Raw genomic sequence first — 71,476 nt, forward strand, 5'->3', positions numbered from 1 at the left:
GCACTCAACTCACTAGCAAATGGTTCAACATAATTGGATCTCTTAAAGAGATTAGCAAGTGGATGAGGATCCATATCAATAGATTTTCAGCAAGCGAAGATGCAAGCATATTGAAGGCACACATCACACAAGCGAACAGAAAGCAAGCAAAAGAGGCAAATATTTTTTTGTAAATTTTTGTTTTTCAGAAGTGGGGGAGAGGAAAACGAGAGGCAAAAAAAGTAAATGCAAGAGATGAGTTTGCGACGGTTACTTGGATAAGCTTCACTTGATGCTCCCCGGCAACGGCGCCAGAAATTCTTCTTGCTACTTCTTGAGCTTGCGTTAGTTTTTTCCCTTTAAGAGGAAAGGGTGATGCAGCACAGTAGCAGTAAGTATTTCCCTCAGTTTGAGAACCAAGGTATCAATCCAGTAGGAGTATCAAGCCAAGTCTCTAAAGTACCTGCGCAAAAACAGCAAACTTGCACCCAACGCTACAAAGGGGTTGTCAATCCCTTCACGATTGATTGCAAGGTGAGATCTAAAGGCGGAGAGTGCAACAAAGTAAAAGTGTAGGGCTGAAAATATGATGTGAAGTACACCCGGGGCCCATAGTGTTCACTAGAGGCTTCTCTCAAGATAGCAAATATTACGGTGGGTGAACGAATTACTGTCGAGCAATTGATAGAACTGCGCAAAGTCATGACGATATCTAAGGCAATGATCATACATATAGGCATCACGTCCGAGACAAGTAGATCGATACTTTCTGCATCTACTACTATTACTCCACACATCAACCGCTATCCAGCATGCATCTGGTGTATTGAGTTCATGACAAACAGAGTAACGCCTTAAGCAAGATGACATGATGTAGAGGGACAAATTCATGCAATAGATATAAACCCATTCTTTTTACCCTTGATGGCAACAACATGATGCGTGCCTCGCTACCCCTTTTGTCACTGGGTGAGGTCACCGCACGGTATGAACCCAAAACCAAGCACTTCTCCCATTGCAAGAATCATAGATCAAGTTGGCCAAACAAAACCCACAACTTGAAGAGAATTACAAGGATATGAAATCAAGCATATAAGAGATCAGAAGAAACTCAAATAAGATTCATAGATAATCTGATCATAAATCCACAATTCATCGGATCTCGACAAACACACCGCAAAAGAATATTACATCGGATAGATCTCCATGAAGATCATGGAGAACTTTGTATTGAAGATCCAAGAGAGAGAAGAAGCCATCTAGCTACTAGCTATGGACCCGAAGGTCTATGGTGAACTACTCACGCATCATTGGAGAGGCAATGGTGTTGATGAAGAAGCCCTCCTTATCCAAATCCCCCTCTCGCACGGCACCAGAACATGTCCCAGATGGGATCTTGCGGAGACAGAAGCTTGCGGTGGCGGAAAAGTATTTTCGTGGCTCTCTCCCGTGGTTTTGGATTTTTCGGGGATTTATAGGCGGAAGAAGTAGGGCGGAGGAGCCACAGGGGGCCCACAAGCCTGCTAGGCGCCCCCAGGCCGCGGCTAGGGGGCTTGTGGCCTCCCCTGGCGCCCTCTGCCTTGGTTCTCAAGCTCCCTGTGTATCTTCTGTTCCGGAAAAATTCTTTTCGGAGGTTTTATTCCGTTTAGACCCCGTTTAATATTCTCCTCTGAAAAGGGTCAAAAACACGGAAAAAAACACGAACTGACACTTGGCACTGAGTTAATAGGTTAGTCCAAAAAAATATATAAAAGACATACAAAACATCCAAAGTTTGACAAGATAATAGCATGGAACCATCAAAAATTATAGATACGTTGGAGATGTATCAATCCTCAGGAGCGCTTTGCTTTATATAAGAGTACTTTCAGGCTTGTTCTTTGCTGTAAAAAAGATTGGTCTATCTTGATGCACACTTGCTATTAGGATTACTTGTCACTTGTTATGAATTATCTTGCTATAAAACCATCTATCATTGTTACTTATAGCATTTGCACGAAATACCTTGCTGAAAATTGCTTATCATTTTCTTCTGTTCCTCGTTGGATTCGACACTCTTACTTATTGAAAGGACTATGATTGATCCTATATATTGGTGGGTCCTTCGCCCATCGCCTAACTTTCAATACTAGCCTAATGGGGAGTTTACAATCACACCATTATGCTTCGTTGGGTGAATGAAGAGCCATATTCTAGCTCTTGATATGGTACGGAGAGTACAACTTTACTTTTATGATTTGAGCACATGTTGTGAAGATCCTACAACTTAACATTGTCAATCTAACACAATATATATATATATATATCTAAATCCGGTGTCGCTCTCTTTCTTCTCCACACAGACATGGAAACTAACATCATGCTATAGGTGGTGACGTATGTTACATAATTATTTTGACATTTTAAATGCATAACACATCATATGTGGATATTGATTGAACTAGTGCTTTAAATGAAATCTCCTTGCCTCATGTTGATAATGTTTTCTCCATCCATCCACACGATTAACCAAATGTATCCAATCAATCTCGAAGGGAAGGCAAACCCAACTACTTATGATTAAGAAACTTTGTTGAATCAAGAACTAGATGCCACATTATACCCTACTGTGTATATGAGCTGCAAAATATACTTTGACTTTGGGTCACTGGGCAGCTATCCTAGTCTGCACAATATCCAATAATCCCAAAGATTGGTTGCATTGCATTATTATGCTTTCATAAAAACAAGGAAATCTACAACTAAATATAGGAAATCTACATTAAATAATGGGCATGAAACTAAAAATCATCACGTGTTAACTGTATTTTATTTCATTGTTTGTTTTCTTCCCGGGCATATCCCACCCCCCCCCTCCTCTTTTACGCCCTTTTATTAGTTTTCATCTCTTCTCTTTTGGTATGAGGAATAAAAAATGTGAAGCTGAAAATGCATATTCATATAACATTTTTTGCGGGGATGTATGTTCATATAGAGGACATGCCTCGCGCAGTGGTGAAGTACTCCTCATTTGTGCCAAGAGGTTCTGGGTTCGAACGAGCCTCTCTGCATTGCACTATAGCACGCGTAAGACTAGGTTCATATAATCCCTTCCTAGACCCCACCTTGTGTGGGAGCTTCTATGCACTGGGTTTGTCCTATGTATGTTCATATACCTTGACTTTTCCTAAACCATCTATCTCATATCCGGGCTTTCATTCTATGTGACGTGATGTAATTTCTAATCCAACCGGGAACTAAAAATTTCAAGCATCCTTTCTAATCTTGTACTGTAATCTGTGTATGAGTTTTAACATAAAACTACAATAAAAAGTACACTAGTCTTCTTCTTTCTCTAATTTTACACAACCCGCGAGAGATTAAAAATGACACTAAACTAACATTAAAAGAAAGAACACCTACAAAAACCCTTAAACATATCACGTTTTGAAGGCCGCAATAGCCACTCGTCCTTTAAAATGAGATATATAACTCGATGAAGCAACATCCATCACATTCATTTCACATGACAACACGGACGAAGATGTTGAAGTAGACACACCAATAGTCAACCAATAGCTTTTTTTTGAAAGGTACACCAATTGCCATGATTTGATGGGAACCGACAAATGTACGGACACAAACTCTCACACACTCTTTGTAGACACCGTTAAGGTAAGGAAAGGTCGAAAAGACCTTATTCTAACATGCCGCCGTTGCCACTGCCTCTTCAATGCCGTCATGAAAACAAAAGCTTAGGAAAAAAGAAATGACACATATGATTTTCACTCCTCTTGCCACCGACGAGGCCACCAAACAGGGACGAGGAAGGGGACCAAGGCAGCGGCGGGTAGGAAAGTTGCGGGATCCTCACCTGTCGGCCTAGGTGTTCTGTCTGTCACGGAGCTTCATTGTTGTTTTTGCCGTCGGGTAATCCGTATGAGCTGACATGGCAATCGACGTGACTCGACCGAACGCAAAGGGAAAAGGCGCACTGCTTCCTTCCTCAGTGTCAGGAATTAATTGAATACATTCATTAAGAAATATTCCATGCTATGTCAGTTGCTTTAGTTTAACACCTTCAATTAATGAATAACAATTTCATCATCTGTGTTCTCTTTCCTTTACTTTACACACTGGGATGTGATACTTCTCAAACGTATCTATAATTTTTGATGGTTTTACGCTATTATCTTGTATTCTTTGGTTGTTTTATGTACCTTTTATATCTTTTTTGGGACTAACTTATTAATTCAGTGCCAAGTGCCAGTTCCTGTTTTTTCCGTGTTTTTGACTCTTTTCAGATCTGATTTTGGAACGGAGCCCAAACGGAAGAAAAACTCCGAAATGATTTTTTCCCGAACGGAAGAAGACCAGGGGGCTTTTGGGCCAAGCCAGGTGGGCTCCAGGGAGCCCACAAGCCCCCACTCTGCCACCAGGGGGGAGGCGGCGGTGGGCAGGCTTGTGGCCTCCCTGGCCGCCCCCTGACCTAGGTCTTTGGCCTATAAATTCCCAAATATTCCGCAAAAAATCAGGGGAGCCTCGAAAATACTTTTCCGCCGCCGCAAGCTTCCGTTTCCGCGAGATCTCATCTAAAGACCCTTCCCGGCGCCCTGCCGGATGGGACTTTGAAGTCGAAGGGCTTCTTCATCATCATCATCGCCCCTCCAATGACTCGTGAGTAGTTCACTTCAGACCTACGGGTCTGTAGTTAGTAGCTAGATGGCTTCTTCTCTCTCTTGGATCTTCAATACAAAGTTCTCCATGATCTTCATGGAGATCTATCCGATGTAATCTTCTTTGGCGGTGTGTTTGTCGAGATCCGATGACTTGTGGATTTGTGATCAGATTATCTATGATATATATTTGAGTCTTTGCTGATTTTTTATATGCATGATTTGATATCCTTGTAAGTCTCTCCGAGTCTTGGGTTTTGTTTGGCCAACTAGATCTATGATTCTTGCAATGGGAGAAGTGCTTGGTTTTGGGTTCTGCCATGTGGTGACCTTTCCCAGTGACAGTAGGGGCAACAAGGCACACATCAAGTAGTTGCCATCAAGGGTAAAAGATGAGGTTTTTATCATTGGTTTGAGATTATCCCTCTACATCATGTCATCTTGCTTAAGGCGTTACTCTGTTCTTATGGACTTAATACACTAGATGCATGCTGGATAGCGGTCGACGTGTGGAGTAATAGTAGTAGATGCATAAAGTATCGGGCTACTTGTTTTGGACGTGATGCCTATAGATATAATCATTGCATAGATATCGTCACGATTTTGCGCGGTTCTATCAATTGCTCGACAGTAATTTGTTCACCCACCGTCTACTTGCTTTCATGAGATAAGCCACTAGTAAACACTACGGCCCCCGGGTCTATTCACATCCATCGTTTACACCTTCGCTTTTACTTTGCTTTGTTACTTTGTTGCTTTCAGTTCTCGCTTGGCAAACAATCTATAAGGGATTGACAACCCCTTCATAGCGTTGGGAGCAAGCTTTTGTGTTTGTGCAGGATCTTGTGATACTCCTCCACCGGATTGATACCTTGGTTCTCAAACTGAGGGAAATACTTACCGTCACTGTGCTACATCGCCCTTTCCGCTTCAAGGGAACACCAACGCAAGGCTCCAAGGCCACGGGGGAAGTCCTTTGCATACTTGCCTAGGAAGTCCCTTAAGGCGTAGCCTCAGCTGAAGGATTCCTGGTGCCGTCGACACACCTGTTTCTGGCGCCATTGGAAGGACTTTTGTGCATTAGCATAGCTGACATCAGGATGCCATATGACACTCCCTATCAAACCTTGCCAAACGGGCCGTGCCTGACGGGCCGGCACGACTGCCCGCAGACCAGGCACGAGACGGGCCCGACCCGGCACGGCCTAATCATGCCCGGGCCAGGCACGAGCACGCCATGGGCCGTGCCTGGGCCGCCACCCCCAGCCCGCGTGCCAGCCCGACACAGCACGATTAGGCGGGCGCGAGATGAGCGAGTACAGCGATTCACAGGCGGGGCGGGCGGGAAACACGAGAGATTTGAGGGGGGCACGCGCGGGACGGCGGGAGATCGAGGAGATTTGAGGGGGGGGGGGGGCAGGTGCGGGAGACGCGGTCACGCGGGAGATTTGAGGGGGGGGCAGGCGCGGGAGAGGCGGGAGACGCGGGGCAGGCGTGAGAGTTTTTTCAGTGACGGAAGATTAGTGTGCCGCGGGCCTAAACGTGTCGCGGGCCGGCCTGATTAGGCAACGTGCCGTGCTTGGGCCTGAACCCCGGGCACGCGGGCCGGCACGGCACGGCCCGTATATTAATCGGGTCCAGGCAGGCCGGGCCGGGCCGGGCCGGCCCATTTGACCAGGTATGCTCCCTATCATTCGCCCCACACACGTCATCGCCATCTTGTACAGAAAAAATATCGCAAAATAATGATCCGAAATTAAGCGAAAACGAGAAGGGAATTAGAATTAGAGAAGCACACATTAAACGCGAGAAAAATAATCTCCCGTGCTGCGTCCGTTACTCCTCCACCGTCTCCCCTCCCCCTCCCCCCTCCGCTCCGCCCCTCGCCGGCGCGCGGCGTTGAGGCCCGGCCCGCGCCCGCGCCTAGGGTAGGCGAGGGAGCCCTCCCGCCGCCGCCCATGTCATTCCGATCCGGCGGCCGCAAGCTCTCGTTCGAGCTCCTCTCCAGCGACCTCACCGCCGCCGACGACGACGACGTGGACGACGCGTCCCCGCGCTCCCTCCCGGAGACCTCCTCCGATGGCCAGAGCCGCCGCAGGCGGCGCTCCAGGCGCAAGCAGGGGGCCCTCCAGAGCCCCCCGATCGCGGAGGAGGAGCCGCGCGTGGACGTCCACCCGCCCGCGCCGCTCAGGGTAACGACGGATCTGAGGTCCGTGGTGGAGAAGGTCTGCCAGGCCTCCGACGCCGAGCGGTCCGCGGCGATCTGCGTGTCGTACGCCGGCGTGGAGCTGAGGCAGAGGAGCGTGGCCGGGAATGGGAGGGCCGTGACGTTCGCGGAGGACGCGGCCAGCAGCTGTGCAAGCAGCTCCGCCGCGGTGCCCGATGCGATTGACCCGACCCGGCGGCCTGAGGCGAACGGCGTCGTGAAGAAACTGGAGAAGGACGAGTCGCTGGACTGGGAGAAGTACATCAAGGAGAACAGCAATGTTCTCGGAGGTACATATTTCTGTTTGTTTGTTTGGATTACAGCACACATTTTGTCGTTCACATTTAGAGTGTCTCATTTGCGAATTTCGTACCGGCAACCAGCATAGTCTATGAACATTGTGACATAAACTAAACAGTCTGAAGTACAAATCATAAATTGCTTTTGGGGTACACTGAAGTGGTTGCCTTATGGGTTTTGGGTGTCCTGCTAAAGTTGGAGGATTATGAGACCTAAAGTGTACCTGTACAGTGGTTTAGAAAGAACACTGACATCATTTTTTTAGTTGGAATATGTAAAAATTCACCAAAAAACCTGCAGATAATCATATCATAACCTGCATTTTCTAAGTAAGAAAATAAGGATTAACTGATTTTCTATAAGCTCGTCAAACGGATTTGTGCAATACGATACAAATGGGTGAAAATAGTAACTACAGAAAGTTGAACCAAATAATTTAAACCAGTGAGGTACTCTGTTCATGTTTTATTATGGAAACCCTTCAAAAAATATCATTACCAGTCTGTGGATTTGCGTTCCTTTTTAACTGTCAAGCTCCTAATCGTTGGTGCTCTGTAGTGCCGTAGATGAGAACAACTTCTTTATTCAAGTCTCCTATTGCACACTGAATTAGTCCAATGTATGCATTTACACCTCTTTTCAACTATGTGATACAGCAGAAGTCGAGCGCCGTGACAATTCACCATTCAGATACTTCATTGGAGAAATGTATAGCGGTAATTCACTTAGGAGTACAATTGCAGTGGGCAATGACAAGAAGCGACAACGGGTCTACAACACTATGTTTCATGTGCCTTGGAGATGTGAACGGGTATGTATCTCTCTTGCAAATATTCTCCCTTCTTTGTACCCTATATATTGAAAAAAAAAGGAATTTTAGGGCCATCCTAATTATTTTGAATTTTAGGGCATTCTAAATTATTTCGAATAGTTTGCCAGCATTGCTGGAGATGAATCCAATATGCATCAGTTGTAATATTTCTGGAACCATGTCATCACCACATATTTTAACTGAAATGAATATATAATTAAATTCAGATCCTTGTTAAGATATGGATACATACAAGTTATGCTTTTGCAGTACTTAATAAATTAACAAAAATAATGTATTCGATAATTCCTTCAAGCTTTTCCTTAAAAAAATTGGATTTGATTACCACATTCAAAAGATAGCTAAATGTTTCAGTTCAGTAGTTCTAGATGTGGCATGTTCTGTAATCATGGGGAGATGTTTGATTATGATCAATGCTGCAGCTAATTGTCGCAGGATTCTTTGTCTGCTTGGATTCCTTTCTGTCTTTGCTCACCATTATGCCTGCAAGAATTGTGATGACAGTTTGGCGAGTGCTGAAAACCAGGTGGGTTCACGATGATGCTGTAAACTTGATGATTTACACATAATATTATCTGCATACTATTTTGTTATGTGCGGGTTCCACTAAGTTTTATGATTTATCAAATCTAGTTTTAGGATTTTGTTCTTAAAAGAGGATACCATTCGGTTTTGTTGTCGGCAACTGAATCTAGAGATTACTTCCTATTGAAACGTATTTATGGGATGTTTGGGAGGTCTCTGCTTAAACTTAAAGCTACCACAAGTTCAAAGATTTATTAAGGCATCTCTATAGGCCTTCTCAGATTAGCTTAATCCCTTGCTCAAATAATTAACTCTTTGTTTAAGATTTTCCAAGAAATCAGCTAAAAACTTCTATGTGAAATTAAGCACTTTCAGAGAGGGCCTCAGACTGTTTGGAGATTTACAGGATTAGTTTTGTTTGGGGAACTTTCTTCTTTAAAACCGAGAAAAATCGAGTTAATTTGCCATGCCGCTGACCATTTCCTGTAATAAAATAATTTTTTTAATCTAAAAATAAGGTCATCTTTTTTTTTTTTTGGCATGAGAACATCTTAGTTGGAAGCATATACTAACTAGTCTGCAGAAGTGAATGGTTTAGTCTGCGGAAGTGTATCTTCTCTGAATAAGTTAATGAGACATTGCTGGTATGCTAGTTAAGTGTCTGATTACGTGGTTGCTATCATCCATTGCCAGTATTAGTCTAGTTGGTAGGTCGTATCTTTTCTATTTTTAAAGTGGCAAACATTTATGATAGCCATGACTTTACCAGCGGGAGAAATCCTGTTGAATTATTTACACTCATGCTGCACAAAGTGCTTGTAGCGTTGAGTGATTTTTCATCTGTTTACTTATATTTGCCATTTGATTGTACACACTACACACCACTCTTCCCCAGTTTACTATTTTGTTTTCGGTCGTATGCTGTCATGTACTTATTTATCGAATGTGTTTGTGACAGGCAGTTTCTTCGGCCAAATGCTGCTGATTTATCAGATTATGGATGTTTTGTAGTTCTAGCCCTAGGAGTTGCTTCTTTGCAAATGATAGGTTCGTTATTTTCCCTTTGATTTTGCCAAACTAAAATGATACCCTATACATATTTGTTAATCCTCAAACAATTTGTTTTGTGTGTCAGATATTAGTTTGATTTACCATGTCATTCGTGGCCAGGGCACGATCAAGCTCTATGTGGTATACAACGTACTAGAGGTGAGGGAAGTATATTTTATTAAATGTATGTACATTTTTATTAGTTATTAGGACACTTACCTTTTTCTGTTCCTTTTAGATCTTTGACAAACTATGTCAATCATTTGGCGAGGATGTGTTGCAAGTTTTGTTCAACTCAGCTGAGGGACTGTCAACGTGTTCAACTGACAGGGTTACATTTGAACTGTTGCGGTTCCTTTTAGATGGGGCTATTGCTGTCCTCGCATTTGATATCCTTGGCTCCAAACTATGATGTCTTACTTTTACATGCCTTTGTTTAATTTATTAAATTCTACAAGTTTGTGGTGTCAGAATCCCCCAATTCAAAGGAAAACTATGTAGCCCACACTAATATGTAGCACCGAGCTGATTATAAGCTCACAGTAAAGATATGGTAGTCATCGTGTAATGTTAGTTTTAGTTGGAATCACAGTGACTTGAGTTTTATCTAACATAAGTTCGTCCAGCTTTCAGTTAGACTGTAAGTTTACTTTGTTACCTTTGCTGCTTCCATTTCATATTAATCTGGATTTGGTTTCCTTAACAAGTCATTACTTGTGCATTCATTTGTCCTCTTAGCCCAAGCTATCACCTTATCAACATGTATTATTGCCCATAACAATGCACTATTGGCTCTTTTGGTGTCCAATAATTTTGCCGAGATTAAAAGCAATGTATTTAAGAAAGTTAGCAAAGAGAACCTTCACAATCTGGTTTACTATGGTGAGTGTCCTTATGATTGTGTCATTTCCATGATTCTAAATCAGATGCTGCTGGATGACTGTATTTGCTACGTTTCCAGTGTCTGGATGATCCTTTTGAATTAACCGTTGCTGCATAGCTGCATTTGTCAGTATGTCATGTATGGCTTATTGTTGTTGTCTAGCTACTCAGTGTTCAGCAATTCCATCTCCTTATGTAGAATGAACCATGCTGAGTTGGTCTCCATAGACTTATGTAGAATGAACCATGCTGAGTTGGTCTCCATAGATAAATTGTCCGCGTAGACCTTTTTACATATTGGATATTCATTAATTTTCTAGAAGCAAATTCTTTGCCATGCTGTAAATGCAAGGTTCAACCCTTTCATGCCTACTAGCAGGAAATTGTGAGTGTTGGTTGCAAACAGTGCACTGAATGCAATTTAACTGCTGTAGCAGGAAATTGTGAGCATTGGTTGCAAACGGTTCACTGCATGCAATATAACTGCTATGTTTTATGCTACACGTGGTTAGTTAGCAATTGGCACTGTGTCCTATATTTATCATGCCATTGTTACATTTTTTTCTTCGTCGCTTTTTGCAACACTTAATTTTTGAGTTGTTGTTTTGCAGATATCATTGAGAGGTTTCACATCACAGCATTTTTACTGTTTGTACTAGCTCAAAATATCTTGGAAGCAGAGGGGCCATGGTTTGACAGTTTTCTTATTGTATGTTGAATTTTTTTCCTTTCTGTTCTTGTCGTAATCAGAGACTTGGATGATATCAAAAGTAATATTACTTCCTTTTGTCACTGCAGAATGCCTCCTATGTATTTATGTGTGAAGTACTTATTGATGCTATCAAGCATTCATTCCTTGCAAAATTTAATGAGATAAAGCCAGTTGCTTATTCAGAGTTTCTGGAAGACTTGTCGAAGCAGGTGATACGCTGACAAATAACTTTACCAGTGACATGTGTATCTTGATTCAAATACATTGCTGGCTACATAGCCTATGCCCCTTTGATGCTTGGATAAATAAACAAACAACTAATGAGGTTCAGAGTAAATGACCCTATCAATTAAAAATGCTAAGACACATTCATGCATGCGGAATATTGCTTATTTGATTTGTGGGAAATATTTGTTTTACTACTCTTGTTGTTTTGCTTCATTGGGTTTGTAGTTTTCTGTCAGTGATTCTGTGGCATGTAGTTGCCTTTCACCTGATAGGGTCATTTAGGAAATTCTATCTAGACATGCATATATGGATGAATAATGTGACTCATTTAGATTTATGATTTGACTTTCTGAGTGTCGAACAGAGATATGTCCAAGTATTGTTTTCCTGATTTTGATTTGCTGAGCATACCAGAACTTTGTGATAATGCTTGCTCATTTGCCAAGAATTGAACCTTTTTCATCTGTTGTTGTTACTAATGCCCGTCTCGCTGGAAAAATATGTGCACAGATATTGAATGAGCAACCTGATGACCGTCAGAAAGATCTAACATTCATCCCCCTTGCCCCTGCTTGTGTGGTAAGTCAACACGTCCAAATGTCATGCTCTTATACTGCCAATTTGTATGTACCAAATACTTTACTAATGAGCAAGGTATTCATTGTCTGTGTAGGTAATTCGTGTGCTGACTCCAGTGTATGCCACCCTCCTTCCTGCTGGGCCGTTTATCTGGAGAATATTCTGGATCCTGCTCTGGTCAGTTCTGACCTATTTTATCCTCGCCATCTTCAAGATACTAGTGGGATTGATACTGCGTTGCCTCGCGAGTTGGTACATAAATCTACGCCTCACAAGGAAACAACATGCGGACTGAGCACGCAACACCGTAATCCTGGTGTTAAGATGACAGCATTCTTGAGAAGACAATTTGATGTGGTGCGTGAAGTACAGCGAGCAACTGCCGCATCGGCCGTGAGTTCGGTCACCTTGCCCATATGACAGAGATCTTGATAGTGTGGTACAGCACAGAGGAACATGACAAACATATCTTCTTTTTTCAGCAAACCGTTTCGTCGATTCAAGGAACTAGGCGTAGTCCAATTTTGCCGTGTTTACAACATCTTTCTGTCATCCTTCTGTGGATAGTTCATTTCATCCTAAAGTTATCTGCCTCAACCTAGAGAAGATTCTTGTAAAGCCTTGCGGGGCTGTCTGCTTTGTACAATTCATTTAAGAAAATATGGCAGCTTCATCGGCAGTGGCTCTCTTCTTCTAGTCTTTCTGTCTCACACAGTGAGTCTGTAACAACGTTTGGCTAGTGTCTGCTAGGCGTGGTAGGGTTTTCCTTTTTCTAGCTTCTATATATAGTGAAGGAGACGCTGGCCTTGCTTCAGGGGCACGTGTTTTGGCCAGGAAGCACATCAGGGCGCGTTAGTCTGACAAGGAAAAACCAGCATGTAGCGAAGGCAAAGGGAAAAAGCGAGACCCTCTCCATGCTCACTTTGTCGCTAGTTTTACATAATCTAGAGGAATATATGGCAAATATCCTTTTTTAGCAAACCGTTTCATGGACTCATGGAACGAGATATAGACCAATAATGCCGTGTTTACGGTATCTTCCTGTCATCCTTTGTTGGACAGTTTATAGCTTCATCCCAGTGTTATCTGGCTCAACCTAGGGAAGACTTTTGTAAAACCTTGCGGATCTTTCTGTTTTGTACAATCCATTGGAGAACTCTGCTATGAATTGGGATATCTGATGTGGTTAGTAAATCATTGATTTGCAGAGCTGCCAACTCTGGGGACCATGTAATTTATAACCTCTGAAGCAAAACTCCGCGAGGACTTCTTGTTGTAAATCTACCCGCAGCCTAAAAGTTGGGAACAAATGCACACACACACACGTTTATGTATTATTTTTTGTGGGAACATACACGTTTATTTATATTGAAATGTAAGAAGATGTACGATGACTGGTATCAAAAAACCGAGTCAAATTACCCGCAGAAGAAAAAACCACAATCAGATAGCCAATTTTATTTTATTTTTTACCAAGCAGCTAGCTTGGTAAGCTACCAACAAAAACTTGCAATAAAACAGATAGCCAAAAAATTTTAGCAACCGGAGTCAAATAAGCAGCGTTGTCCCCGACGGTGGAAAAAAGAACCCATGCATCAGGCCATCACATGGGCAGGCTGACAGGAAGGCTCGCTGTTCCTTACAAGCATGGAGGCCCATTACGGCCCTCCACTATTCTGGCCCGCGCCAAGAAGAGATCCTGCCCGCCGCACGTTCCGACGTCGCTTCCGTCGCGCGGGGAGCAGGAGCCTCGTTTGTTTAGTCCCACATCGGCCAGCGAGGGAGAGCACGATCGGTTTATAAGCTCGCGCGCTTCCAACCTCGTCGTCCCTTCGGGGACATCCGATAAAATTGGAACGATACAGAGAAGATTAGCATGGCCCCTGCGCAAGGATGACACGCACAAATCGAGAAATGGTCCAAATTTTTTTGAGATTTCGCGCGCCGGTCCCTCCTCCCTGCTAATAATCCTTCCGTTGCTGCTGTTTTACAAAGCGGTCCTCGTGGTTTTCGTTCCTGTTCTGTTAGGTCCTGCCCGGTGCTTCCTCCATCTCTGAGCTGGGTGTGCTTTGCTGTTGCAGATACGCCCTTCTGGAACTTTGTTTTTTCAAGATTGCGCACTTTTTAAGATTTAACGTTCTGGACCTTGGATTTTCCACCTCTGACCACCCGCGGCTGACAGCTGGACTAATCCAACATAGCCGCTTCTCCAAACCTCTCCGTCTTTGCTTCCTCAAGGCTGATCAAACATGCATTTTTGTGACCAATATGGGTAGTGTAACTACAAATTCTTGTCAACCTCTGTGGCGGCACGACCGCGCAGCCCTCCCCTTCGGTTGCGCCGTGCTGTCGGTTCGCTCCCTTGTTTTTTTTTTGAAATGGAGGCAAAGATTGCCTCACCTACTCCCTTCGTCCTAAAATAAGTGACTAAATAATGACTCAATTTTGTATTAATGCCCAGTTAATTAGAAAAAACAGGTAAAAATCGACACTCTCTTGTTAGAATTGTCACCAAGGTCTACCCTACCCTTTTTTTTCTTTTGTCATGGCTAAAATATTGGTCGATCCGTATTTGCAATTTTCCGGCATGCAAATGCTTCATCGGCAACTTGAGTCGGTTCTTCAAACCAATGTTGGCCAACCAAATTTTCGGTACGACAAACTTGGGCACAAACCAAACACACCCTTCCTCGCAAGCGCGTAGCTCTACCGTACTTTACACAAAGTGATGTGGTAGATCTGTATACGAATTCTGATCGATATTTGGAAAAACACGAATCTCAATATTTACTCTTATGATTGGTACAACAAACAGCAGGATATCACCGCCTCCACATTTACAACAGGCTTCAACAGACAAGACAGGAACACTATACGTTATAACACATCCACTCAACTCTGTAAGCTTTCTGGACTCGAAACAAACAAGCGAACGTGCACGTGCACTAAATACAAGGCTCTGAAGAGAGCCCGCTAAAAGCTTTCCGAAGCAATCCACTCGGATCCAGTAAAGATGAACAAAAAGGGTTTTCACAAGACGGCATCGATGAAAACTTGACGCCACAAAACGAGGGCAGGAGATTCACCCAGAGAGCAATGCTTACAGGCAAAGCCATGGGTTGATGACCCCGCGGATTGGATCAGGGCTTCAACACAACTTTTTCCAGGCATGATCCAGAAAAACTGCAGCTATTGGCCAGTTCTCCCCCCGATGTTCAAACTTAAAAATCTTGGTGATTGACATCTGGCCTGTCAAAACACATATATGAAAAGAGGAATCTAGTTAGCACACACTCTTGATTTATTCTAGTCTGCCATAATAGGCTGAACAAACGGCTGTATCTGGTCCGCCGTAATAGGCAATATACGAATATGGAGTTCAAATCTATACCTGGAGTATGGTGACATCATCTACGTTTCACAGAGTTTGCTCCTCTGCCAGCCTTAATCTGTTGTGATTCTCTAAAGCATACAAAATGCACCAATGTCTGTCCGTTTGGATAAATTGCAAAAGCACTGTTTGCAATGCGCTTATGACAAAGAGAACACATGCTATCTCCATCAATCTTCACAACAGCTTGGCGTCGTTTGTACAGATCCTCCTTTACCTGATATATAGATTTAAGAAAATAGAACAGATGTTCATAAATTCCACTATACAACAAATCTATTTGATAGAAAAAAACTCACAGCCTAACTATTAGCTAAGCCTGTAATATGACTATGGCATGCATGATGAGATAGCATATTTACCAGCACTATGACAGTACACAAGATGATTACATACATCATTAAATTGTTTAAGACCAGGAGATGCTAAAGGCCCCAGACCATTAGTTAAATACTATCAAGTTCTTGTTTGCCCAGTGTGGTTCAGCCGCAATTCCACTGGTTATCAAAGAGTAAGACTACTCCTAAGTTAAAAGTTCTTGCCAGCCTTATTTTCAGGGATTGCATTTTGATTTGGGTCCAAAGGTTCTGTGTTCCCAAGGAATACTGGAAGATCTTTTTTCATCTTTTCAACGTTTGCTAAGCAATGCTGGGATCCCTCACTCACTTTCCCTTTGATGCTACAGCATGCTAAGGATGCTGGGATCCCTCACTCACTTTCCCTTTGATGTTACAGCATGCTAAGGTGGCCTTTAGAGAGCCCTGTTTCCTGGAGATTGCCATCACGGTAATGTGGCACATTTGGAAAGAGAGAAACGGTTTCGTTTTCCAAAATCAAGACCCCCCAACCTTTAGGAGTCAGGACTGGCTTCTTAGATTGTAACTGTCATATCTTTCTTCTTTGCTCAACAGTCACCTAGTGGTTTGCCCGTGTTTGACGTACATATGTAACAGTTTTTATATACACAAAATAATACTCCCTTCATCCCAAAATAAGTGTCGTTGATCTAGTATAAAATTTGTACTAACTTAGTACAGATTTTGCGACACTTATTTTGGGATGGAGGGAGTACCCTAGAGGGCTCCCTTACTCTTTCCCAGTGAAGAGAAACACTACTATAGTTATAATAAGAAACATACTGGCATTCTACAAGGACAACCCCACGAACACAGAACATGACATCAAGCTAACCTGCAAGTTTGCCCGGAGAATCAAGTTTTTGATAACCATATAATTGCGCCGATGTTCACTAGAGTTCCGCAATAGTGGTTCGAGAAATGACACCAGATCCTGAAAGCATTCACACCAGATTTATTAGGCTTTTCAGAAGCTTTACTAACTGGACATACTAAAGATGAAACTAAACAACTGAAGCAACGAATTTTGGAAAACAACAATCTCAGAAGCTACGTAATTGTGGTCTTTTAAGGGGACACATATGTGTATCTTGTAACAGCCTAAACAACAATAAATCGCACCAGCTAATAGAGACATGTCGTGTATGCAAACAAAAGGAGAGCACTACATTAACATGAACCTTCATACTTTTATGTTGCTTTTTAAACACAATGCCGCAATAGAATGGTCGGTGTGGACTTCTGTAAACCTAGGACAGATGAACCATGATACCTTTCAAACATATAAACTATTCACCTGCAGTTTTGTGTCTCTTGGTAACAACCGAAGAGCCTGAGCACCATTTATTCTATCCCACCGTTGGCTTAACAAGTCAAGTGCTTCGTTCAACATTATAGGGCCTCCGTCGCTAACATCGTCTCCATCACCATCACTTCGGCCACTTTCTGGCCCACTAGGGCTAAAGCGTGTGTCTTCAGCCCCTTCAATCTCAACAACCTTTCTACCCATACGCCCTCCTCTGAGCTTAGTAGTAGAATTAACCCTCTGAATTCCAGGGTACTGTGATGCCACTGGAATAATTTTCTGCTCGATCTCTTTTTCAGCTTTTTTCGGGTTTAGATAAATTTGCAGAAGATTAAAATAAATATTGGACTTGGAAGGCTGCTGCGCTCCTTCCTCATAAACACGGTCACAATATGCAACAGCACGCTCTGGCATATGGAGCTGCAACATAGTGCACAAGTTATTTTGAAAGTTCAAACCCATCCCTATCCATTACAAATTTATATCAGTAGATACCAGAAGCACATCAAAGAGCAGTGAGTACCTTATGAACATAGAGAGATAATGCACGGAGGTGTTGGTTCATTTTCCCGTACATGATAGCACGCTCTTCGAAAAGAGCATCCTGGGGAAGGCGTTTAAGAAGTGTGTCCGTATTGTAACCTGAATTACTCTCTAATGTAGATATCAACTTGTTCCGCGTTGGGGAATATGTTTTATCAGTCCAATTTCCTTCATCCTTCAGAATCTTGTACCAGTCAAGAACTTCAGAAAGGTAAAGTTGCACCTTCAGGCCAGAAAGTTCGAATATCAGTAGAAGAAATCCACTTATCGCAAACTTTGTAAGAACAGCTTATGGAGCTAAGATCGTCCAAACAACATACAATAAATTTTCACATACTAACAATGTGACAAGACAAAGATACGTACCAGCTCATTTTGTAGATTAGGATTGATCCCGGTTTCACTCATTGAAAGCATTAGCTCTAAGTAAGTTGACTGCAAATTTGGAGCATGCTGTTTCAGATATGAATTTACCAAATCTGCTGGAACATTTTCAGACAAAAAGAGCTCAATAGTGTCTGACGGGTTGCGTTCAAGAACATACAAAGAAGACTCCAAAACCAGCATTGGGTCAGATCTACAAAGGGGCTGCACAAAAGAGCACAGCATCTCAGATCAGCTGTAGAAAACCAGAACAATGTGACAAAGGGACTGAGTCCATAATATGAAGGACAAAGTCCAAATAATAACCTTAAACACACACCAAACAATACAGCTGCAAATATTATGGCTGCAACAAGTTTCCCTAATGTCAACGAGAGATTCCAGGAAGCCAACTAATATCAGCAATAAACAAATTCAATATGATCCCACCGCCACGTCAAATGAGCAAGCACATATACACTAGGACTGATAATCCAGAAGTCATGATGCAATAATATTTAAACACACACATATATATATGCACAGAAATGCAATCCTGAAAACCATGAAGCACAATTTGAAATTTAATATTCTGATGATGATTACACATTTATTAAATAAGCATACATTAAGACATGTACTTGTCAAACTTTTACAGAGTTGATTTTTAGGACAAATAACCATGAAACCAACAGCAACTGGTTGGTTTTCATTGTTTTGTGTAAATGTAAAGTGATAAAGTGAATAAAAGTATCTGTCATATGATGACAGAGGAGAAAAAACAATACCCTGAGATACTCAATGATCATTTGTGGGTTAAACTTTTTACTAAAATCAGCATTTGCCATCGCAGACTTCGATTCTTCAACCAACCGATTGAGTAATTGGAGAGCTTCACGGTGCATGTCATTGCTTCTGTAGAGCTCAAGTAATACCATATAATCGCTCTTTTCCTTCAGAAACTCCTCACATATCTTCAAATCACAATAATTGAGTCCTTTCAATAACTCTATAGCTCCTGGTGACTGTCTTGTAAGAATAAGAGCTTGAAGAAGAGATGTGTCCAGTACATTCGCCATTTCTCTTGCAACAGAGCTTCTATGTGTTTGGGGCCGTTTCTGACAATAAAAAAATGTAGAATCCCAATGAATCACCTTTTCTTTATAGTTATTAACAAACAAATTTTCAAATTTACATTATGTACAATAGACACCATGCACACTCGCAAACATAAGGCACAAGAACTTTGGAAAGGACGGTGTCCTGACAAGAAATTAAAACCAATTTGCTATTTATTATTAATGCCAGAAGGTTCCACTCGCTCCAGAGAATTGCATTTATCTCATGTTTACAGGGATGAGAGTATCATGAATGTAGACAGGAAGTTCGAATTCTTATGGAATCTCAGACACTTCAGTCTACATGTTTGGGTTTCTTTTAACAAATTCCAGGAAAAACAGAAGCATAAAGATATGTCTTCTTTCTTCCGGATTTTTTCTACTGACCTTGGAGATATACAAAAATCGATAAATCAACCTCCAGATGCAAAATGAATGAAGCTCTCAGCCTATCTCACAAAAAAAAAAATTGTCCAGGGATCCTAGAATGTTTTATCTCTAGGAAATGAAGTGGTAGTAACAAGAAAAGCAAGTTGATATCCTCAAACCAAACTAGGATTCATAATAACAGTATGATATGCAACCTTTTCAAAGACTCAGAGTAACACCAGATTGCACCTAATAGTTTGACTTTGCATATTTCGGTCCAATCAGTGCCTGGTTTACTTACGCTGAACTAGTTTCTGGTTCACGCAATAATTCCACATCACAACTAATTACAATGTTCTCAACAAGAAAGCCAGGCATTTGAAATAGTAGTTACCTTATTTGGCTTCTTTGCCTTATATGGCTCAGATAAGTTTAAGCTATGGTGCACAGCTCCAGAGACGACCTCCTCGGTTACTTCAGATGTCGCTCTATCAATTATACCATTTCTTTTCTTCTGCAAGTACTTCACAAGGGCTATTAGAGCATTATGACTCATTTTCTTGTTCTCCAATGGAGATTTATCATCAGAATCATGAAGCTGCAAAGAATATGCTTCCATTTCATCTGTCGCATCAGAAGATGCTCTTGCTAATTCTTGCAGGTCTTGAAGCTTGTCATGTTCACCTATAATGTGTGTTTGAGGCAGAACAAGGAATGGGTATAGAGATAACACATAAGTAATATCCACATGTGCATCCGAAAACTGTTCCATTGCTTCCTCATAGCTCCCATTATCAAATAAGAAGTGCCCATATCTGATTCATGAAATAAAAAGGAAAGATGTTGGTTACTTATACGCAAGGGACCAAACTGTGTTATTATAAGAAAACATGAAAAATACTTAGAAGAAATGAAACAAGGATGTTCATCTATTTTAATTATAGACTATAAAACAGCACCTAATACAAATCTGCCATGGTATATTTGATTGATTACAGCCTTCAAAAAGGGGTACATGTGAACATCCATAGCCATTAACCATCACACATCAGTGATAAAATTTGAGAGTTTATTTTTCTAGAAAGCTTTCAGATGCTGTTTTTGAGGTAAGAAACCTTACATTTGCTGTAAATTAAATTTTAACTACAACCTGTTTCAAAGCAAATGAAAGTCTGAATGTTCATCATGTCGTCCATTGCCAAGTGCAGCTTACTAGTCCATCAAAAGCAAAATAATAAGCAAGTTTACTAATCCTGGTGTACATGAGTACATCAAGTCTTGGCATAACATTTTATTGAAATGATAAATTACCAAATGCCAACAACCTTTTCCATCATAATTTATATGTTGTTTGCAGACTGTATATGAATTGCCACATACAAGTCTTAGTGATAATAATATAGTTAGGATAGTATATGAATTGTATGGGAACAACTGTATGTGAAAACAACTGTATCTGGCACTGAATAACTCTCGCTAACAGCCACCAATATGCCCCCATTCCTTGGGAGCATGTAGAATGCACTAGCGCCCTTATTAAGTCATCAGAAAACATGTCTAAAGGTCATGAAAATTTCTGAAAGGATGTGTATATGGCTTAGACATAATACACATCTACCACACGACAAAATTTCAGATCCAAATAACTTCATAAAAAAAAGACAAATCATGATGTGAATAGTACAAAATTCAAATATGAACTGCAATGGTGTCATGGAGAGAAGAGCATGAGAAGTGGAGAAAAAGAGAGGGCGGGGGGAGGGATATAAAAACAGGCCTGTGAGGGCATTCTGGGAATTCTAGAAAAGGGAGGGCATGTTAATTGGCAAGCTCAATGGGTGCTATCTATGAGGTCGATGGCATAATGAGAAGGGAATCTGAAAATGAAGAGGGCATGGAAATAACCCAGAGTTCCGGTGGCATATAATGGTTTTCTTTTCCTTGAATTTGATTTCCTGATGACAGATTCAAAACAAAAGCAGAGAGTTGTGCTCCAGTGCTTGAAATAGCTTAACTAAAGCGGAACAGCATCTACCCAATCATGTCATGCAATGACATACAAGCATACTATCAACTGACTATGGACAGAGCAAAATGAATACTATCGTGGCCATCGGATCAGGCAATCTGAACATACCTCATGTGTATTGAGCTTTCTTTTGCAGCTCGTAGGTTTGAATCCTCAGGTGGAAGTAACTTACACAATGCCAGCGCGTCCTCAAATTCTCCAGAGGCGGTCAATTGCACTATCTGTATACCAAAAGATATACGAGTAAGGAACTAAGAATAAATCCTTACAAACAACTTCCAAAGTTATCAAGACAGATCATTTCTTGTTAACTTGCGAATTTCATCAAATTAACACTCCAGTATAAAAAAAGCAAAAGGCATTAACTATTGGGAAGAATCTGCAATGGAACTGGTGACACAAAAAGGATATGGAACAAAGATCCTTGCCTACAGCACAATACACAATTCGATTGATCACTTTTAAGAGAGACCATCAGGTCAAATTATTTTATTGTGCTTTTTTTCTGCTGTGTATTTACAATTATGCAATGCCATTAAATTATTGAGGTTTCTCACACCGTATTCAACTTATACTGGAGGCGGGACCTAGCATGAAACAGCAACGCTGTGACTTGTGATGGCTAAAACGAAAAATATGTAAATATTGGCATCGGTGCGCTGATCAACATTAATAATAAAGTAAAGGCACCATACCTGGGCACCAATAGGAACAGGCAGCAAACCATAGACTGAGTTGGACAGCGAAGCAAGTATATAGTTGTCAGTTTGAACAAGCTTTTGAACATCACGGAGGACAACTGTCTGAACCAATGCGCTGGGAGCTCTAAGAGACCGTATCTGAAACAATACTCAGTAGGTTAGGTGGGCTAATGAAACTTACGACTTTGATATTCTCTTTACCAATACACAAAACAAAACAACTTACCTCAACATGTCGTGGCAGACGTGCCACAGCATATGGCTTATGTATAACAACAGAGGCAGGAGTGTCCGACCAAATTATCCGACCGTCTTGAACAAGTTTCCCGTTTTGATCAACAAATACGCCGATGTTATCCTGGAAAAAATGAACAAGCAAAAAAGATAAATGAGACACTTCATACGTGTTTGAATCTCGCTGACCTTTAACTCACATCTGTTTTAAAGAAAACTTTCATGGCACATCAACGCATGCTTGGGAATGTGAATCAAGACGGTCCCTTCTGATAGCTAAATGACAAAGTTTGAAAGTGTTCTAACTGGTACCTAAGTGTTATTATAATGCATCTAGCTAAAGGTTTTCACATCAATTGTGGTACAACATCTTCAATATTTCACAAGACAAGATTCCCTTATCCTCAAATTGTGATGCAATTCGAACGAAAGAAGGCATTCAGCTTAGCTATTGATTAGGAATCAATGCGAAGAAAACATGAATAAATCCCGGTGTTTAGAAAAGCTGCCACATTCTTCTTGTAAAGCATATCATGTTGTTATCTAGTCATTTGGAACCAAACAACACCACAAAATGCTATCATCGATCTGCCAAACAATATCATGAGATGGAAAATCAACTAGAAACTAGTAAGATTGTGAAAAGAAGTACTGTACCTTTCCAAGGAGGAGCTCCCCGGTAGGAAGAGGCACAACTAAAGGAGGAGCAATCCTCCCAGAAGAAAACACTTCACTTAATGCCCCAGTCACGCTATTTATGATCATATAGTCCCTCCTGATGCCAAGGCATATGTTGTCACCACACCAGGCCATTGATTTCACAATATCAGGGACACTAAATTCCTTCACCTCGACAAATTCTCGCCCACCTGACAAACAGAAATTAAGTTTCCTTGCCTGTTCACAACAAGATCATTTGAACAGTTTAAACATTTGCCATCTTTCCAGATTCCTTTATTTTACCGTAGAAGCTTACACAAATCTATCAAACACGCACCATAGGAAATTAACATTTGAAGGCGCATCAGGCCTCAATTCTTACATAAGGTACTAGATGCGGCTAAATACAGTTAGTCTTCTCTACACTGCTCTTAGAACACTATGAAGCATTCACCACTATGAAGCTTATTTACATGTAATTTTTCCTTTTGCCAATTTCAACAAACAAAGGTATACTGGTACTTCATAAGCTTTTCCGAATTCCAAACAGGGTCACATTTGCAAATTTCCCCTTGCCAATGAGAAGTTACAAACATTTAAAAATAGAAAAAGAATTGACGGAACATACATTTTATTATAACATAAAGTTCGAAAGGAATACGGTACTTCGGTTTAAGGGGATACCACCTCATAGCATGCTAAATAATCTGGTAAAAACAATTTATTAGAGCTTCCCTGATTCGGATATCAGATACTGTAATGTTATTTGGCATGGAAAACTAGAGAGCATAAAAGACGTGTGTTTCCTACAATGGAAATTCGAGCTCCAGCATAAAAGTTGTGATTCACCGAACTGAGACTAACAGTCTAACAAGTACCAGCGGGTTATTTCCAGCTCCAGCGAGATCGCAATCAAACAGATGATCAAACCATGGCAACGGAGAGAAAAATGCTGGGACATATCGAAAGCAGACGACAAAATTCTCACCGTCGAGGCGGAAGACGGTTAGGCGCTTCTGGCGGCCGGCGGCAAGCAGGCCCCGGCGGTCGTCCCAGGCGAAGACGTTGGCGCCCTTGGTCTTGGAGACGACGGCGACGGTCTCGAGCCCCGGGAGGCGGTGGAGGGCGACCCACTCGGAGAGCGAGAGCAGGAGGTCGCGGCTGGCGCTGGCCTCCATGGCGGAGGGCGCGCGGCGCCAGAGGCGCTGCTCCTGGCGCTCGAGCGCGTAGGGCCCGTCCCTCCGGATCTCGCCGTCGGCGGGGGGCGGCGCGGAGTAGATGCGGAGCGAGCAGTCGGAGGCCGCGACGAGGAGCTTCCCGGCGTGGGAGGCGACGGCCTCGATGCGTCCGGGCACGCCGGAGACCAGCTCGACGGCGTCATACGCGCTGTGCACCATGGCCGGGCCGGCGCGATCGGGCGGGGCCCTCCACGGCGACGCGAGGCGGCCCCGGCGGTCGTCGTGTGGGAGGAGGAAAAGGTTGGGGGTGGGGGTCGAATCGGACAGGTGGGGAGACCGTAGTAAGACGTTGGCCCGTTGGCCAGAGGCAGTCGAGGTAGAGGACAGAAGTAAAAAAGAAAAAATTATAATACTACCGTATTCATATCATAAAGATTAAATTACAAGTCACGTAAAAATCAAGATGACCAAACTGAAACGATAGCAAAACATCGTTGAGTTTGACACCAACGTCCGACATCACCATAGCAGCCATCAAAGGATAAAATGACGGGTCACCTCCTCACCCGAGCTCGACGCGGCTCCATCGCCGATATGTAGCTTTACGGACCTTCAAGATGGCTCATCAAAGATGAAGCCATTATCGTTGAACGAATTAGATCGGGACAACACTTCAAACACGCCATCGAACTACAGATCTGACACCCCACCACGACTAAGACGATGAATGAGGAAACAATAGCTGCTACCCATCAACCACGAACTCAGCACACGTTCGTTTTTCAGATGTCGTTGATGCACATCATAATCTCATCTGCTCCTGGACTACCTCCAAGCTCCGTACCGACGTTGGACCAGACGTCATCACACTGGCGGAGCCCGAGGACACAAGTTCACTACAAGGTTGTCGTCGTCGCCGCGATGTTCCCGCTTGAACAGACTCGTTCCTAAATCCATCACCGACCATAAAAACGATCGCCTCATCGGGGAAGAATCTGGAGCCTCTTTATTCAACACTGTTGTCGCCGTTGTCGAAGCCATTACGTCGAAGGATCCAAAAACCTAAGCTATTATGGCCCTAAAACCTAAAGCAAAAAATGTTCTGCACGTGCGAGATCCGATGATTCCCCTCACGACCGATGACAAAGAAGTCGCCGGCGGAGGAGAGATGCCAGAAAACGGCGCCAAAAATTGGCTCTCTTGACGGTGGCAGCTAGGGTTTCTGGCCGCTAGCCAAACCTGCCACGCACGCTACTTGATGGGGGAGTTGATGTAGAGGACGGGAGTATACGAGCGTATACGTGTATCCCTCATATTTTGTACAAGTATACTTACTCTCTTTTTCATGGGCTAAGCTTTCACCCGCTTTAGAAGATCAGTCGGGTTACTGGTCGTCGGATTTACTGCATCGAGCGAGCCGAATACGTCTTTGTTAGAGCATATTTCTTCATATATGGTTTTGGTAATTGATGACAATTCATATGGACTAACGGTTGCCTTAAGTTATATTTACAGGATTTGTCCATAGACACTTCTTGAAGTCCATGTGTTGGGTTCAAGGAATTTATATGATGACCAAGGTGGTATTCAAGGTATTATTCAAAGAATGGTCATAGAGACACAAGGTTGATCAAGATCGTTAGACAAAGAGTAAATCAAGATGATCAACACACAAAGCGTACAAGATGTACCGAGAGGGATCAAGTGATCCCATGGTATGGTAAGCATTGTCCATTACGTGTTTGTGTACTAACCCATGGTATGTGGGTTTAGGTGTGTTTCCATGGGCTTGCGTCTAGAGGAAGATCTCATACAACCCATGAAGGATGGCGTCAATTTGTGATCGTCATCAAGATTGCGGTGTGCAAGTTCAAGTGGATCAGCACGAAGATATCATGTTTGAAGCTTGTCGTCCATTGTGGTGGCAATGGACTTGTGAAGATATGCTGAAGAGCGACTAACCCATGTTGTGTATGGGGGAGCAATCAACTAGTCTTCATCAAGCCAACGCAATCAAGAAGGTGGCCCATCTTGAGGAAGACAAGATCATCGTCATCTAGCTCAAGAGGAGGAGTTGCAAGGTATAGGTTTTCCCTTGGTAGGTTTTCTGTTTTAGGATAGATTGTCGTACTGTCAAGGGGGCTCTCAATTGAGTAGCTCGATCGCATCGTTCGTTGAGAGTTCAAACCATTTGCATCCTTGCATCATACTTCTTGGTTCTTGTTTGGTGTTTCTCTTTGTGAGTTTTAGAGCTTATGGTCATCTTCATGACAAGCTCGAGTTCATCGAAAACGGAGTCCATATGCATCTACTATGATGTTTTTTATATTGGAGCTTTTGCCGGTTCTTCATTCATAGAGGTCTCACATCCCTATATCATTGACATTTTCAGATCTGCATGGTCTTAAGATCTTGTCGTCCTGAATCTCGGGCAAGTAACATACCGATAGACAAAGGGAATAGTATACGGGATTGATTGAATCCTTGACATCGTGGTTCGACCGATAAAGATCTTCATACAATATGTAGGAGCCAATATGGACATCCAAGTCCAGCTATTGGTTATTGGCCGGAGAGTGTCTCGGTCATGTCTGCATAGTTCTCGAACCCGCAGGGTCTGCGCACTTAAGTTTTGGTGATGATTTGGTATTAATGAGTTATGCGTGGTAGTAACAGAAAGCTGTTCGGAGTCCCGGATGATATCCCGGACGTCATGAGGAGCTCCGGAATGGTCCTGATGTAACTATTTATATATGTGAAGTCATATTTTGGCTACCGGAAAAGTTTCGGGTTTTTCCGGCATTGTATGGAGAAGCTTCTAGAAGGTTCCGGAAACTTCCAGGGGAGTCCGGAAGTCCATCAAGGGTTTCACCACGTCCCAAGGGTTTGCATGGGCTGAGGAGAGACGTCGTGGCCTTATTGGGCCAAGCGCACAAGTCTCTCAAGTCCCATGCAGTTGGGAAAGGTGGAAAATCCACCTTTATATGAAAGGGAAGGAAGGGGACTAGGATTCCACCTACTCCCCCCTTGGATGTGCCCTAGGGCTTGGAGGGGCTGTTACCCATGCCCCTCCACCTATATATATATATATATATAGGAGGGGGCGTCCCAAGAGAACACACGAAGCCCTTGGCGCCCATCTCTCTCCCTAGATCGATTTCTTCTCTAGTTTTTCTGGTAGTGCTTAGGCGAAGAGCTGCCGGGACACCACCACCACCACCACCGTCACGCCGTCGCGCTGCCGGAAATTCATATACCAACCCACCCTCGCTTGCTGGATCGAGGAGGCGGAGAAGTCATCGAGTTGTACGTGTGTTGAACGCGAAGGTGCCGCCCGTTCGACACTTGATCGGGAGTTCGCAGGATGGATCGTGATAGGATCACGAAGACGTTCGACTACATCAACCACGTTTCTTAACGCTTACGCTAAGAGATCGTGATAGGATCGCGAAGACGTTCGACGTATACATGCAATCTTGTCCTCTTTAAGCACACTAATGTAAGAATAGCGTCGGAGAGACTGAACCGGGAGATACTGAGAGGAAAAGTGGCCTAGGGTTCTAATCCCACGAGGAGGATTTCCATGGCAATATGGGATCATCTCTCACCACAGGAGATTCGTACGTGAGTTTGGGCGATAGGGAAAGGACATGAGATCGGTATGCCTTGCACCGTTGCCTCTAGGCTGCTGTGGAGAGAGCATCGCGCGAGAGATCCACGTCTTGCCATGAGATCGGTCTCCCTTTATGCAAGGTGGTAGCTCGTCTTGCCTCAGTTTGGTTATTATGTTCGTTTTTTCTTATTTTTTTTTCTTTTTGATTCGTTCATTGTCTTCTTCTTCTTTTAAAACTACATATATACAAGATTTCAGTTTACTTAAATTTTTAAAAAAGTTTTATCGAGCATTAAAATAATGTCCATACGGTCTACAAATTAGATCGCGCATTTTTTCAAAATGCTCGTGTTATTCAAACAAACAAATGGACATTGAAGACACCATCACCTTGAAATTTAAGGCGAATGGGGAGTACTCTACGAGTTGTGCTTACAGGTAGTAGCGGAGCTTGGTGGGGGTCAACCTGGACCATGGCCCCCAGCTCAAAAAAATTAAGCCTATATTTATTTATATTAGGTTCTTTTTTGACTCCAAATCAGTTAAAAATAATGAAGTTTGCCCCCCTCAAGCCCATGACCCCCCCCCCACACACACACACATTTTTGGCTCAAGCTCCGCCGCTGCTTACAACGCACAATTTCTAGGATCTACGTCCACTGTCATGAACAAGACCATTCAGAAGGTTTGGCTGCCTCCCAAAGTCAAGTTTTTCTCATGACTCACAATTAAAAGCAGGATTTGGACAACCGACGAGCTGGAGAAGAGCGGCTGGGAGAATTGCGGCCTTTGCACCCTTTGTAACATGGCCCACGAGACTTTAGATCATGTCTTTTTCAAGTGTCGGTTTACGTTAAGCATTTGGCGATTGGTCAAAGCATGGTATGGATTGGGGACGCTGGATATAGGTAGATGAGGAATGGAACGCAGCACCAAGTATTGGTGGACGAGCATGTCAAAACCGAATACATTGAACATGAAGGTCATGGCTTCGCTTACAATGCTTGTTTGTGGGTCATCTGGAATGAAAGGAATGCTAGAGTCTTCCGGAAGAAATCGACACAGCCATACTATGTCCTAAAGCTTATCCCAGAGGAGGCCAAATTGTGCGTGACTGCCGGGACTAGGCACTTGAGTATCATCAATGCCGCGAGAGTAGTCCGGTTGTATCTTAGGTAGATGAGCTACAATGTAAGGCCGGTTCTTTTGTATCCTAAAACCCTCCTTCCTGATTAATGAATGAGGCAAGTCCTTTGCTATGTTTTAAAAAATGATGCATTTCCAAAATATGTCATGACAACTTTTAAGAATGTTTATATGATGTAAAATATATTCTTGTAATTTTAAAGAATATTTCATGATATTTTTTAAAATGTTGGTGCGGTTTGAAATTACGTCCATGCCATTTTTTAAATGTTTTTTCAATTTAAAAAATGTTTTTACAATTTTAGAAATATTTTGTATCATTCAGAAGAAGTTGACATTTAAAATATATTCATGCATTTCACTAATATGTTCCTGAGATTTTTGTAGAATGTTTTTCAATGTAAAACAAATGTTTGTATATATATTTTAAAATAGTTTGTACCGTTGAAAAATATATTTGTGACATTTTAGAGAAACATCACGTGTCTCAACAAAATGTTCGTGAATTTGTTTAAAAAGTATACAATTGTTAGTTAGTTAGGATGGCTGTTTAATTATCCCGGCCTAGGTTAGTTATGACACGATATTTGAATTTTTGTCCAAAAAAACCACTAGTCGAATGTTATTGTTAAAAAGACCACATGCGGTATGAAATGCGAGAAAAAACCCCCATTTTTCGTGACGGCAGGCGCGCCAGGTGACGCGTGGCACCTGCCGCCACGGGCCGAGACGGCTGGGCCCCGCCGCCACCCGACGAGGCGGCCGGCCGGGCAGGTGGCACCTGCCGCCACCACTCCACGCGGCACGCTGCCCATGCTCTCGTACACGTACATGCATGCCTCAAGAGCTGGCTGGCCATGCCTCAAGGGCTGGCTGGCCATCACGGCGTCATGCATGCTGCCATGCACAACATCCCGCCGGCCGCCTGGAGTGCTGGCGGCAGGTGCCACCTGCCCGGCCGGCCGCCTCGCCCGGTGGCGGCGGGGTCCAGCCGCCTCGGCCCGTGGCGGCAGGTGCCACGCGTCACCTGGCGCGCATGTTGCCACGAAAAATGAGGGTCTTTTCTCGCATTTCATACCGCATGTGGTCTTTTTTGACAATAACATTCGGCTAATGGTCTTTTTAGACAAAAATTCACGATATTTAGGCTCCGCTCACTAAAATTCATCTCTGTTCTAGAAAATGCAAACCAAATGGAATAGCTCCACAATATGGCACTTCACAAGAAACTAAGATCTAGGGTAAAACTTTTTGTTTTTTGTAAAGCTCTCATGTAAATGGATACCTCTTTGTTTTTCCCTCGACAGTCAATCAAATAGATCCTTTTCATCAAATTTCGCATTCTTGAAGCTGGAGCTACCTCAAAGCCAAACATGATAAACTGCTCTTTGTGAAGCTGCAACATTTATATGAAATTAGTCTAAAATAAATTTAATGAAGTAAAGCTAATTTTGGTAGTGAAGCAGTCCTAAACATGCCCTATGTCCTTAAAATGAAGTGGTTGTCTAAGCCGCCAAGCCAGGGGCCAATGAAGTTAGGAATGGGGAAAGATGTAACATAGCGCTAGATGGCAACGAAAAAAGAGAGTACATGCTCATTGGAGGACTTAAAAATCATATTTCCACGTCACAAAAAAATAAAAAAAATGTAACATACATAAATACATATGAAAAGGGCAAGATGAGGACGGCCTCATTGGAGGACTTGAAAAACATATTTCCACTTTACAAGATAATAATAGAAAACGAACATACATAAATACACATATAACAACACGTGCAAGAAAATTTTCATAACAATATACTTTCATACATGACATAGACAAAAAAAACTAATCCATATATGAAAATGGGCCAACTTTTTTTGTTGGGATGGGCCAACTTTTTTTGTTTGGCCAGGATTTTTCTGTGCAACTTGCAAATCATAATATATTTTATGGAATTTTACAAATTCGTCACAAATATGTATAAGTTTTCACTATTTTTCGATTTTTTTAAACCCAGAGACATCATTTTCGAATCGTTTGAAATAAGTCCTCCAACAAGCCCATCCTCAGGGACTTCAAACTCTTTTTTTTAAGCAGGAACTTCGCACTCCAGATGGCGACCCCTATACCACGAACAAGGCCTTGTCGCGCTGAGAAGCTAAAAGACAGAATGGCGTCGCGCTCATAGCAGATTCCCGAGCGGCCAAACTTTAGGCAACATCCATTCATCGACATGGGAGAAAGTTGCAAAGAGTTAGAGACGACCATGCAAAACTCCTGGCTGCAATACAACAGATTGTTACACACGAATACACGATGAAGCCAACAAACAGCGGAAACGCCTGTTGGAAGCGACAACAAAACCAACAGCACACCAGCATAATATGGCTTTATTTGTCTGTATATAATACTTGGGAGGGATTCAGAGACAGTATACAGGATACAATCACAGAACATGTATGTACATCTAGCTAGCTATATCATCTTCTGTGATGCATCAGGTACTAACAAAATTTCCAGCCGGATTGCAAACCGACATGGATTGGATGGGGCTAGCTACTTCCCCATCTACTGTCTACTGATCCCCTCATATCATCATCATCTACTACTTCTACACATTAACTTCTGACTTGTACCAACATTACCACACCCGAGTTGAAGTACCAATCATACCACAACAGCGCGCTTTACACAAGAGAAAAAGGATTCACAGCCGGTTTTACCTCGTCAGACTGCCATCAGTGAGCATCATGAACCCAGGAGCAGCAGTTGAAAGAGAAATAATGGTCACTTGGCTAGCGTTAGTGCCTCCTCCAGAATCGGGCCGGCTGCTAGGAGCGCGCCGCCGCAGAGTATGCACAGGAACAATGGCGGCACCGCTTCGCTGTCCGCGATGCCGACACACCGGGTGTGGTGCCATACATCGCAAGCGTCGCACGCCACCATGCGCTCGCCGTCGTCGTCCTGCGCACCGCACACGCACCTCACCTCCCACGTGTCAAGCCCGCCCTGGCATCGTAGCCCGGTCTCCATGTCCGCCCCGTGGCCATGCACGCCGATTGTGTCCCCGGACTCTGCCCCACCAAGCACCACAGGATCCCACTTCTCACCAGTAATGCCATCGAGCGTCTCAGCCTGGAACTCCTCAAAGAAGCAGTACGTGTCCCTCAGCGCATGCTCTGCCTGGATGATAAGCTCGCCTATCGATGTATGGACTGGCACCACAATGATCTCCCCTGACGGCAGTGGCCGTGTGAGCTCAGCAGCTTCCCAAGGTTGCGGTCGCCATTCAACAAGGAACCTTAGCTGATCGTCAGACTCATCCCCAAGGCCCCAGCACTTCACCCAGTGTTTGCAGTCCAGCACGGCCTGTGCTGCGTCACTTAGCGCTTCCACCATTGCCCGGTAGACGGCACGCAGATCCCGCTCAACATCCACTGCGCTCGGCCACTGTGCTGCAGGACGGGTGTTCTGTACCTCAACATCCATCTGCACTGGCTCTTCCAGTTCCTCAAGGCTGAACTCGAGCACACGCGTCGCAGTGTTGTGCAGACGGCGCACAACATGGTTGCCAACAACGGTGTCACCAACAGACTTGATGACAAAGTCGAGGAGACCAGTATCACCGATTTCAACCCTGGCAGCATCTCGCACTGCCTGCCTTGTCATCTCTGCATCATTTCCATGCTCAAGCAGCTTTTCAACAACAACCTCTGCGGCATTGACCAGACGCTTCTTGGAAAATCGACAATTGAGCCGCTCAACCACATCCTCAAACCGCTTGCACGGCGGGCTCCTCTTCATCGTACACGGCTTCGGCAGCAGGAAGGGAAGCCGGGAGCACGGCTTCACAGGAGGTGGTGTAAGGGGTGCTTCATGGCGTTTCCAGTCAAGGAGGCAGCGGAGGAACTCACGGACAGTCATCAGAGGCTTGTTGGATAGGCGCCGGTAGATGGTGACCACGCGACGGACATGTCGGCTGCGAAGATGGTCAACATGCAGTGAAGCCAGAGATTCCAAAGCAGTGGCATAGGTGGAGGTAGACATGTTGAAGCATCTCCTGGCAAGGCAGTATCCCCAGCGGGTGAACCATGTCTCACCATTCGCCACGCCGAGCAAGAGGCGGAGGTCCATAGACTGCTTCCGAGAAAAATCCACCAGAGACACAGCCCTGCAAAGAAAGCTCTCGAAGGTCAGAAGACAATAGTGCAGTGATCTCCATTGTATGCATAACCATTGTATACATGCAAAGGGGTTTCAAGTTCTATTATTTACTCCACTCCCTCCTAAATGTAATATTGCAATCTTACAGTACGCACATCTCATAAGCCCATTCAAAGAATACAGATCAATCAGTTGAGCAGTCATGGTAGTACCTATTAACACAAGTGCATATGCAGGGAATGCCTGGACAGGAAAGAAGTGTAGTAAGTAAAATCTGTTACCTGACACGGAGAGCAGAGCAGAGGCGATCCCAGATATCCATTATGTCATGACCAGAGAGGAAAGCCGAGCCACCGTCGCGGCCGCGGAGGGCGACGAGGTGGCCGAAGCCATTGCAGTGGATGAGGCCATGGAGGAGGTGGTCGTTGCGCCCAAGCAGCGCGTCTGTGCCGAAATGCCGGTCCCAGTCTGCGTCCGCTGGGATGATGAAGTGGTAGCTCCGTTTTGACACCCAGTGGTGGCTCCAGCCTGACAGGAAATTGTTCTCGTTCAGAAAAAACAGTACTCATCAATGCGCAAACCACCACTTTTCCAAGATGGGAAACAAAACTTTGGTGGGCTAGAGGCCATCATTGCGACCTGCATAGCCATTTCTGGGAGCGGATTCGAAACAATTTGAACCAGGCGAGATGGAGCCCGTCGAATCCGATCCAGGCAATGTGTAAAACAATCTATGGTTGTGAGTGCAAGAACAGGAAGCAAAATGCAGGTATTATTATGATGATCCGTTCCCGAATTTTGGTCGCAACTTCGAGATGTTTGCAGCGCGGAAATGAACGTTTTCCAAGAACGAAATCTATCTAACCAGAAAACCGCGTTTCTTCCCCGAATCACGAAGGAAAATAATCGTCTGGACGAGTAGCTTTTAATCGTCCCTCCGCTCATCCGTTCGCACGAATCAGCTGCGATCAAGAAACTACCGGGACCGACCAAAACCTAAATCCGCGCCAATCGCACGAGCAAACGCGCCCGGACCAAGCGCGCGGGGAGCCGAAATGGGGGCGGGGCGCACTCACCGGCGCAGCGGCAGAGGTCGCAGAGCGGGGCGGGGGAGGACGCGGCGAGCACCTCGACGGCGACGACGGGGACGAGGGCGCCGGTGCGGTCGTCGGAGAGGAACGCCCGCCGCGCGGCGGGGCCCGGGGAGGCCCCGACGGGGCCCCACCGCGCCAGCAGCCACCGGGCGTTGTCCCGGAACGCGCCGCACAGCGCGGCCGCCTCGCTCCCCGGGAAGTCCCGCAGCGGGTACGCCCGGCCCTGCGGCTGCTGCTGCTGCGGCGGCGGCGGCACGGACCGTCGCCCGGCGCCGGCGGGCTTCGAGGCCGACGAGGAGGAGGAGGGGGGAGACTCCTCCGCCGCCGCGTCGGCGCGCGGCGGGAGGGGGGCGGCGAGGCGCATGAGCGCGCGGATGGACGGCATTGCCCCGGGGCGAGGCTCGGCCGCTCTCGCGCGAGGGGGTTCAGGGCTTTTGGGGGGTCCCGCGATCCTCGGCGGCAGGGGCGTTCCCGTAATTTCGCGGCGCTCCTCCTCCCAGGTCGCCTCTCTCTGACTGGCGGGCCCCGCCCCCGAACCCACGGCCACGGGCAGCTGTTCCGGGCCACGCGCTCCGGCCGGCGACCGTGACGTTCCGGACAGTTCGTTCTCGCCCCGAGAAAACGCTCATTCACCGGGGAAGGCCTGGCCCGCGCGTCTGGTCAGGCGGTCGGGGGACGCGGGCCCCGGTTGTCAGTGGGGGTATGGGTGTGGCCGGGGTCGAGCTGTGGGTGCTGCGAAGAGATTCTCTGCGGTGGGTGACTGTTGTACCGTAGGCGGCAGGGATAGGATTTCCCGGACTGGCCCATTGCAGAGTAGGGTGGGGCGACGTGGCGGTTTGCCCTCTGCCCAAACTTTCTCATGTCCTTCGCAATGCGTTGCGCCGGTCAAAGCGCGTGTGGCCCAGGCCAGTGTCGTCGTTGTCAAGCCCTCCTTGAGGTAAAATTCTGTGTTTCGATTATTTTGCGAGAGTTCATCAAGACTCTGTTCGAAAAAAAGTCAGGATCAGATCTTTTTTCCTGTTGTCAGGGTTGGTGGCAGTTGGATATATCCCTACCGCTGAAGCACCTGATGGTAGTGGTGCATGACCTATCTGTTACTTCCTAAGTTACTAAATATAAGTCTTTGTAGAGATTTCACTAGTGGACTGGATACGGATGTATATAGACATATTTTAAAGTATAGATTCAATCATTTTACTCCGTATGTAGACCCTTAGTGAAATCGCTTAAAAGACTTATATTTAGGAACGGAGAGACTAGAATTCATGGGTTTGGTCCATCTATAAAATCTGAAATCTCAAATTAAGTCCTTGAGTAAGATGGCAAGTGGTGATGTGGTGGTGCTAAAGTTTACTCTCTTTACCGTTAGTTGAGGAATGGTTGGACCTGTTTATATAGAGAGTTATCCCCATCATTTTAAGTGTGTGTTGAGAAGAGAAAGTAGAAGATCACACGTGCGCTCGCTCGCCTCGCGTACATGCACGTGAATGGTCCGCCGAATTTCGGTCCGTTGCCTTGCGGGGGCACGACTTCCCTTTGCTGTTTTATTTTTTATGTCTTGGCGGACAAGGTGAGAATTTCTTGTCCGGTAAGTATACGACTTGGAAACCAAGTCGGTTCGAGACGTGATCGCAACACGGAACCGACCTTGGTCCTCCTATATATATACTGCTTACCGTGGTCGACCAAAGACACACCGTAAAACATCTAGGATTTTGCCTCGTCTCACCACTTGCGCTGTCGTCGTAGTCTACCTCATCTCAAACGTCGGCGTGCATCGGCGTGTGAGAGGGCATGTCTTCAGAACCGTTCGTCTTTGCGATCCTGCACCGGGAGATGACGAATTAGGTTTTTGGGAAGCGCTTTACGCGACTGCTCAAATCCTTCATCACGGGTCGTCTACCGTCTAAGTCGGGCGGCCTTACTCATCGTCGTCTTCATCGCCATCAACAGAAGATCGTCACCAACATCATCATCAACATAGTCGCTCCTGTTGCAACTAACGAACATTACGTTACTCGTAATCTGCTAATGTTCATCATTGTATTTTCTACTTCATGCGCGGTGATGATCTGCATGTTCGGTTGCTCTTCTAGATTGCTAGAGTATTGCATGCTATCTTCTGTTCTAGTCATGAATTATTTATTGAAATTAATCATGAACTTGCCTAATCTTCCATCACTATCCCAAAAAAATTCTAAGTATCAGATAGGAGTATATTGTGTGTACATACCTAACATCAAGCATCTCGATGGTAGGGTTGCACAAGCTACCGTCAGCCTGTTTGGCGGTATGAATGCACTGCACTGATGAGGATAAGTTGCCTACCGTGAGGTGCCTCGACGGTAGGCAGCGATACCCCACTGCCGTTGAATCTGGCGGTACGTAAAGGGTCAGATCCCGAAATGTTTTTGATCAGGGGTCCGATCGGGCTAAACTTTTGCAAAAGGGCCAAAACATGGAAATTTGTCCCTCCTTGTTATCAGCAACAACTCGACACGTACCCGCCATAAAAGTCGGGCGGGTTGTCCGATAAATGTTCGAAAAAAGTCACACAATCGAGTTCTTCATAGTTGGTCCAAATGCCCGGACTAACAAGTACTTTCCATATCTGGCTCATATCTAGGAGGAATATGGGACAATAGAACGTACACACCGCATCAGATTGGACGATAGGGCCCATGCAGGGTACACACAGAGACCGTTGGCGTGACGGGTGCCTTCTTCGCTCGGTGCCGCTCCGGCATGCCACCCGATGGAGGAAGACCAACTATTTAAGTTAGACAACGACGGTCCAATCCTAGCCCGTCCCATTTCTTCCCCTTTCTTCTTTGCATCGCTGCCACTTCCAATCTATCAGCCCCTTACCATGTTGAGGTCCTAGATCGCCACATATGACATGCTCACTCCAGAGCGGCGACTGCAACTGTTGGAGGAGAACTGAGCGAGGAACGCTACTCGTTTCGATGCGGGACTTCCTTCGGATTCGCTAGAGCTGGAGAGGAAGAGAGAGGATGGGGAAGGAGGGGAAGGAGGAGGTAGAGTAGGATAGGGAGGAGGAAGAGGAGCGGGCGGGGGTCGAGGAGGAGCAAGAGGACGACGAGCGGGCGAGGAAGGAGGAGGAACATAAGAAGGAGCCCCGGCCCATGGAGGAGGTGGCGGAGCCAGCTGCGGGCTTCGCCATGGCAGAGTGCGAGTTCGCACAAGCGAAGGAGATATCAGAGCAATCAACTATCGTCAAATCCATCGAGGACAAAGCTTATGTGGAGTCCAATCGACGCTTCATCCGACAATAGAGGGCGTAGATCGATGTGCTCTTTGCCTCTAACTCGAATGATGACGCGTGAGAGCTGCATCATTTTCCCATATACCTGGCGCCTGCTACTTTGTAGATGCGTTGAGTTTTCCCTGAAAATAAAGGGATGAAGTAGTAAAGTAGCAAAAAGTATTTTCCCTCAGTTGAGAACCAAGGTTTATCGAACCACCCTGAGCCTCATGCTGAGTTCGAAGATCATGACTCGCCTTCTCCTACACCTTCTCACTCAAAGAAATGGAAGAATGTTTCCAAAAATGGCGATTCCACAAAGGGCAAGCCAGTTCACACTCATCCTCCTCCTCACGTGCCCATCTCCATGAAAGATTTAATGGCACTGGAGTGGGTTGCTCAGCGCCGGATCAATCCCTTTAAGAAGAGCGTGAACATGTGGCATGCTCCAAGTTCTCGACCTTATTTCAGCAACGCACTTATGATGAAATCTTCAATCAGTTTGTCAACAAGTTTGTCATTCAGAAGAGTATAAACATCGCTCATTTTGACAGGACTCCCACCAACACTCTATATTTTGCGGGGGTTCAGAATATGTGTGTCAAGCTCAATATTCTTCCTCTCATGAACTTTCAGCATGAGGTGTCCCCACCTCTTGTGGCTCAGTTTTACGCCACGGTGCATTTTGGGGCTGATACACAGCGCACTCTCACATGGACGTCTGGTGATGAGAAGCTCTATGCCTCGTTCTGTGTGCTGACTCGTATATTGGGATATGAGTTCACTGACACTATTGTTGATCGCGGGTACAAGATCCATGACAAAGGGGTCTTTCAGGTTCATCACTTGGTTGTCTTGTACTCGACTGATGGACAGGTTGACTATGTTGGTCATCTTTTCCCCTTCTATGGTATCATGCATCGGATCTTTTGCGAAGTGCTTGCTTTCAAGGTTGGTGACCGAAACAAGATTCGTGGTCAGCTCATCAACCTTCTTCATTTCACTTGTCACAACTCTAGTGAAGGTCCTACTGATGTGATGGATTTCATATGGAATGAAATGTACAGTGTGGTGATGAACCGCAAGGTGGCGATTTATGCTCCCTATATCACTGCATTGATTAGTGAGATTGCTCCTCATGCACTTGCTGGACGGGGTGTGACTACTCATGCCAGCGTTAATTTGTTGGTAAAAAAGGGCAAGGCTACCATTAATTAGGGTGATGATAATGAGGAAGAGGATCTTCATGCTGAAGATTCACAACACTTTGAACCTCACTCTCACTCTCATGCTTATCGTCGTGGGTAACCTAGTGACTCCGGGTTAAGGAAGAGCAACAAACTCTAGCGGCTTCTGAAGACCATGTTGTGTGTGCAGCAAGATATGCACAAGAAGCAGTGGGAAGAGCACAAGTCTAGGAAGGAGGGCATGAATGCCCTTAAGGATGGGATGCGTGCATCTCGCATGACCCTTGCTGATGGTTCCGAGTCTGATGTGACTCCGATTGATCAATACCAGTCCAAGTTTGTTCAGTTTGATGTCGAAGCTGGAGATGAAGCCACTTCTCATCACCCTCACGACCCAGTGTCCTCCGACGACTCATTTGATTCCCTCAGCTAGAGGCTGCATTAGTGCATCCTTCGTCTTTTCCTTTTTGCCATCTTGATGACAAAGGGGAGATGTTGGATTATAACGCACTTTTTCGGGGTACTGGGTCGATTTTTTAAGCTCCATGAACCATGTGCACGGTTATCGAGACGTCACAAAAACTCGTTGTTTTTGTCGTTTCGGGCAACTTTCGTGGGCGCACTGTTTTAGGGTGCCGGGTCAATTTTTGATGATCCATGAACCTTGTGCACGACTATCGAGACGTTGCAAAAACTCGTTGTTTTTGTTATTTCGGGCCAGTTTCGTGGGTTGTAACGCATTGTTTTGGGGTCCCGGGTCAATTTTTTTTATCATCCATGAACCCTTAGTACGACTATCGAGACATCACAAAAACACGTTGTTTTTGTCATTACGCACTGTTTTAGGGTCTCAGGTCGATTTTTGATGCTTCATGAACCTTGAGCACGACTATCGAGACGTCGCAAAGCTCGTTGTTTTTGTCATTTCGGGCCAGTTTTGTGGGGCTGCGCACTGTTTTGGGGTCCCTGGTCGATATTTGATGCTCCATGAACCCTATGCACGGCTATCGAGACGTCAGCAAAACTCGTTGTTTTTTGGTTTCGGGCCAGTTTTGGTGCTCCAGGTCGATTTTTGATGCTCCACGAACCTTGTGCACAAGGTTCGTGGTTGATTTTTGATGCTCCACGAACCTTGTGCACGGCTATAGAGACGTCGCATAAACTCGTTGTTTTTGTCGTTTTGGGCTAGTTTCGTGGGCTATAGCGCACTATTTTGGGGTCTCGGGTCGATTTTGTATGCTCCATGAACCGTGTGCACGGCTATCGAGACATCGCAAAAACTCGGTGTTTTTACCGTTTTGGGCGTGTTTCGTGGGGTATAACGCAGTCCTTTGGGGTCCCGGGTCGATTTTTGATGCTCCATGAACCCTATGTACGGCTATTGAGATGTCGCAAAAACATGTGGTTTTGGTCGTTTCGGGCGAATTTCTTGGGCTAGCGCACTATTTTGGGGTACCGGGTCAATTTTTTATGCTCCATGAACCCTATGCACGGCTATCGATACGTCGGAAAACTCGGTGTTTTTGTCATTTTGGGCTACTTTTGTCGGCAATAACGCATTGTTTTGGGGTCTCGGGTCAATTTTTGATGCTCCATGAACCTTGTGCACGACTATTGAGACATCCCATAAACTCACTGTTTTTGTCGTTTCGTGCCAAATTCGTGGGCTATAGTTTGTTTTGGGGTCCGAGGTCGATTTTTAATGCTCCTTGAACCTTGTGCACGGCTATCGAGACGTCACAAAAACTTGTTTTTTTTGTCGTTTCGGGCGAGTTTCGTGGGTTATAACGCACTCTTTTAGGGTCCCGGGTTGATTTTGATGCTCCAGGAACCGTGTGCACGGCTATTGAGACTTCGCAAAAACTCGGTGTTTTTGTCGTTTCGGGCAAGTTTCGTGGGCTATAGCGCACTGTTTTGGGGTCCCGGGTCAATTTTTGATGCTCCATGAACCGTGTGCACGACTATCGAGACATCACAAAAACTCGTTGTTTTTATCATTTCGGGCCAGTTTTGTGGGCTATAGGACACTGTTTTGGGGTCCTGGGTCGATTTTTGATGCTCCATGAACCTTGTGCATGAATATCGAGACTTCGCAAAAACTCGTTGTTTTGTCATTTTGGGCTATAGCGCACTGTTTTGGGGTCCCTGGTCGATTTTTTATGATCCATGAACCCTATGCAGGACTATCGAGACGTCCCAAAAACACGTTGTTTTTTGTCATTTAGTGGGCTATAGCGCACTTCTAACGCACAAGATGAGGTCCTATCCTTATTTTGGCGCGAGGGCCTCAACAAGGATAGAAACGCATTTCGTCGTTTCCCAAGAATACATATCGTTACAAGTATACATGTACTAAAAAGATGAGTATAAAGAGTTGTCTTACACTCGCTAAAAGCTAAATCAGAGTCACATCAGTACAATACATACAATCATCATGAAGAAGAGCAGGGTGCGACTACGAACGAAAACAAATAATAAAATAATGACGTCCATCCTTGATATCCCAGGCTACCGGCCTGGAACCCATCCTAGATCGATGAAGAAGAAGAAGAAGAAACTCCAAATGCACAATCATCGCTCACGTCAAATTAACTCTTTGCCTGTACCTGCAACTGGTGTTGTAGTAACCTGTGAGCCACAGGGACTCAGCAATCTCATTTCCAAAGGCTAGCAAAGCTTAATGGGTGAGGTATGGTTAAGTGGTAAGGCTGCAGCAAGCGACTAAGCATTTATTTGAGGTGGCTAAATTACGAGTACAACAATAAAAGGGGGATGATCTACGCATAACGTACGTGAACTACTGATGATCAAATGACTGATCCTGAACACCTACTTACGGCAAACATAACCCCACTGTGTCCTCGATTGGAGAAGGAGCTCACGAAAGAGATGGTCACGGTTAAGCACTCAGTTGGCAAGTTTAATTAAGTTTACTTTAGGTCGTCTAGAACCGGATGTTAAACAAAGTTTCCAAGTTGCCACATAACCGCGGGCATGACTTTCCTAAAGATTTAACCCTGCACGGGTGCTCCAACTAGTCCATCACAAATTACCACAAGCCACATAGAAAACCTGGATCCCGAAACTCGTGATCTCCTCGGTTTCCTTAGTGGAAAACCTCAACTCTGAGAAGACCCAAAGTCTCACCGAAATCCCGATGCTCGAGATATTTCGTAAAAGGCAAAATTAATCTAGCAAGGCCGCCCGACGTGTCGACGAACCCGATAGGAGCAGCGTATCTCGTTCTCAGGACACGACCGGATGGGACTATCTATGAGTAAAAACCAAACCTCGAGTTTCCTCGTGGTGGCCCCGTAGGGAGCCTGTTTTGGACCAACATTCATGAGAAGCACTGGCCCAGGGGTTGGTTAAGTTTCCTCAGGTTAATTACTCCCTATGTGGTTCATTAGTTATTAGGCAAATGTAGTACCAAAGTTGGGCCTTGCCAGACCAGTTTTAGACTAAAACGAATTATCAAGGGGGTCCCCATAACAACCCCGATCGTGTTAGGAGTGCTAAATTATGGAATATAACACCGGTAGCCGAAACTAAGGCGGCAAAGGTGGAACAAAACACCAGGCTAGAAGGCCGAGCCTTCCACCTTTTACCAAGTATATAGGTGCATTAGATTAAATAGCAATTAATATGGTGATATAACAAGGAACCCATGTTATTACATGGAAGCAACTGCACCTGCAACTAGCAATGCTAACACATGGTTGATCAGGCGGTAACATAGCCAAACAGTGGTTTGCTAGACTATGAACAGGTTGAAGGTTTTCATGTCAATGTTGAGAGGCTTATTTAAACAGGTGGTAGGCATCGAGACATAGCGATAGAAACGAAACAGCTAGCATGGCAATGATAGTAATGGTATCTAGGGAAATGATCATCTTGCTTGAGATCCCGCTTGGAAGAAGAACGACTCCGTGAAGCAGACGAACCGACGTAGTCGAACGAATCCTCACATTTCGACACGCTTGCGGAACTCTATCGAGGCAAAGCAACCGAAACAACAATCAACACACAATATTCACCACGGCACATGCACGACATGATGCACAACACATATGATGCATGACGAGTTTAAATTTTGCAAGGCATGGCATTGCAATTCACAACAGAACAACACTATGCATTAAGTGAAGCTCAATATGCAACGGGTTGCATATTGATGAAAATCCACATACAATTATTTAGTTCACTCCCATTTAAGTACACGACAATATTAAATGTTGTTTAAACATGGAAAGAGGTGAAGCATGTGATTCTACACGTCATACTAGCCGGTTCACACAAAAGAACATTGAACGGATCTACGGTTAAGATATACGTGCATCACAAGATGTTATGCCATGAATGCAACATGCATGCAAAGTTTATGAAAACACTGGTGATACGACCATTTTGCATCATGCTTTCATGTTGATATTTATTGATTTATGGGCTGTTATGTTACTTTGTGGTACCATATTTATGCCTTTTGTCTCTTATTTTGCAAGGTTTATTTGAAGAGGGAGAATTCAGGAAGCTGGAATTCTGGACTAGAAAAGGAGCAAATCCTAGTCCACTATTCTGCACATCTCCAAATGCCCTGAAAAGTTACGTGGATTTTTTTTGGGATTATATAAAAAAATACTAGGCGAAAGAAGTACCGGAGTGGGGCTGCCAGGGCGCCACAAGCCCTACCACCGCCACCATCCCCTGGTGGCGGAGTGGGGGCTTGTGGGCTCCCTGACGGCCCACTAGCCCCCTCTTTTGCTATATGAAGGACCTTGGTCCAGAAAAAATCATACGTGAGCTTTTTCGTGGTTTCGCTGCCGCCACGAGGCGGAACTTGAGCAGATCCAATCTAGAGCTCCTGCAGGACGATCCTGCCGGGGAAACTTCCCTCCCGGAGGAGGAAATCGTCGCCATCGTCATCACCAACACTCCTCTCGTCGGAGGGGAGGCATCTTCATCAACATCTTCATCAGCACCATCTCCTCTCCAATCCCTAGTTCATCTCTTGTAACCAATCTCCGTCTCGCGACTCCGATTGGTACTTGTAAGGTTGCTAGTAGTGTTGATTACTCTTTGTAGTTGATGCTAGTTGGATTACTTGGTGGAAGAGTTTATGTTCAAATCCTTGATGCTATTCATTACACCTCTGATCATGATTATGATTATGCTTTGTGAGTAGTTACTTTTGTTCCTGAGGACATGGGATAAGTCATGCTAATAATAGTCATGTGAATTTGATATTCGTTCGGTATTTTGATATGCCGTATGTTGTCTTTTCCTCTAGTGGTATTATGTGAACGTTGATTACATAACACTTCACCATATTTGGGCCTAGAGGAAGGCATTGGGAAGTAGTAAGTAGATGATGGGTTGCTGGAGTGACACAAGCTTAAACCCCAGTCTATGCGTTGCTTCGTGATGGGCTGATTTGGATCCACTAGTTTAATTCTATGGTTAGACTTTGTCTTAATTCTTCTTTTGTAGTTGCGGATGCTTGCGAGAGAGGTTAATCATAAGTGGGATTCTTGTCCAAGTAAGGGTAGTACCCAAGCGCCGGTCCACCCACATATCAAACTATCAAAGTAATGAACGCGAATCATATGAACATGATGAAACTAGCATGACAGAAATTCCCGTGTGTCCTCGGGAGTGTTTTTCCTCCTATAAGACTTTGTTCAGGCTTGTCCCTTGCTACAAAAGGGATTGGGCCACTTGTTGCACCGTTGCTACTACTTGTTACTTGTTACTTTTTGCTTGCTACGTTTCACCTCGCTACACAATCACTTGTTACCGCTACTTTCAGTGCTTGCAGTTATTACCTTGCTGAAATCCGTTTATCAGAGCCTTCTGCTCCTCGTTGGGTTCGACACTCTTACTTATCGAAAGGACTACGATTGATCCCATATACTTGTGGGTCATCAAGACTCTTTTCTGGCGCCGTTGCCGGGGAGTGAAGCGCCTTTGGTAAGTGGAAATTGGTAAGGAAACATTTATATACTGTGCTGAAATTTATTGTCCATATTCTCTGACTTTTGTGAAAAGATTGTCGAGGTTTTCATGGATGACTTCTCCGTTTATGAGTCTTCCTTTGATGATTGCCTCAGCAACCTTGATCGAGTCTTACAGAGATGCGAAGAAACCAACCTCGTCTTGAATTGGGAGAAGTGTCACTTTATGGTTAATGAAGGTATCGTCTTAGGACACAAAATTTCTGAAAGAGGAATTGAAGTTGATAAGGCTAAGGTTGATGCAATTGAGAAAATGCCTTGCCCCACAGATATGAGAGGTATACGAAGTTTCCTAGGTCATGTTGGTTTCTATAGAAGGTTCATTAAAGACTTCTCTAAGATTTCTAGGCCTCTTACCAACCTCTTGCAGAAGGATGTTCCTTTTTTTTTGATGAGGATTGTGAGGAAGCCTTCGAAATACTTAAGAAAGCTTTGATAACCGCACCTATTGTTCAACCAGCTGACTGGAACTTGCCCTTTGAAATCATGTGTGATGCTAGTGATTACGCTATTGGTGCTGTTCTAGGATAGAGAGTTGACAAGAAGTTGAATGTCATTCACTACGCTAGTAAAACTCTAGACAGTGCCCAAAGAAACTATGCCACTACGGAAAAGGAGTTTTTAGCAGTCGTGTTGGCATGTCAAAAGTTCAGATCTTATATAGTTGACTCCAAAGTCACTATTCACTCTGATCATGCTGCTATTAAGTACCTTATGGAGAAGAAGGACGCTAAGCCTAGACTGATCAGATGGGTTCTCCTGCTACAGGAATTTGATTTACACGTCGTTGACCGAAAGGGTGCTGATAACCCTGTAGGAGATAACTTGTCTAGGCTAGAGAATGTCCTTGATGATCCACTACCTATTGATGACAGCTTTCCTGATGAGCAATTAAATGTCATCCGCACTTCATATAGTGCACCGTGGTATGCCGATTATGCAAATTATATTGTAGCCAAATACATACCACCCAGTTTCACCTATCAGCAAAAGAAGAAGTTCTTCTTTGATTTGATACACTACTTTTGGGATGATACTCACCTTTATAAGGAAGGAGTAGATGGTGTTATTAGACGTTGTGTGCCTGAACATGAACAGGGACAGATCTTGCAGAAGTGTCATTCCGACGCCTACGGAGGACACCATGCTGGAGATAGAACTGCCCATAAGGTATTGCAATCAGGTTTCTATTGGCCCACTCTATTCAAGGATGCCCGTAAATTTGTCTTGTCTTGTGACGAATGCTAAAGAATAGGGAACATCAGTAAGCATCAGGAAATGCCTATGAACTATTCACTTGTCATTGAACCATTTGATGTCTGGGGCTTTGATTATATGGGACCCTTCCTGAGTTCCAATGGGTACTGATGGGGTCATAGTCCTAGGGTAGGGTCATAGGCCTGCCGTACACGTCCTATCCAAGGACTACCCCACACAAAGGGCAGGACCCTAAGTCTGTCCCGACTGAATCAAGGTATCCCCGTCATCTAGTCGGTAACAGGCCCTGAATCATCCAGTCGGTAACTAGCATTCGGAGGACACCAGGTTCACGGACTGGATACACTCGATACGTCGTAACCCCTCCGGAGGGAAACTGCCGTACGTTTCCGGGTGCATCTATTAGCATTTAGAGCATACGTTACCTGTAACTTCCGCATTCAATCGCCACTACTCCACCCCTGAGTCAAAACCGTTGTGGAGGGCAGCGCACTCTATATAAGCCGCCCTCCCCCACTGGTAAAGGGGTTAGCAAATCTTTGTACTCCATATCGCACTCGGTAACAAGCTCCGAGAGCACTGAGACGTAGGGCTGTTACCTCCACCGCAGAGGGGCCTGAACTCATACAACCTCGCCGTAGCTAGGACTCTGCCCATCTCATTCGTACCCTACACATCTACTGTCAGGCTTATACCCACGACAGTTGGCTCCCACCGTGGGGCAGGCGTCTAAGCAACTTCCGGCGAGTTTGCGACTACTTCCTTTCGTCATGTCGTCCGGTGAAGGTTCGAGCATGAGTCACCAGATCCTCTTCGGCACTCTCTCCTTCATCGTCGACGATTCGGCGTGGCTTCGGGATGCACCTCTCGACGTCGAGGCGCTTCCCCGTCGCGGGGCCATGCACTTCCGTGCCGGCGCTCGCGACGTTCTTCTTCTCCAACAATCGGCTCCATTGCCGGCTTGCACCTTCGTCACGCGCCGCAGCAGGCGATCTTGCAGTCTGCGTCTACAACGTTGGGTGCAGCATGCCCGAGAGCGCCAGTTCGCGTCCTCTCAAGTGGCGATTCTGGAGTCTGTTGTGGTTGCCCCGCGTCCCCAGTGCTCGGGCTCGGTTCCGACTGAGCTCCCTTCCGAGTACGTGGGCCGCGGGCCTGCAGCAGAAGTTCACATGGCCAACACCCATGAAGATCCCCATCAGGCCGACCGGAACGAGCGCAAAGTCGGTGAAGCATCCGGTGCACGCCGTCCGCCTCGCCGTTCTGCCAGTCGGCACACCCGGCAGAGCAACGTAGAGTTGTTCCGCACACCTCTCCTCAACTTGGCTGCGGCAGCCAAGATCGCCGATTCCCTCCAGCCGACTGATTCAGAGGCAGGAAGAGGAATCGAGCAGATTCGTGCTCTGTTGCACACGGCGCAGCAGCAGAATTCGGCGGTCTCCCAGTCACACAATCGGATCCACAACAGTTCCGCCCATGCAAACACGCATCGGTCGGTTCACAGCCCCGGCTCCTATCAGCACCACAGGGGAGGCAGTCGTTCCATGATCCGTGAAGATCGCCGCCGTTCACGCACCCCTCCGCGGGGTGGGCCCTATGGGTCCCGACATCACGATGATCGGCGTTTAGTCGACGACACTTACGACCCGAGACCCGACGCAAGAGGGCGAATCGCCCAGCGAAGAGTCGACAGGGGTCGAGCCCACCGCGATGGCCGCGATCTGGATCGTCCAAGTGACGGCAGGACCATCGTGTCCGGCCCCGAGTGTTTTAGTCGAGCCATCCGTTCGGCTGACATCCCGCCCAACTTCCGATTGGCAGCGGGAATCGGCAAATTTACGGGGGAAACCAAGCCTGAAACATGGCTAGACGACTACCGAGTGGCAGTCCAGATCGGAGGAGGGGACGATTATGTCGCTATGAAGCACCTCCCTCTGATGCTCGACGGCTCGGCGCGAGCTTGGCTGAACCAGTTAGCCCCCTCAAGCATTTACAGTTGGGCTGATCTTGCCCGAGTGTTCATGAGGACCTTCGAAGGGACGTGCAAACGCCCTGCAGGCCTTGTGGAGCTTCAACACTGTGTCCAGAAGCCGAATGAGCCCTTGCGCGACTTCATCCAGCGATGGACGACTCTTTACCACATGGTGGAGAGCGTCACCGAGCATCAAGCAGTTTGCGCATTCAAGGCAGGCGTACGGTACAGAGAGTTGTACTTAAAGTTCGGCCGGACAGGCGACATCTCCATGAGCAAGATGATGGAGATAGCTGCTCGTTATGCAAATGGCGAGGAAGAAGACCGCATCCGAAGCGGCAAACACAAGACAGTCGGCGATGCTGACGGAGGTAACACTCGGAAGCAGAAACAGAAAGTTCCACCCACACCGCAGGCAGAAGCTGCAGTTGTGACCACCGCCAAGTTCAAGGGCAAGGGGAAAGCACAGTCTGCCCCCAAGAGAAAGCCGTTCAACAATCCCATCCTAGATCAGCCTTGTCCAATACACACGAAGATGGACGAAGAAGGCAATCCCATATACGCGAAGCATACCACTTGGCAGTGTCGTCTCCTGATCCAGGGGTTCAACGAAGGACAATCGAGTGAGAAGAATCCCGAGCAGGACGAGGAAGACAAGGAGGATCTGTTCCCCCAAGTCCATGCAACCCTCATGATTTTTGCTGATGTCGAAAGCAAGAGTCGTCTGAAGGTAGTGAACAGAGAGGTCAACATGGCCGTTCCGACTGCTCCCAAGTTTCTGAAATGGTCTCAGACTGTGATCACCTTTGATCAGTCGGATCATCCAACGCATGTCCCCACTCCAGGAAGACAGGCTCTGGTCGTCGACCCGGTGGTGGAGGGAGTCCGTCTGCGCAAAGTCCTCATGGACGGCGGTAGCGGACTGAACATCATGTACGCCGACACCCTCAAGGGAATGGGCATTCCGATGTCCAGACTCAGCGAGAGCAATATGCAGTTCCACGGAGTCGTCCCCGGGCGGAAGGCCAAGTCACTCGGCCAGATCGCGCTGGACGTCACTTTCGGCTCTGACAAAAACTTTCGCAAGGAGAAGCTCACATTCGAGGTGGTGGGTTTCCAGAGCGCTTACCATGCGATTTTGGGCCGCCCGGCGTACATGAGTTTCATGGCACGCCCGTGCTATGTGTACTTGAAGCTGAAGATGCCGGGCCCAAAAGGCGTTATTACCATCACCGGCAACCGCCAGCGAGCCGAGGAGTGTCTGCAAGAGGGATCGAGAATCGCCGACCATCAGATGGCGGTGCTCGAGCTCGACGAATACAAGAAGACAGTCGACCCTGCCGACTTGATGCGCTCGAAGAAACCAGCTTCTGAGTCCGCGTTCCAGTCGGCGGGAGAGACGAAGAAAATCAGCATCCATCCGACGGACGAGTCTGCCGCCCCGACGAACATCTCCACCACCCTCGATCCTAAATAGGAAGCCGAGCTCACCCAATTCCTCCGTGAGAACTGGGACATCTTCGCATGGAAGCCTTCTGACATGCCGGGTGTTCCCAGGGAGTTGGCTGAGCACCGACTGCATGTGGATCCCGTCGCTCGACCCGTTCGAGAGCGCCTGCGTCGGTCCGCCGCGCACAAGAGGAAGGCAATCGAAGAAGAGGTGGCCAAGCTGCTGGCTGCCAACTTCATTCGTGAGGTTCACCACTCCGAGTGGCTCGCCAATGTCGTCATGGTGCCCAAGAAGGACAAGTCACTCCGAATGTGCATTGACTTCAAGCACCTCAATAAGGTCTGCCCGAAAGACCATTTTCCGCTCCCCCGCATAGATCAAATTGTCGATTCGATTGCGGGATGCGAGCGTTTGTCGTTCCTTGATGCCTACTCGGGGTATCATCAGATCCGTCTGTATGGTCCCGATGAGTTGAAAACAGCCTTCATCACCCCGTTTGGGTGCTTCTGCTACATCACTATGCCTTTCGGTCTGAAGAATGCAGGAGCTACCTTTATGCGCATGATCCAAAAATGTCTCCTCGACCAAATCGGTCGCAATGTGGAGGCATATATGGATGATATCGTAGTCAAGTCACGCAAAGGTTCCGACCTGCTGACTGACTTGGCAGAAACATTCGCCAACCTTCGTAGGTATGATATCAAGCTAAACCCAGCCAAATGTTTATTCGGTGTTCCCAGCGGAAAGTTACTCGGTTTTTTCATTTCTGAACGAGGGATCGATGTTAACCCCGAAAAGATCAGGACCATCGTCCGAATGGATAGGCCGGTCAGAATACACGATGTTCAACGGCTCACAGGTTGCCTAGCGGCTTTGAGCAGGTTCATCAGTCGACTCGGCGAAAAAGCACTTCCTCTGTACCGACTCATGAAGAAGTCAGATACCTTCGAGTGGACAGACGAAGCCCAAGTCGCATTCGACGACCTCAAAGTCCTACTTTCCACCCAGCCGGTTCTTACTGCTCCGCTCAGTAAAGAGCCCCTTCTTCTATATATCGCGGCTACAAATCAAGTCGTCAGTACTGTTCTTACAGTCGAGCGAGAAGAAGAAGGCAAAGCATACAAAGTTCAGCGGCCAGTGTACTACATCTCCGAAGTCCTGACCCCTTCCAAGCAGAGATATCCCCATTATCAGAAACTTATCTATGGTGTCTATATGACTGCAAAGAAGGTGGCCCATTATTTCCAAGACCACTCGGTATCTGTCGTTTCTGATGCTCCGTTGTCAGAAATTCTCCACAGTCGGGACGCATCAGGCCGAGTGGCGAAGTGGGCAATGGAGATGCTGTACTGCGACATCAAGTTCGAGGCCAAGAAAGCTATTAAGTCTCAAGCCCTGGCCGACTTTATAGCAGAATGGGTAGAACAACAGCAACCGACTCACATCTACTCGGCTCATTGGACAATGTTCTTCGATGGGTCTAAGATGTTGAATGGATCCGGCGCTGGTGTTGTGATCATATCGCCAAAGGGTGACAAGCTCAAGTACGTGCTTCAGATACACTTTGATTCCTCTAACAACGAGGCAGAGTATGAAGCTCTTCTCTACGGATTGCGCATGGCCATCTCACTCGGCGTCCGTCGCCTGATGGTCTACGGCGATTCGGACTTGGTGGTCAACCAAGTGATGAAAGAGTGGGACGTAAGGAACCCCACCATGACAACATACTGCAATGCAGTCAGGAACCTGGAGAAGAAGTTTGAAGGTCTAGAACTTCATCATGTTCCAAGACTGAAGAACCAAGCGGCTGACGAGTTGGTGAAACTCGGATCCACTCGGAGACCAGTCCCGAGTGATGTCTGCCTCGAGCACCTCCATGTTCCTTCAGTCAAAGAAGATCCCTTCACGGAAGAACGAGTACAACCCAAGAGCGCAACAGATCCGACTGAAGTCTATGTGCCTGCCGTGGTTGATCTGGTCACAGAGATTCTGGTTGCCATTCCCAATTGGACTGTGCCGATCATAGCATATATCCTAAGACAAGAACTTCCAGAAGATGAAGTCCAAGCCCGACAGATAGTTCGCAGGTCGAAGGCATTCACAGTCATAGACGGTCAATTGTACAAGGAGAGTGTTTCAGGCGTTCTTCAACGTTGCATTTCCCCAGAGGAAGGACAGTTGATCCTAGAGGATATTCACTCGGGAACCTGCGGCCATCACGCTTCTTCGAGAGCAATCGTCGCCAAGGCGTTCAGAGCTGGATTCTTCTGGCTGCAGGCCAACGAGATGGCCAAAGCTATGGTCGACCGATGTGAAGGCTGTCAGTTCTACTCCAATAAGTCCCACAAGCCAACATCTGCACTAAAGACAATCCCACTTGTGTGGCCATTTGCAGTTTGGGGATTAGACATAGTCGGACCATTCAAGACAGGCCAAGGAGGCTATACACATTTGTTGGTGGCAGTCGACAAGTTTACAAAATGGATAGAAGCCAAGCCCATCAAGAAACTCGACGCCTCCACAGCCGTTAAGTTTGTCAGGGACATCATCTCCAGATTCGGAGTGCCTCACAGCATAATCACGGACAACGGGACAAACTTCGACTCGGACAGGTTCAAAGGTTTCTGCACGAGTCAGGGTATCCGAGTGGATTTTGCTTCTGTAGCACATCCGCAATCCAATGGACAAGCTGAGCGTGCGAATGGACTTATCCTTCAAGGTTTGAAGCCCCGACTCTTGCGCGAGGTAGGACATGCTGCAGGCGCATGGGTCACCGAGTTATCTTCAGTGCTTTGGGGCCTCCGTACCACTCCGAACAGATCAACGGGGTGTTCACCGTTCTTCCTCGTTTATGGAGCAGAAGCGGTCCTTCCGAGTGACCTGCTTCACAACGCCCCGAGAGTTGAACTCTTCTCCGAAACCGAAGCTGAACAAGCAAGGCAAGACAGAGTCGATCTTCTAGAGGAGGAACGCGAGATGGCACTCACTCGTTCGGCAATTTACCAGCAAGATTTGCGACGCTTCCACGCACGTCACGTCAGGAGTCGCACGTTCCAAGCTGGCGATTTGGTGCTCCGAGTGGATCAGCAAAGACCACACAAGTTGGCTCCGGCCTGGGAAGGGCCTTTCATCATTTCCAAGGTGCTGAACAACGGAGCATACAGACTCTACAATATTCAGAGGGAGGTAGATGAGCCGCGCGCATGGAACGGAGATCTCCTCAAGCGTTTTTACACGTGATCGTCGACTGAAACAGTGTAACGAACAAGTTTGAAGAAATAATATATTCAGCAGATTCAGTTTTGTGCAGATTCAGAGTTCTCACACAGAAAAAAAAACTTAGCTGCGATCCTGAATCGCCTAAGTAGTAACCTCCTCTGAGTGTGCACTATACGTCACACTCGGGGACTTAGCTGTGATCCTGAATCGCCTAAGTATTAACCTCCTCCAAGTGTGCCCTATGCGTCACACTCGGGGACTTAACTGCGATCCTGAATCGCCTAAGTATTAACTTCCTCCGAGTGTGCACTATACGTCACACTCGGGGACTTAGCTGCGATCCCGAATCGCCTAAGTATTAACCTCCTCCGAGTGTGCACTATACGTCACACTCGGGGACTTAGCTGCGATCCTGAATCGCCTAAGTATTAACTTCCTCCGAGTGTGCACTATACGTCACACTCGGAGACTTAGATGCGATCCTGAATCGCCTAAGTATTAACTTCCTCCGAGTGTGCACTATACGTCACACTCGGGGACTTAGCTGCGATCCTGAATCGCCTAAGTATTAACCTCCTCTGAGTGTGCACTATACGTCACACTCGGGGACTTAGCTGCGATCCTGAATCGCCTAAGTATTAACTTTCTCCGAGTGTGCACTATACGTCACACTCGGGGACTTAGCTGCGATCCTGAATCGTCTAAGTATTAACCTCCTCCGAGTGTTCCCTATACGTCACACTCGGTGACTTAGCTGCGATCCTGAATCGCCTAAGTATTAACTTCCTCCGAGTGTGCACTATACGTCACACTCGGGGACTTAGCTGCGATCCTGAATCGCCTAAGTATTAACCTCCTCCGAGTGTGCACTATACGTCACACTCGGGGACTTAGCTGCGATCCTGAATCGCCTAAGTATTAACCTCCTCCGAGTGTGCACTATACGTCACACTCGGGGACTTAGCTGCGATCCTGAATCGCCTAAGTATTAACTTCCTCCGAGTGTGCACTATACGTCACACTCGGGGACTTAGCTGCGATCCTGAATCGTCTAAGTATTAACCTCCTCCGAGTGTTCCCTATACGTCACACTCGGGGACTTAGCTGCGATCCTGAATCGCCTAAGTATTAACTTCCTCCGAGTGTGCACTATACGTCACACTCGGGGACTTAGCTGCGATCCTAAATTGCCTAAGTATTAACCTCCTTCGAGTGTGCACTATACGTCACACTCGGGGACTTAGCTGCGATCTTGAATCGCCAAAGTATTAACCTCCTCCGAGTGTGAACTATACGTCACACTCAAGGACTTAGCTGCGATTCTGAATCGCCTAAGTATTAACCTCCTCCGAGTGTGAACTTGTTGGAATTATGCCCTAGAGGCAATAATAAATATAGTTATTGTTATAATTCCTGTATCAAGATAATCGTTTATTATCCATGCTATAATTGTATTGAATGAAGACTCATTTACATGTGTGGATACATAGACAAAACACCGTCCCTAGCAAGCCTCTAGTTGGCTAGCCAGTTGATCAAAGATAGTCAGTGTCTTCTGATTATGAACAAGGTGTTGTTGCTTGATAACTGGATCACGTCATTAGGAGAATCATGTGATGGACTAGACCCAAACTAATAGACGTAGCATGTTGATCGTGTCATTTTGTTGCTACTGTTTTCTGCGTGTCAAGTATTTATTCCTATGACCATGAGATCATATAACTCACCGACACCGAAGGAATGCTTTGTGTGTATCAAACGTCGCAACGTAACTGGGTGACTATAAAGATGCTCTACAGGTATCTCCGAAGGTGTTAGTTGAGTTAGTATGGATCAAGACTGGGATTTGTCACTCCGTGTGACGGAGAGGTATCTCGGGGCCCACTCGGTAATGCAACATCACAAACAAGCCTTGCAAGCAATGTAACTTAGTGTAAGTTGCGGGATCTTGTATTACGGAACGAGTAAAGAGACTTGCCGGTAAACGAGATTGAAATAGGTATGCGGATACTGACGATCGAATCTCGGGCAAGTAACATACCGAAGGACAAAGGGAATGACATACGGGATTATATGAATCCTTGGCACTGAGGTTCAAACGATAAGATCTTCGTAGAATATGTAGGATCCAATATGGGCATCCAGGTACCGCTATTGGATATTGACCGAGGAGTCTCTCGGGTCATGTCTACATAGTTCTCGAACCCGCAGGGTCTGCACACTTAAGGTTCGACGTTGTTTTATGCGTATTTGAGTTATATGGTTTGTTACCGAATGTTGTTCGGAGTCCCGGATGAGATCACGGACGTCACGAGGGTTTCCGGAATAGTCCGGAAACGAAGATTGATATATAGGATGACCTCATTTGATTACCGGAAGGTTTTCAGAGTTACCGGGAATGTACCGGGAATGACGAATGGGTTCCGGGAGTTCACCGGGGGGGGGGGGGGCAACCCACCCCGGGGAAGCCCATAGGCCTTGAGGGTGGCACACCAGCCCTTAGTGGGCTGGTGGGACAGCCCAAAAGGGGTTTATGCGCCAAGAAGAAGAAAATCAAGAGGAAAGAAAAAAAAAGGAGGAGGTGGGAAGGAAGGGGGACTCCCTCCCACCAAACCAAGTCCAACTCGGTTTGGGGGGGGGGGGGAGTTCTCCCCCCTTGGACTCGGCCGACCCCCTTGGGGCTCCTTGAGCCCCAAGTCAAGTTCCCCTCCCTCCCACCTATATATACGGAGGTTTTAGGGCTGATTTGAGACGACTTTCCCACGGCAGCCCGACCATATACCTCCACGGTTTTTCCTCTAGATCGCGTTTCTGCGGAGCTCGGGCGGAGCCCTGCTGAGACAAGGTCATCACCAACCTCCGAAGCGCCGTCACGCTGTCGGAGAACTCTTCTACCTCTCCGTCTCTCTTGCTGGATCAAGAAGGCCGAGATCATCGTCGAGCTGTACGTGTGCTGAACGCGGAGGTGCCGCCCGTTCGGTACTAGATCGTGGGACTGATCGCGGGATTGTTCGCGGGGCGGATCGAGGGACGTGAGGACGTTCCACTACATCAACCGCGTTCACTAACGCTTCTGCTGTACGATCTACAAGGGTACGTAGATCAATCATCCCCTCTCGTAGATGGACATCACCATGATAGGTTTTCGTGCGCGTAGGAAATTTTTTGTTTCCCATGCGACGTTCCCCAACAGAACTATACGTCACACTCGAGGACTTAGCTGCGATTCTGAATCGCCTAAGTATTAACTTCCTCCGAGTGTGCACTATACGTCACACTCGGGGACTTAGCTGCGATTCTGAATCGCCTAAGTATTAACTTCCTCCGAGTGTGCACTATACGTCACACTCGGGGACTTAGCTGCAACCTCCTCCGAGTGTGAACTATACGTCACACTCGGGGACTTAGCTGCGATTCTGAATTGCCTAACTATTAACTTCCTCCGAGTGCGCACTATATGTCACACTCGGGGACTTAGCTGCGATCCTGAATCATCTAAGTATTAACTTCCTCCGAGTGTGCACTATACGTCACACTCGGGGACTTAGCTGCTCTACTGAATCGCCTAAGTATTAACCTACTCCGAGTGTGCACTATACGTCACACTCGGAGACTTAGCTGCGATTCTGAATCGCCTAAGTATTAATCTTCTCCGAGTATGCACTAAGTGTTGCACTCCAAACAACATTCAAACAAAAGAATAAATGTTTTCATTCTGACAACATAAGTTCAAAAATGATAGCTGACTCGGTGCGGATCAAGCTTACCCACACCGATTTAAAAGTACGACCGCCAACAGAAGTGGCCAGAGTATATTACAAGTAAACACTCGGCATACCGAGGATAAAGTTCGATCATGCATCAGCTGGGCCGGCGTCAGGACTGGAGGGCTCCACAAAAGTGTCCAAGTCGATTCCATCTACGATGCGGGTAGCAGTCTCAAGGAATGTCTCCATGAAGTCTTCGAATTGAAGCTTCTTCGTGTTGGTGACCTTCAATGCTTTCAGCTTATCTTCCCGCACCTCCTTGCAATGGACTCGGACCAAAGACAACGCAACGTCAGCACCGCAACGTGCTGCCGATTTCTTCCAGGATTGCACTCGGGCCGGAATCTCATCTAGTCGCCCCAACAGACTCCCCATCTCCTGTCGCGACTCGTCTTCCGGCCAAAACTCTTTCTCAATGCGGCCGAAGACTTCTCTCAATCGGCTGATGAAAGGACCCACTTTGCTTACGCGGATATGCGCACGGAGCAGATCCCGGTTGGCATCCTCGCTGAGTGGCACATTGTCCTTCATGGACCGCTCCACAGCCGCTGCTTCAGCTTCGGCATCAGTACAAAAATCTGCACCAAACGAGCAAATAGACAGTAAAAACCGAGTGTTGGTCACACGGTACAACCACTCGACAAAGCATAAGACTTACCTGCCAGACGAGACATCATCTGGATAGCCCAGTCGTTGACGTACTTTTCCTGAGCTGTCCATCGTTTGTTCCGAACAGCCATTTGATTGTGCAGTTCGGTCCTCTATTTCTTCAGCCTTTCCACCTCCGCAACCAACACCCTGTTTGCCTCCAGCGCCTCCTCCAAGGACTTCTCTCGTACTTCCAATGCACTCTTCATGCCGGCCATGGCGAGCATTGCAGCTTCTAGTTCACCAGCGTACTGGTTCCTCTCCGCTCTCAAGGCTTCATAAGCGGTTCCCATTTCACAAGTTTTCTGCATCAAGAAACAAAGGGTAATCAGTAAGTTTATCAGTTCACAGGCTAAGTTCTTAAGACCCCTGCCGACGCAAGCAGTCGACAGCGGTCTCGGGGACTACACCCAGTGGGTTCACTAAGAGTGACCCCACTGGCATACACCTCAAGCAGGCCCGCCCTATTGAGATGCATGTTTTCACCTACGCCCTAGGGGCTAATACTACTCTACCTGCGTACAACTTACTCCCGGAGACTCTTACCGCAAGAGCGCTCCGACTGCATTAAGTACTCGCACTCAGAAATCTTGTCTACGGACACAACTACAATAAAGACCAAATATATAAAGACAACTGTCGGTGGAAGCACTCGACAGAATTCTCGGGGACTACACCCACTGGGTTCACTCGGAGTGAACCCATTGCAACAACAATACCACCTAGTGGGCTACAGAAGAAAAGTAAGTACTTACTAGGCTACTTACTCGGATGTCATCGCGCAGCTCCAAGCTCTGCCGATACAAGGCCGCAACGGAGTCATAAGCCCTCTTGGCCTCTCCGGCCATCAGCTCCACCTGGATCATGGCCCCCTTGGCCGCCCCCACCTGCTCCTCTGGGACACGCCAAATGCTGAATTCAACATTCGACGAACCGGGAATCGTGGAAAGTTCATGGGGCATCCCAATGTTCGCCCCAGTAGGTTCTTCACCCACCGGCACCGGTTCAGTCGGTGGAGGCACTTCAGTCGGGGGAGGCATTTCGGTCGGGGGAGCGTTGGCGGCGGGGGCGGCAGCAGGAAGAGCGGCCTCAAGGACAGGCTCCAGGACAGGCTCTTGGGCAGGCTCCACGACGGGGTCAGCTCTCCTCTGGTCACCCTCGTCCAGACAGATCGCTCCTGACAAGCCAAATAACATAACGCCTCAGAAAAAGAAAAGGATGGCGCGGTTTACAGAAATAAAATACCCAACTCTCCCACAGCATACCTGGTTGAGACAAAACGACGTCGTCCGTGTCCATGGGGTCGTCCCCTTGGCGGGCCGGCGAGGTCGCAGAAGTGGCAACCCTGTCGAGTGAAGTCCATTCGACTTGTAAAACAGGAGTTCTCTCGGTCAACAGAAAGAGCCGAAAGCTAGATTCACTTACGTAGAGGTGACGGGGACGGCCACCCTCATCCGCGGCAGAGCCTTCTTAGGTTTGGGCCCACTTGGCTTGGGCGCCCTGGAGGATTGACCTACAAGTTCAGTGGCTGCGTCCCTGGCCCTCTTGGTGCCTCTAACACTCGGTACCGCCGGGGCAGCAGGCGGAGCACTCGACGACGTAGGAGGGGCTGAAGGGACGGCAGGCTCCTGCCGACGCTTACTCCGATGCTCTGGCCGCGGGGGTGGCGAATCTGACCCTTCGTCCTCTTCCTCTTCCTCGCTGTTTTCCTCCTCCGACTCCCCGCTGTCGGAGACGTATTCGGCGCTCTCCACACTCCCCTCCTGGCTGCCTTCTTCCTCCTCCTCCTCTGGATTCCCGTTCGAGACGGGGGAAGACCAGTTGGTCCACTCCTGCATGAGGTTCAGTCGGAAACATTAAGAATCACACGGAGATATAAATAAATGACTGAAATCAAGACAGTTCAATGCACTCGGCTAATGCTGCTCACCTGATTCGGTGGAGGGTTGTCCGCGCTGTAAGGCGTCACTCGGCGGGCTCCTTTGGGGTTCTCACAGGGATCCGTGATTTTGAGCACCCATGAGGTCACCTTCTCCTCGAGAATGCCCTCCACGTTGGTCCGAGTGGAATCCTCGGGCCCTGTGTAGTGCCACATAGCATGGTGGCGGGCCTGCAGAGGCTGGATTCACCGACCGATGAAGACTTCCAACAGGTCAATACCGGTGACCCCCCTCCTGACAACATCCACGAGTGCCTCGACCAAAGGCTGGATGTCGTTCTTCTCGGCTTTCGAGAGGGCGAGTTGCTTGGGTGGAGCAGGGCGGTCTAGACTAAATGGAGGCAGCCCAGTCGACGCGTTCGGACATGCTATGTCCTGGCAGTAGAACCACGTCGACTGCCAGTTCCTAACCGACTCGCTCAACTGGAGAGCAGGGTAGCTACTCCGACTCTTTTTCTGAAACCCTAAACCCCCGCAGAGCTGGAGGAGATGCGTCTTATCATCCGACTGACTAAGACGTTTGATGGTTTGAGAGCGGGCGGAGAAGATATGTTTGAATAAACCCCAATGGGGGGGGCAACCGATAAAGCACTCGCACAAAACAATGAAGGCAGAAAGGTGGGCGATGGCATTCGGAGGGAAGTGATGGAGTTGAGCACCAAAATGATTCATGATACCTTTGAAGAAAGGATGCGGGGGCAGAGAGAAACCTTTGTGAACATGGCTGAGGAGCAAGACGCGCTCCCCCTCCCGTGGTGCCGGCTCGACCTCGTCGTCCGCCGGCAGCCTCCAGGACTTATGCAGGAGCTGGCCATGCTCTACCAGCTCCAGCAGGTCCCCCTCCGTCACCGTGGAGGGGAGAAAATCTCCCTGGATCCACCCCGCCGGCAACGGCCGCTGCCGCCGCTGAGCAGCCGCCGCCTTGTTCTTCTTCTTCCTTGCCTCCATCTTGCTGGTCTGACCTTTGGTCATGGCGGCGACGGCGAGCTCTCGAGAAAGAGGGGAAGGGAAGGGCGTACAGGCGCAAGAGGTGGCGAGGAAGACGGAGCAAGCAAGAGCAAAGGATTCGGCGATTGTAACCGAAAGGTCTCGTCGCCCAGAGTTAAATAGAACACCGACTGGGTCGCTGGCGAGCGGGCCCGAAATCTTATCCACCCAACCAACCGCGGCGATATCGGTGGAGGAGTTAAAGGCGCGAGGATCGAGGAGTCAGGCGCTACTCGAGCGCGCTGACGCCGCCCCCGCTGAGCGCGCGGAACCCAAAATTTGAGATCCCGGAAAATCCGCCGTTGTCAGTTGATCGGTCGCGTCAAAAGATGCCGTGGAAGCACTCGGTTCCCGACTGTTTGTTTCGCAAGCACTTCCACTCGGAGCGTTGGTCGAGAGACATAAAATGGATAGAGGCAAGCAACGCCCAAGCCGAACCTAGTTCAGTCGGATCTGAACCTCAAGCACCGCTTCTACGTTTCAATCCCAATCCATTCGGGGACTAATGATGGGGTCATAGTCCTAGGGTAGGGTCATAGGCCTGCCGTACATGTCCTATCCAAGGACTACCCCACAAAAAGGACATGACCCTAAGTCTGCCCCGACTGAATCAAGGTATCCCCGTCATCCAGTCGGTAACAGGCCCTGAATCATCCAGTCGGTAACTAGCATTCGGAGGACACCAGGTTCACCGACTGGATACACTCGATACGTCGTAACCTCTCCGGAGGGAAACTGCCGTACGTTTCCGGGTGCATCTATTAGCATTTAGAGCATACGTTACCTGTAACGTCCGCATTCAATCGCCACTACTCCACCCGTGAGTCAGAACCGTTGTGGAGGGCAGCGCACTCTATATAAGCCGCCCTCCCCCATTGGTAAAGGGGTTAGCAAATCTTTGTACTCCATATCACACTCGGTAACAAGCTCCGAGAGCACTGAGACGTAGGGCTGTTACCTCCACCGCAGAGGGGCCTGAACTCATACAACCTCGCCGTAGCTAGGACTCTGCCCATCTCATTCGTACCCTACACATCTACTGTCAGGCTTATACCCACGACAGGTACACTCACATCTTAGTTGCTGTGGATTACGTCACTAAGTGGGTAGAAGCTATCCCCACTAAAAATGCTGATCACCACACCTCTATTAAGATGCTTAAAGAAGTCATAGTCCCAAGATTTGGAGTCCCTAGATATTTGATGACTGATGGCGGTTCACACTTCATTCATGGTGTTTTCCGCAAGATGCCTGCTAAGTATGATGTCAACCATAGAGTTGCATCTCCTTATCATCCTCAGTCTAGTGGTCAAGTGGAGTTGAGTAATAGGGAGATCAAATTGATCCTACAAAAGACCGTCAATAGACCTCGAAAGAATTAGTCTAGCAAACTTGACGATGCACTATGGGCTTATAGAACTGCTTATAAGAATCCCATGGGCATGTCACCGTATAAAATGGTTTACGGTAAGGCCTATCATTTACCTCTTGAGCTGGAACACAAAGCTTATTGGGCAATCCAAGAGCTCAACTTTGATTTCAAACTTGCCGGTGAGAAGCGGTTGTTTGATATCAGCTCGTTAGATGAATGGAGGGCCCAGGCATATGAGAATGCCAAGTTGTTCAAGGAAAAGGTTAAGAGATGGCACGACAAACGAATACAGAAACGAGAGTTCAATGTAGGTGATTATGTCCTGTTATACAATTCTCGTTTGAGATTCTTTGCAGGCAAGCTTCTCTCTAAATGGGAAGGTCCCTATGTTATCGAGGAAGTATATCGTTCCCGTGCCATCAAAATCAACAACACGGAAGGAAATTTTCCTAGAGTGGTAAATGGGCAAAGAATCAAGCATTACATCTCCTGTACTCCCATAAATGTTGAGACCAATATCATCAATGTCATAACTCCAGAGGAGTACATAAGGGATGTTTATCAGCCTGTTTCAGACCCTGAAAACGAAGAGGTGTCTGTTTCGGCAAGAAATTGGACTCCGATGCTTTTCCAATAGGAAATTTCCTCCGTTTTGGAATTTTTGGAAAATTAGAAAAATAAAAAGCAGTCTGGAGAGCGCACGAGGCGGCCACAAGCTTGGACACCACCCCTACCCCCTGGTGGCGGAGGGAGGGCTTGTGGGCACCTCGTGTGCCTCCCGGACTCCTTTTTCTTGCGGAGCACTCCGTCTGGTCCAGAAAAAATCAATATATACTCGCCCGAAGGTTTTGATCTCCGTATCGCGCAATTTTCCTCTGTTTTCGTTTCGAAGCCTGTTTCTGTGGCAGATCTAGATCATCATGACTTCCCCAAACGCTCCTAAGGACAAGATCTTCGAGAAGGTCATCAATCCCTACCTCACGGAAGTGTTGAAACACCCTCAATCTATCAAGATGAGCGAGGGGATGTTGCACATCCATGATGTTGAGGGGCCTAAGAAGACCGGAAGCGTGGAGACGAGGCTTGAAGCAATGGAGCAACAAGTCTTCAAGTGCCAAGGGATGGTGGAGCGCGGACTCAACGCCAACCACATGATGATCACGGAGTTCACCATCAAGCACAAGATGGATGCCATTGACATTGGGAAACACCTCTCCAGGCTCTATGACAGGGTTGATCAACTTCAGGGCCAGATCCACGACCTGCAGAACCAAAACTATGAGTATGAGTACAGATTTAAATCAATAAGGTTGGCTGCAGATTTGAGGATTCCGGCGACTCGTTCATCCTGCCATGATGGAGTACCTATGCCTTGGAAGACGGAGGATCAGACTACTCCAACAACTCCACCACCATCACCGCCAAAGGAAGACAACTAAGCATTGGTATGGGCAATCCCCTTGGCTTCAGCCAAGCTTGGGGGAGTTGCCCTGGTATCATATCACCTTTATATCTTTTGCTTTTACCTTTGTTTTAGTTCTCTCCTTTTCAGTTCTTATTTCTTCTCTTAGAGGAATAAGTCTTTAGTGTTTAGTTTGAGTCTTTTGCTTTTGTCTCTCCCCCGATGTATTCGAGCTTATGAGCTATATAATAAAGAGTATCTTAGTCAAGGGCTTTGCTTTGTGCCATGATCAAAAGTATGAAATGAACGATAGCATGAAAGATCATGAGACGATCTTATGGAAAGTGATAACTTCACTTATGACACGTATGATGATTGTAACTTGTTGAGAATAAAACAACATAGAGCTCAGTCATTGTTGCAATTAATAAGAAGTAATAAGGAAAGATAGGTTCACATATAAATATATCATCTTAGACACTTTTTACAATTGTGAGCACTCACCAAACTATTACATGCTTAGGAGTAGATGTTGGACAAGGAAGACAACATAATGAATTGTGTTTGCTTGGTTCCAAACAATGTTATATGATTAGAGATCCCTTAGCATGTGACGATTGCTTCCACCTCATATTAGCCAAAACTCCCGCACCAAGTAGATATACTACTTGTGCATCCATAAACCTCCAACCCAGTTTTGCCATGAGAGTCCACCATACCTACCTATGGATTGAATAAGATCCTTCAAGTAAGTTGTCATCGGTGCAAGCAATAAAAATTGCTCTCTAATATGTATGATCTATTAGTGTGTGGAAAATAAGCTTTGTACGAACCTGTGATGAGGAAGACATAAAAGCGACAGACTGCATAATAAAGTTCTTTGTCACAGGAGGCAATATAAAGTGACGTTCCTCCGCACTAAGAGGACACGCATTCAAACCTCAAAAGCGCATGACAACCTCTGCTTCCCTCTGCGAAGGGCCTATCTTGTACCTTTACTTTTTGCCCTTGTAAGTGTTGGGTAACGTCGCATGGGAAACAAAATTTTTCCTACGCGCACGAAGACCTATCATGGTGATGTCCATCTACGAGAAGGGATGAGTGATCTACGTACCCTCGTAGACCGTACAACAGAAGCGTTAGAGAACGCGGTTGATGTAGTGGAACGTCCTCACGTCCCTCGATCCGCCCCGCGAACAATCCCGCGATCAGTCCCACGATCTAGTACCGAACGGACGGCACCTCCGCGTTCAGCACACGTACAGCTCGACGATGATCTCGACCTTCTTGATCCAGCAAGAGATACGGAGAGGTAGAAGAGTTCTCCGGCAGCGTGACGGCGCTTCGGAGGTTGGTGATGACCTTGTCTCAGCAGGGCTCCGCCCGAGCTCCGCAGAAACGCGATCTAGAGGAAAAACCGTGGAGGTATGTGGTCGGGCTGCCGTGGAAAAATCGTCTCAAATCAGCCCTAAAACCTCCGTATATATAGGTGGGAGGGAGGGGACCTTGCCTTGGGGCTCAAAGAGCCCCAAGGGGATCGGCCGAGTCCAAGGGGGGAGGACTCCCCCCCCAAACCGAGTTGGACTTGGTTTGGTGGGAGGGAGTCCCCCTTCCTTCCCACCTCCTCCTTTTTTTCTTTTCTCTCTTGATTTTCTTTCCTTGGCGCATATATCCCTTTTGGGCTGTCCCACCAGCCCACTAAGGGCTGGTGTGCTACCCTTAAGGCCTATGTGCTTCCCCGGGGTGGGTTGCCCCCCCGGTGAACTCCCGGAACCCATTCGTCATTCCCGGTACATTCCCGGTAACTCCGAAAACCTTCCGGTAATCAAATGAGGTCATCCTATATATCAATCTTCGTTTCCGGACCATTCCGGAAACCCTCGTGACGTCCGTGATCTCATCCGGGACTCCGAACAACATTCAGTAACCAACCATATAACTCTAATACGCATAAAACAACGTCGAACCTTAAGTGTGCAGACCCTGCGGGTTCGAGAACTATGTAGACATGACCCGAGAGACTCCTCGGTCAATATCCAATAGCGGGACCTGGATGCCCATATTGGATCCCACATATTCTACGAAGATCTTATCGTTTGAACCTCAGTGTCAAGGATTCATATAATCCCGTATGTCATTCCCTTTGTCCTTCGGTATGTTACTTGCCCGAGATTCGATCGTCAGTATCCGCATACCTATTTCAATCTCGTTTACCGGCAAGTCTCTTTACTCGTTCCGTAATACAAGATCCCGCAACTTACACTAAGTTACATTGCTTGCAAGGCTTGTGTGTGATGTTGTATTACCGAGTGGGCCCCGAGATACCTCTCCGTCACACGGAGTGACAAATCCCAGTCTTGATCCATACTAACTCAACTAACACCTTCGGAGATACCTGTAGAGCACCTTTATAGTCACCCAGTTACGTTGCGACGTTTGATACACACGAAGCATTCCTCCGGTGTCAGTGAGTTATATGATCTCATGGTCATAGGAATAAATACTTGACAGGCAGAAAACAGTAGCAACAAAATGACACGATCAACATGCTACGTCTATTAGTTTGGGTCTAGTCCATCACATGATTCTCCTAATGATGTGATCCCGTTATCAAGTAACAACAATTGCCTATGGCCAGGAAACCTTGGCCATCTTTGATCAACAAGCTAGTCAACTAGAGGCTTACTAGGGACAGTGTTTTGTCTATGTATCCACACAAGTATTGTGTTTCCAATCAATACAATTATAGCATGGATAATAAACGATTATCATGAACAAAGAAATATAACAATAACTAATTTATTATTGCCTCTAGGGCATATTTCCAACAGTCTCCCACTTGCACTAGAGTCAATAATCTAGTTCACATCACCATGTGATTCCAACGAATCCAACACCCATATAGTTATGGAGTCTGATCACGTCTTGCTCTTGAGAGAGGTTTTAGTCAACGGTTCTGAAACTTTCAGACCCGTGTGTTGTTTACAAATCTTTATGTCATCTTATAGATGCTGCTACTATGTGCTATTCGGAAATACTCCAAATATCTACTCTACTCTACGAATCCGTTTCACTACTCATAGTTATTCGGATTAGTGTCAAAGCTTGCATCGACGTAACCCTTTACGACGAGCTCCTTAAGCACCTCCATAATCGAGAAAAATTCCTTAGTCCATTAGTTAATAAGGATAAATTTTGACCGCTGCTAGTGATTCAATCATGGATCACTCTCTGTACCTCTCAACATACTTTGAGTCAAGGCACACATCAGGTGCGGTACACAGCATGGCATACTTTAGATTCTATGGCTAAGGCATAGAAGACGACCTTCGTCTATTTTCTTTATTCTGCCGGGGTCGGGTTTTGAGTCTTACTCAAATTCACACCTCACAACGCAACTAAGAACTCCTTCTTTGCTGATCTATTTTGAACTCCTTCAAAAACTTGTCAAGGCATGCATCTTGTTGAAACTTCCATTAAGCGCTTTCGATCTATCTCCATAGATCTTTGATGCTCAACGTTCAAGTAGCTCAATCCAGGTATTCCTTTGAAAACTCCTTTCAAACAACCTTGTATGTTTTACAGAAATTCTACATTACTTCTGATCCACAATATGTCAACCACATATACTTATCAGAAATTCTATAGTGCTCCCACTCACTTCTTTGGAAATACAAGTTTCTCATAAACCTTGTACAAACCAAAAATCTTTGATCATCTCATCAAAGTGTATATTCCAACTCCGAGATGCTTGCACCAGTCCATTGAAGGATCACTGGAGCTTGCATACTTGCTAGTATCTTTAGGATCGACAAAACCTTCTGGTTGTATCACATACAATGTTTGCTCAAGGAAACCGTCGAGAAAACAATGTTTTGACATCCTACGTGCAATATTTCATAAATAATGCATCAACAACTAACATAATTCTAACATACCTTTAGCATCGCTACGAGTGAGAAAGTCTCATCATAGTCAACTGTTTGATCTTGTCGAAAACATCTTTGCGACAAGTCGAGCTTTTCTTAATAGTGACTTATCACCATCATCGTCTGTCTTCTTTTAAAGATCCATCTTTACTCAATAGTCTTATGACCATCAAGTAGTTCTTTCAAAGTCTACACTTTGTTTTCATACATGGATCCTCTCTCGGATTTCATGGCTTCCAGCCATTTGTCGGAATCTGGGCCCACCATCGCTTTCTTCATAACTCGTAGGTTCACTGTTGCTCAACAACATGACCTCCAAGACAGGGTTACCGTACCACTCTGTAGTAGTATGCGACCTTGTCAACCTACGAGGCTTGTAGTAACTTGATCCGATGCTTGATGATCACCATCATCAGCTTCCACTTCAATTGGTGTAGGCGCCACAAGAACAACTTCCTGCGCACTGCTACACACTGGTTGAAGTGATGGTTCAATAACCTCATCAAGTTCTACTACCCTCCCACTCAATTCTTTCGAGAGAAACCTTTCCTCGAGAAAGGATCCGTTTCTAGAAACAAACACTTTGCTTTCGGATCTGAGATAGAAGATGTACCCAACTATTTTGGATATCCTATGAAGATGCATTTATCCGCTTTGGGTTCGAGCTTATCAGATTGAAACTTTTTCACATAAGTGTCGAAGCCCCAAACTTTCACGAAACGACAGTTTAGATTTCTCTAAACCTCAGTCTATACTGTGTCATCTCAACGGAAATACGCGGTGCCCTATTTAAAGTGAGTGCGGTTGTCTCTAATGCATAACCCATAAACGATAGTGGTAATTCGATAAGAGACATCATAGTATGCACCATACCAAATAGTGCGTGGCTATGACGTTCAGACACATCATCACACTATGATGTTCCAGGTGGCATGAACTGCGAAACAATTTCCACATTGTCTTAGCTGCGTACCAAAACTCGTAACTCAGATATTCATTTCTATGATCATATCGTAGACAGTTTATCCTCTTGTTACGACGAACTTCACTCTGAAACGGATTTGAACTTTTCAACATTTTAGACTTGTGATTCATTAAGTAAATACTCCTGTATCTACTCAAATCGTCTGTGAAGTAAGAACATAATGATATCCACTGCGTGCCTCAGTACCCATTGGACTGCATACATCAAAATGTATCACTTCCAACAAGTTACTATCTTATTTCATCTCAATGAAAACAAGGTTTTGCTCATGTGGTATGGTTTGCATGTCACTAGTGATTCGAAATCAGGTGAGTACAAAGATCCATCAGCATGGAGCCTCTTCATGCAATTTATACTAACATGACTCAAGCGGCAGTGCCACAAGTAAGTGGTACTATCATCATTAACTCGTATCTTTTGGCACCAATATTATGAACATGTGTAACACTACGATCGAGATTCAATAAACCATCGAAGGTGATTATTCAAGAAAATAGAGTAACCATTATTCTCTTTAAATGAATAATCGTATTGCAATAAACACGATCCAATCATGTTCATGCTTAACGCAAGCACCAAATAACAATTATTTAGGTTTAACACCAATCCCGATGGTAGAGGGAGCGTGCGACGTTTGATCATATCAACCTTGGAAACACTTCCAACACGTATCGTCACCTCGCTTTTAGCTAGTCTCCGTTTATGCCGTAGCTTTCATTTCGTGTTACTAATCACTTAGCAACCGAACCGGTATCCAATACCCTCATGCTACTAGGAGTACTAGTAAAGTACACATCAACATCATGTATATCTAATATACTTCTCTTGACTTTTGCCAACCTTCTTATCTACCAAGTATCTAGAGTTGCTCCGCCTCAGTGACTGTTCCCCTCATTACAGAAGCACTTAGTCTCGGGTTTGGGTTTAATCTTGGGTCTCTTCATTAGTGCAGCAACTGTTTTGCCGTTTCACGAAGTATCCCTTCTAGCCCTTGCCTTTCTTGAAACTTAGTGGTTTTACAAACCATCAACTATTGATGCTCCTTCTTGATTTCTACTTTCGTAGTGTCAGACATCGCGAATTGCTCAAGGATCATTGTATGTATCCTTGATATGTTATAGTTCATCACGAAGCTCTCATAGCTTGGTGTCAGTGACTTTGGAGAACTATCACTATCTCATCTGGAAGATTAACTCCCACTTGATTCAAGCGATTGTCGTACTCAGACAATCTGAGCACACGCTCAACGATTGAGCCTTTCTCCTTTACTTTGTGGACAAAGAATCTTGTCAGAGGTCTCGTACCTCTCAACAAGGGCACACGCATGAAATCACAATTTCATCTCTTTAGAACATCACTTATGTTCCGTGACGTTTTACAACGTTTTCGGCGCCTTGCTTCTAAGCCATTAAGTATTTTGCACTGAACTATCGTGTAGTCATCAGAAACGTGTATGTCGGATGTTCATAGCATCCACAGACGACGCTCGAGGTGCAGCACACCTAGTGGTGCATTAAGGACATAAGCCTTCTGCGTAGCAACGAGGACAATCCTCGGTTTTACAGACTCAGTCTGCAAAGTTTGCTACTATCAATTTTCAACTAAATTTTCTCTAGGAACATATAAAAACAGTAGAGCTATAACGCAAGCTACATCGTAATTCGCAAAGACCATTAGACCATGTTCATGACAATTAGTTCAATTAATCATATTACTTAAGAACTCCCACTCAAAAAGTACATCTCTCTAGTCATTTGAGTGGTACATGATCCAAATCCACTATCTCAAGTCCGATCATCACGTGAGTCGAGAATAGTTTCAGTGGTAAGCATCTCTATGCTAATCATATCAACTATACGATTCATGCTCGACCTTTCTGTCTCATGTGTTCCGAGGCCATGTCTGCACATGCTAGGCTCGTCAAGCTTAACCCGAGTGTTCCGCGTGCGCAACTGTTTTGCACCCGTTGTATATGAACGTTGAGTCTATTACACCCGATCATCACGTGGTGTCTCGAAATGACGAACTGTAGCAACGGTGCACAGTCGGGGAGAACACAATTTCGTCTTGAAATTTTAGTGATAGATCACCTCATAATGCTACCGTCGTTCTAAGCAAGATAAGGTGCAAAGAAAAGGATTAACATCACATGCAATTCATAAGTGACATGATATGGCCATCATCACGTGCTTCTTGATCTCCATCACCAAAGCACCGGCACGATCTTCTTGTCACCGGCGTCACACCATGATCTCCATCAACGTGTCGCCATCGGGGTTGTCGTGCTACTCATGCTATTACTACTAAAGCTACATCCTAGCAAAATAGTAAACGCATCTGCAAGCACAAACGTTAGTATAAAGACAACCCTATGGCTCCTTCCGGTTGCCGTACCATCGACGTGCAAGTTGATATTTCTATTACAACATGATCATCTCATACATCCAATATATCACATCACATCGTTGGCCATATCACATCACACGCATACCCTGTAAAAACAAGTTAGACGTCCTCTAATTTTGTTGTTGCATGTTTTACGTGGTGACCAAGGGTATCTAGTAGGATCGCATCTTACTTACGCAAACACCACAACGGAGATATATGAGTTGCTATTTAACCTCATCCAAGGACCTCCTCGGTCAAATCTGATTCAACTAAAGTTGGAGAAACCGACACTTGCCAGTCATCTTTGAGCAAAGGGGGTTACTCGTAACGATGAAACCAGTCTCTCGTAAGCGTACGAGTAATGTCGGTCCAAGCCGCTTCAATCCAACAATACCGCGGAATCAAGAAAAGACTAAGGAGGGCAGCAAAACGCACATCACCGCCCACAAAAACTTTTGTGTTCTACTCGAGAAGACATCTACGCATGAACCTAGCTCATGATGCCACTGTTGGGTAACGTCGCATGGGAAACAAAAATTTTCCTACGCGCACGAAGACCTATCATGGTGATGTCCATCTACAAGAGGGGATGAGTGATCTACGTACCCTCATAGACCGTACAGCAGAAGCGTTAGAGAACGTGGTTGATGTAGTGGAACGTCCTCACGTCCCTCGGTCCGCCCCGCGAACAATCCCGCGATCAGTCCCACGATCTAGTACCGAACGGACGGCACCTCCGCGTTCAGCACACGTACAGCTCGACGATGATCTCGGCCTTCTTGATCCAGCAAGAGAGACGGAGAGGTAGAAGAGTTCTCCGGCAGCGTGACGGCGCTCCGGAGGTTGGTGATGACCTTGTCTCAGCAGGGCTCCGCCCGAGCTCCGCAGAAACGCGATCTAGAGGAAAAACCGTGGAGGTATGTGGTCGGGCTGCCGTGGAAAAATCGTCTCAAATCAGCCCTAAAACCTCCGTATATATAGGTGGGAGGGAGGGGACCTTGCCTTGGGGCTCAAGGAGCCCCAAGGGGGTCGGCCGAGTCCAAGGGGGGAGGACTCCCCCCCAAACCGAGTTGGACTTGGTTTGGTGGGAGGGAGTCCCCCTTCCTTCCCACCTCCTCCTTTTTTTTTCTCTCTTGATTTTCTTTCCTTGGCGCATATAGCCCTTTTGGGCTGTCCCACCAGCCCACTAAGGGCTGGTGTGCTACCCTGAAGGTCTATGGGCTTCCCCGGGGTGGGTTGCCCCCCCCGGTGAACTTCCGGAACCCATTCGTCATTCCCGGTACATTCCCGGTAACTCCGAAAACCTTCCGGTAATCAAATGAGGTCATCCTATATATCAATCTTCGTTTCCGGACCATTCTGGAAACCCTCGTGACGTCCGTGATCTCATCCGGGACTCCGAACAACATTCGGTAACCAACCATATAACTCTAATACGCATAAAACAACGTCGAACATTAAGTGTGCAGACCCTGCGGGTTCGAGAACTATGTAGACATGACCCGAGAGACTCCTTGGTCAATATCCAATAGCGGGACCTG

At 46.2% G+C, this 71,476-nt stretch overlaps 3 protein-coding genes and 1 non-coding gene across 5 annotated transcripts; 2 read left to right on the forward strand and 2 right to left on the reverse strand.

Moving 5' to 3' along the window:
* Nucleotides 1–6,467: 6,467 nt before the first annotated feature.
* Nucleotides 6,468–12,627, forward strand: LOC123447515 (protein POLLEN DEFECTIVE IN GUIDANCE 1). 2 transcript variants are annotated; one of them, XM_045124122.1, is made up of 11 exons: nt 6,468–7,130; nt 7,797–7,951; nt 8,395–8,498; nt 9,456–9,544; nt 9,633–9,706; nt 9,786–9,936; nt 10,262–10,429; nt 11,041–11,138; nt 11,228–11,350; nt 11,880–11,948; nt 12,043–12,627. In XM_045124122.1, exons 1-11 carry the CDS (start codon nt 6,593–6,595, stop codon nt 12,241–12,243), a joined length of 1,770 nt encoding a protein of 589 aa, XP_044980057.1. In that variant the 5' UTR covers nt 6,468–6,592; the 3' UTR covers nt 12,244–12,627. The 2 variants fall into 2 exon arrangements, with proteins under 2 accessions (XP_044980057.1, XP_044980058.1); XM_045124123.1 differs by having other exon boundaries at nt 7,800–7,951.
* Nucleotides 12,628–13,774: 1,147 nt separating this feature from the next.
* LOC123451509 lies at nt 13,775–13,877 on the forward strand. Its single transcript, XR_006632364.1, has one exon. It is a non-coding gene; the product is annotated as a U6 spliceosomal RNA (small nuclear RNA).
* Nucleotides 13,878–14,710: 833 nt separating this feature from the next.
* LOC123447516 (vacuolar sorting protein 39) lies at nt 14,711–24,553 on the reverse strand. The gene is made up of 13 exons (XM_045124124.1): nt 24,007–24,553; nt 23,016–23,227; nt 22,351–22,482; nt 22,119–22,262; nt 21,532–21,644; nt 19,789–20,209; nt 18,696–19,025; nt 17,911–18,132; nt 17,525–17,767; nt 16,993–17,421; nt 16,531–16,629; nt 15,340–15,556; nt 14,711–15,197 (listed from the first exon to the last, which is right to left on the reverse strand). Exons 1-12 carry the CDS (start codon nt 24,413–24,415, stop codon nt 15,356–15,358), a joined length of 2,955 nt encoding a protein of 984 aa, XP_044980059.1. The 5' UTR covers nt 24,416–24,553; the 3' UTR covers nt 14,711–15,197; nt 15,340–15,355.
* A 6,748-nt stretch (nt 24,554–31,301) lies between these two features.
* LOC123447517 (PHD finger protein MALE MEIOCYTE DEATH 1-like) lies at nt 31,302–34,600 on the reverse strand. Its single transcript, XM_045124125.1, has 3 exons — nt 34,182–34,600; nt 33,387–33,633; nt 31,302–33,112 (listed from the first exon to the last, which is right to left on the reverse strand). The coding sequence occupies exons 1-3, from the start codon at nt 34,582–34,584 to the stop codon at nt 31,729–31,731; spliced, it is 2,034 nt and encodes a 677-aa protein (XP_044980060.1). The 5' UTR covers nt 34,585–34,600; the 3' UTR covers nt 31,302–31,728.
* Between the last annotated feature and the right edge of the window lie 36,876 nt (nt 34,601–71,476).

The sequence above is a fragment of the Hordeum vulgare genome, chromosome 4H (genome assembly GCF_904849725.1).
Source record: "Hordeum vulgare subsp. vulgare chromosome 4H, MorexV3_pseudomolecules_assembly, whole genome shotgun sequence".
Taxonomy (NCBI): domain Eukaryota; kingdom Viridiplantae; phylum Streptophyta; class Magnoliopsida; order Poales; family Poaceae; genus Hordeum; species Hordeum vulgare.

Excerpts from the sequence above, each read along its gene's own strand:
- LOC123447515 (XM_045124122.1), top strand. The coding sequence starts at position 6,593 with ATGTCATTCCGATCCGGCGGCCGCAAGCTCTCGTTCGAGCTCCTCTCC. Across the intron at positions 11,139-11,227 it reads GGTTTGACAGTTTTCTTATT|AATGCCTCCTATGTATTTAT; the intron begins GTATGTTGAATT and ends TTGTCACTGCAG. Across the intron at positions 11,351-11,879 it reads TGGAAGACTTGTCGAAGCAG|ATATTGAATGAGCAACCTGA; the intron begins GTGATACGCTGA and ends ATATGTGCACAG.
- LOC123447516 (XM_045124124.1), bottom strand. The coding sequence starts at position 24,415 with ATGGTGCACAGCGCGTATGACGCCGTCGAGCTGGTCTCCGGCGTGCCC. Across the intron at positions 19,026-19,788 it reads AGGCAAAGAAGCCAAATAAG|AAACGGCCCCAAACACATAG; the intron begins GTAACTACTATT and ends TTTTATTGTCAG. Across the intron at positions 16,630-16,992 it reads CAAGAGACACAAAACTGCAG|GATCTGGTGTCATTTCTCGA; the intron begins GTGAATAGTTTA and ends GAATGCTTTCAG.
- LOC123447517 (XM_045124125.1), bottom strand. The coding sequence starts at position 34,584 with ATGCCGTCCATCCGCGCGCTCATGCGCCTCGCCGCCCCCCTCCCGCCG. Across the intron at positions 33,634-34,181 it reads CGACCTCTGCCGCTGCGCCG|GCTGGAGCCACCACTGGGTG; the intron begins GTGAGTGCGCCC and ends ATTTCCTGTCAG. Across the intron at positions 33,113-33,386 it reads TGCTCTGCTCTCCGTGTCAG|GGCTGTGTCTCTGGTGGATT; the intron begins GTAACAGATTTT and ends CTTTCTTTGCAG.